General features: G+C 40.2%; 2 protein-coding genes and 1 long non-coding RNA gene across 5 annotated transcripts; 1 reads left to right on the top strand and 2 right to left on the bottom strand.

Moving 5' to 3' along the window:
- Window positions 1-3809: 3809 nt before the first annotated feature.
- Window positions 3810-10477, top strand: LOC125317221. The gene is made up of 3 exons (XR_007199979.1): window positions 3810-4128; window positions 8526-8671; window positions 10203-10477. It is a non-coding gene; the product is annotated as an uncharacterized LOC125317221 (long non-coding RNA).
- Window positions 10478-19771: 9294 nt separating this feature from the next.
- LOC125317345 (epidermal retinol dehydrogenase 2-like) lies at window positions 19772-29278 on the bottom strand. 2 transcript variants are annotated; one of them, XM_048287114.1, is made up of 7 exons: window positions 29248-29278; window positions 28088-28490; window positions 24574-24705; window positions 23010-23109; window positions 21808-21952; window positions 20747-20869; window positions 19772-20252 (listed from the first exon to the last, which is right to left on the bottom strand). In XM_048287114.1, the coding sequence occupies exons 2-7, from the start codon at window positions 28412-28414 to the stop codon at window positions 20159-20161; spliced, it is 921 nt and encodes a 306-aa protein (XP_048143071.1). In that variant the 5' UTR covers window positions 28415-28490; window positions 29248-29278; the 3' UTR covers window positions 19772-20158. The 2 variants fall into 2 exon arrangements, with proteins under 2 accessions (XP_048143071.1, XP_048143072.1); XM_048287115.1 differs by having other exon boundaries at window positions 28088-28441; window positions 29248-29271.
- A 14730-nt stretch (window positions 29279-44008) lies between these two features.
- On the bottom strand, window positions 44009-48685 carry PENK (proenkephalin). 2 transcript variants are annotated; one of them, XM_048287048.1, is made up of 3 exons: window positions 48453-48685; window positions 47819-47960; window positions 44009-44991 (listed from the first exon to the last, which is right to left on the bottom strand). In XM_048287048.1, the coding sequence occupies exons 2-3, from the start codon at window positions 47954-47956 to the stop codon at window positions 44326-44328; spliced, it is 804 nt and encodes a 267-aa protein (XP_048143005.1). In that variant the 5' UTR covers window positions 47957-47960; window positions 48453-48685; the 3' UTR covers window positions 44009-44325. The 2 variants fall into 2 exon arrangements, with proteins under 2 accessions (XP_048143005.1, XP_048143006.1); XM_048287049.1 differs by lacking the exon at window positions 48453-48685 and adding an exon at window positions 48303-48407.
- Between the last annotated feature and the right edge of the window lie 23404 nt (window positions 48686-72089).

Consider the following 72089-nt stretch of genomic DNA (forward strand, 5'->3'; position numbering starts at 1 on the left):
TTTACACATTTGTATCTACAGTGGATTTCATTGCTAGTACCATTTGATGTTTCCCAGATGTTTTAGTACAGATTCTCTATTCACTGTTTTCATGCCACCCTTGATTTCTTGACCTCTTATATTCTCAGCTGTCTACTCACCAGGTTTATTAACCCTAATCTATTTTACCTCTTTCTTATAGGAAGACCACTTTGTGGTTCAAAATTACCCTTGCTAGGCTTCTCTCTACCTTTTCATTTCTGCTACGCCCTTTCAGTCATGGTCTTGGTATTCATAATACATAATTGATTTTACCCAGTGGCATAATGACATTTTTTGTCTTTTTCAGTATTTATTTCCTAATAATTCATAGCATTTTCCTGAGTTTTTATTAGAAACTCTTTATTCGACAATGGTATCTGATATTTGTGTTGATATTTTTTATATAATCACATATTACATCTATCAAATATCACACTCTAGTACTAATAGTGAAGTTGGGCTCATAATTAGATTTGTTTGCAAAGTTAGGATTGTGTTTTCATGTGTCATTTTACATTTGTTTACATAAAAGTGATTTCCTCTGGTATTTTTTTACTTAGTCACTCAATCCCCTGAGGCTTTTCTGTGGTTCATTTTCAGGCCTCATGATGCTGAATAACTGCATCAGGAGCACACCATGTCTCCTGAGTCACACCTTTTTGTGGTCATTTCGGATATGATGAACACTTTGAATCAGAACACCATGTAGTTTGTGGCAGTTGACATTTATTCCTTTTTTTTTTTGAACAACTGTTATAGTACAAGGGGTTTTCCTGCTACCCCTTGTCAGTGTAATTTTTTAGATCTTGTCAAATATCTTTTTGAATCTGTATACACTATGTTAATTTTTTCCCTTGTCTGCAGGTTTCTTGATTACTTCAGAGATAGATCTGTGAGGCAATTGTAGTAGCTTTCCTAAAGTATATTAAATTCTACCTTTATTCTGTATTTCTGGTGTCAATCGTTTGCAGAAAACAGATAATTGCCTCCACTAAGTAAAGATAGAGATACATTGAATAATATGAATGGAAATGGACACCTGAAACCATGCAGAAAAAAAAGATATTTCTGGAATATATAATTAATTTGGTTTGTTTGCACTGCTTTAATGATCTTCTGACAGAATTGCAACAATGTATACATTGCACATCTACCATTCACAATTTCCTCAGTCAAGAAATATTGCTGATGGAAGTTATATTTTACCATCAAAAATTTCCCAAATACTTATGCAGAGGCAACTACCCATTAGAAAAGAGATGATATTACTTTTTCCTACTCCATTGCAATGAAGATGTGCAAGCAGTACTACAGAAAATCTGTTTTGACCAAGCACTAGTTTGTTCTGTGCTGTGAATAAGAAAGTAAAGGACTGGCATGGCTGGAAAAGAATTAGAAAAACAAAATACTGACAGACTCATTGTATTTAAATACTAAACCTTCAGTCTTCATTATGATCAGTTAACTTAAGAAAATTAAATGTCAGGCATTACAGAGCTCAGGCATGGACAACATCTCAGTCCCCAGTGAGTTCCCACAAGCAAGTACTTATTCTACAGAAGAAATAGGGTCACTTGATCTCAGGTCTGGACACTGACCTTCAGAGCCATTGACCTTGAGTGGCTGAATGTCACTAACATGAAGAGAAAGGATTACTTAGAGAGAACTAGAATGTTCACACCCTCCCACATCCTTTCCATATTCAGGGCACTTGAGATGGTCAGCCATGGAAATGAGTTGTTTCCTCTGAAAGGGAAGGATGCTGAAGAATGTATTAAGTTGCTCTGAGTCCTTTCTGCAGGCTTGCACGGATGAATAATTGCTAGATATTATCGGGCTGCTCACATGTGGTGTTCAAGAAAGATGCCTCTTGGATCTTTTTTATTATCAAGTGAAACTCATCAGGTAGCATAAACTCAAGTACTAGAAAAAGGTAAATGAGACACTTCTCTGTTACTTACTCCGTACAACCATGCTGCTGTTTCTGCCCTGTCGGCTCTGTACTTGGACAAAGTTAGCCCAAGGATGAAAAACATCTGCGTGAAACTGAACCCATGCAAGAATCATGATGTGAGGAAAGCCGTTCTGAAGAGTGCAGTCTACTTTGGAGTTAGTTGTTGCACATCTGTAATTGATCAGCTGAATGTATAATTTAGAAGTCCTTTTCCATTCCTTGATTGTGCTAAGTTTGGACATAGCATTACTCATGAGTAATGCTTTCTATAAGCTTTGATTGGCTAGAAGACCCCATCCCATGCTGGCAGACAATGACATGTTACTCGGTTATTCATGCTTCACTTGCTTCCTGGCTGGACTACAAGAGTCTGATGTGTTTGGTCACCAGGCTTTCAGCACTTAGAACAATTCACCTACAATAACAAGCCCTCAGCCATGCTGTTTACTTTGAGTGCATTATCAGACCTGTCCTCAGCTGTCTACAATCTCTCCCCACAAGAAGATGGCTCTTCTCATCGCAGTGGGTTTTTTCCACAATGGCAAAAAACTGTATAGAGCTTAGTGTTGACAACTGCACTCATCTGTCCATGAAGACCATTCCATTTTGTCTCTATCTCCACCTCAGTAGGGTGTCATAAATGCTGTCAAAAAAGTTGTCTGTCTAGGAAACAGAATGTTTTTGGAGACCACTCTAAGATAGTGAAATGAATATCCTGGGATACAAGGACAGTCACTAACCTGACCTTCTGTTCAAAGTTCAAGGCACATTTATTTGTCTTCTAGCAAAAACACTGAGGCAACATAATTGTTTATAATCAAACCAACTCTACCAAACAGACGAGACTTCACTGCCCAAGCATCTTCCCTTGGGAAGAAGAGGAGAGAACAAACAGCATGCAGCAAGCTGGAAGTCATGCTGCTTAATGTATTTTGGAATGACTTTCCAGTGCCATGCTAGTTCCATATAAAGAGTTCCATATAAAGAACTCTTGCAGAACTGAACAGAAAGTTGCTCACAGCCTAGTTCCCATGCTGTAAGCTTTTTTTGGTGCAACCTTGATTCCTGCTTCTTTGGGGAACATGTAAATGGCACTGAAGAAGTAAACACACCTTTTTCTTCTAATGCATTTGTTTTTGCTACTTGAACATTTGCAATACTGTCATAGGATGTAACGTGCAAAGTTGGCATTTTTCTCTTATCGAAGTTTTTGTGACTGAGGCCCAAACCCTGCAAAAACACCCCAGTTCTCTGTGCTCAGCTGCAGACTTGTAACCCCCTGAACTCCAGCTTTTACTTCCTCTACCAGCTGCCAAATTTTTTGTTAAGCTTACATCTTTCCTATCCATGACGAGAGCTCTTAGGCAGACTTAACAAACACATAAACCCACAAACTAAAAAAGTGATTATCATACTGATAGGAAAGTGCAAAACCAAATACTAGTAGAGCAATAAAACTAAATGAAGGTAGTCCCCATGTGTTTGTGTTCTGCCTTTATGAGGACTCATCTTCCTTCATCTTCTACCTCTTGAAAATTCAGCAGAAACCTTAAAATACTTAACACTTCAATTGCAAGACATTTTAGTGACAAATAGAGTTATGTGCACTCAAAAGAAATACTTGCAGTGGAACCAACATCTTGGAAACCCTGTGAAAGAGATTCCTGTCAAAGTTTCAGGGAAGACATAAGAGTAAATTAATTTCCATGTCTCATTTTCCATAATATATAATTAAGTATGAACTTTTTTTAGAGGCCATATATAATTTTCACCACTGCAGACAGTGCCATGAAAACACCAATTATAATTGACAACACATTTTCTCTAAAAACATATATATTTAAGTCTAACCACTGTTAATTAAATCTTATTTTGATTGTGATTCCTTGTTAATTCCAGAGTCACCACTGAATCTTTCTTCACACTTTTTTATACTTTGTATGTTCTTGTCCTTTCCCAGCAGGTCTCATTATGAAGGCTGCAGTTGCCTGATGTGCTTGGAGCTAGTATTCCATACTGACCCAATCCACAGTGTTTGCATGCCATCTTGGCTTCCCAGCCTCTTCAGGTGTGGCACTAATTTTGGGATGGAGAAGCTGTGTGTTAGCAAAAGGCAGGTACATCTGAAAAGATGCTTGCTGCCTTTCACAGAGGTGAGATTTTGCTTTTGCAAGGACCGTTTTCTCCAAACATCCACTGCTACAGTTTTCAGAAATCAATAAAATACCGAGAAACTGAAAATATATTTCAGAAGTTATCTGGGATACTGGTTCTTTATTCTGGGGTGAACTGTGCATTGCATTGGGATTGTGTTCAGTTACTTTTATGCATCGAGAATACCCTGTGAGAGGAATTATCATTCTCTGTATTGAAATGTGAATTCAGTGTGTGTGTTATTTGACCATGTGCATAAATTTGTACATATCTGTACACAATGGTACAGAATTTCCAGCTGAATGCCATAATGCAAGGAATTATTTTTGTGATTTACTTGTACCACACTGTCATTTAAGAAAGTACAAGTAATTAGAAAAAAAGAGACATATTTAGAATACTCATTCAAAATAAAAAGCATATGACTAAAGCCAGGAAACTTGAAGGCAATTAATTTTTTTTGGAGGATGTGTTTTGGTTTTTTTTTTAATTTGTTTTACACGTAAATCCATTGAGAAAAGTAGTTTCTGGAGAGGAAAGAAATTAGACCTGCTCCATAGCAGCATATCACTTTAAAAAAAAAAAAAATTCCTCATTTAATTATAATCTTGTTTAGATTCAAATATTTTCATGGCCTATTGTTTGAAGGCAGTTATCTAACACTCTCACAGCCACATATATCATCAAATAGAAGGTTAGAAATTACAAACAACAAATTCCTGACTATTTACTGACAAATAAAGCATAGTGTACAGAGTTTACTGCAGATATTGATGAAAAATAATCTTGTGTGAAAGTACTTCCTTTACTGTTTTATGTGCAATGTGCAAATATATACTAAAATAACTTTTCTTTTACCATTTTATAAGAAAGAGATGATTGCCCAGCCAGATTTATTGTGAAAATCAATGTGTTATGTGCTTTTTAAAAAATAATGAACAGAGCTGTATGTGTGAAAGAATAAAGAGCAATTTTCACAGCTTCCTTTTGTTTAAACAGATATTGAGAATAGCATCCTGAAAAATCTTCAGTGTCATACAGAAAATATGACCTAAAGAAAGATTAAATATAAGTAATTTATTAATTCTGCAAGTGAGTAAAGAAGAAGTTTTAGTCACTATTAGCCATGTTTTAAAGCTGTCTAGTTTCAGTCTTTCCTTTTCTGAACAATGATGTTATTTAGGCAGTTGAAAATCCCGAAGTAATTCAAAAGAAATATTGTTTTCCTTGGTGGCAAATACAGACTTCTTCTTAGCCCAAGAAACTGTTGAAGTCACCTACTTCTTCCTCATCCCTAGTAAACCAATCTAAAATGAATGTGGTTAAGTCATGGTCCACAGTATTTCTTTATGTCTCTGGGGTTTTTTTATTAATTTTATATTTGCAAAGTTGCTCAAGAGGCAACAAAAGTAGAAGAATCCATATGGCCAAGAGCATGGAGTAAATGCAATAGTAGAAATTGCTAAATTGCTAGCATTTAATATCTTCAGAGCCATTTTCTTTCATCATTTCTCTTTCATCACGTGAACCTTCAGCAAACTGAGTAATTTCATTCAATGAAAGATTGTGAGGTAAATGAATGATGTGAGCATCAGTTTTGGAAGTGCCAAACTGAGGAGACATTTCTAGTTGTGCCTGAAAATATTGTATGTTGCCCCCCACTAGTGATATCTGAAAACCCCTCATAATATCTACACCCCTGCCCCCCATTAAATTCACAACATCTATGTTTATATATAGTTATTGCAACACGTTGTTTAGCTATTACTGTGATCCCATCTTGCACTTATATCTCTGACACTGTTCTTCATGATCTGGCTGACCTTCTCAGGCTGCAGATGAAGAAGGACCCTTACTTCAATTGTCCTTTGTAGTTGAGAGAACAGTTGGTAAGAGAGGCTTCAGAAACTGGGAATTGTTGATCCCTCCTGCAGAGGGCATTTTGCCAGAGCATTCTGCTTTAGACTAATGGAAATTCTTGGACTAAATATATGCATGCATAGGACTGGAAAAATATATCCGAAGCATGTGTCTCTGTAGGAATCCAATTCGTCTAAAGCATAAAATCTGAAAACACTTTTTCTTTGTGACTCAGGTTGAAAATAACCATGAACATGACAGTCTATTTTATTGCACAGTTTTACCAAGTTTGTATTTGCTAATCGATATTTGGCAAAGAGAAGAAAGAGACCATAAAGAGGAAAGACACATCCTTAAGTGCTTAAGGAAGGATGTGCATGAGTTTTTCCACTTGAACTTTAAGCCTGATCTTTCTGATGGCATACTCTACATCTAAAGTAGAAAATGAAAATGTGCACCTGATAAAATAAGAAATAGGGATTTTAAAAAAGTGTAAAGTTTCACTTTCGGCTTTCCTTATTTTAAAGCAAATTATTTCAGTATCGATTCTCCAGTCTCACAGTTACCTCTCAATAAAATCTGTAAGAACAGCTGCAGACATTGTGAGATTTTAACAATGAATAAATAACACTTCTTCCAGAGCCTGGTGAAATTTATAGGACTTTTTCCCACAGTAACTGACTTGTTCAAATGTACTAACTCATGCTATGTATAAATATTCAGGGTTCTGTGCCTGTAAATGCGTACCTAATCGGGGCCAGCTGAAGGCAACTGCAGTTTCCTGCAGCAGTATGGACACTTTTCTGGGAAGGCAGACCTAATTCACACACTCACATGCACAAAGAGGGCTCAAAATCTCAGTGGTACTTCAGACTGCTTACCTGCCTTCAGTCTCTTTTTCTTGGTCTTTTCACTGGCTGCAAGGGGAATACATGCCAGCAATTCTGGTTACAGTTCTAGCAAATTCATTAAATACAATGTGTTAAAAGCTGAAGCTCATGGCTGATGAGCTGTGCTGCAGAACAAACCTTATCAACATTTCTTGGAATATCATCTGTCTAGGTAACTAAAAAGGATGCCAGCATTTCTGGGAAAGTAACTTTTTTTCTTTCTTGTGCCATGTTACGCTTCAGGAGCTATAACATACTGTGAAATACTTGTGCTTTCCAATGGAAACTGAAGTAAAAGCATGAACAATTACAATGTCATTTGATGGGGTGTTCAAACTGAATCTAAACTTGATGGGGAGAAAGCACTTATTCTTCAAAACTGAAGCATATAGGGAGCATACAAAGATTTTATCACGTATGTGTGTAGCCATGCAGTGTGTATCTGTGCCTCAGAGACTTGCAGATTATCTGTAGGGTCACTCTGGTTTGGATATGCCAGTAAAACATATCCACATGATGTGCAGGCTTTGCAGAGCCAGCAAGTGAGAGAGCCTGTGGGTTTTACACAGTTTCTTACACAGTTTGTCTGCACTAGAACAAACTTTTTTTCATGTTTGTGAAGATATTTGCTGAGTACCTGTTCTCCATGGGGAGTTTCATCTACTTCATGAAAAGGAGGAACTAAGCCTTCCTGGGTGCCAGACCTGGATGACAGGGACATCACTCTTTTTTGACACTACTCTTCATCCTGGATGTCCTCATGTTTACGGCAAGTGAAAAACCTCCATTAAGGACATCTCAGCCATGTAATGCCAAAGAAAATCTTCATTGGAGTGTGAATGAGGGCAACTGTCTCCTGCAGTAACCTGCAAATACATGAGTTTTCATTGTAAATTAGGCCAGTGATTTATTTGCCTCTTTATCATGGCCTGGAGGACACAATTTCTACTACATGCTCATAACTGCATCTTCACTACTCTTAGCATAGCCAATGTCCAGGGAGCTGTGGCTCTCCATCCCCAATTCTTTGGAATTCTTCAGTGTTCATCCTTCTCTTTCTCCATAAACATTGGGCAACATCATTGGCTTCTGTTATTTCATGTTACCAAGGGTTTCCAAATTTCGTGCTGTCTCATGTCTAGTCTTTTGGATCCAACAGTCTTCTGCACATCTCTTTTAAAACAGCTTGCTGTACTTCCATAAAAATTTGCTGCAAGAATTTCACTCTTGTGCCCTGTCTTTTCTGGTTGCCAGGCTTTCAATTATTAAGGTATTATAAGTGCTCTTGTCAAAAACCATAAAGTAGTGCCTCTGGCATATGAATGACTACAAGACGTTTTAGAAGGTGTATATGGATTTTCCCATACACAGAAAAATTTTCTAGAGAAAAAGAAAAAAAATTACTTTCCGTTCAAAACCATGACAATTTGTCTTAACTTCGAAATGTTCATGGCAAAATATTGCTTTCAATATACAGATACTGTTATTCAGTAGAGGGCATTCCTGTGTGCACAAAGCTTATATGGCACAGTACAGTCAGGCAAGATCATCTGGATTTAGGATGTTCTGCTTTTATAACAGTGGTATGTGGGTCTGTTTCCTTCATGTTTCTTTCTCGATGTACAATTCTATTGTATCACTGACAGGTGAACTTCTCATTCTGGGAGCTTGTGAAGGCCGGGCTAGAAGAAGGGAGTGAAAAGAAGGACTGACCCCACAGAATGCTCTCGCCGTAAAAAAACCACACCCCCAGTGTGAGAGTGAAATATAAATCGCCACCATCTGGAAAAAGGTAAAAGATTAAGCCCAAGCGCTCTTCTGCCTTTCAAGTTATGCCGACAGGATTCGAGGAGTAAGTGAAGAGTCTGTGAAATTGCCTCTTTGAGATGCAGGACGGAGCAGCCGATGCTCCGCCCTCGCCGGCGGGTTCCCATCGGGTGGCGACTTCGGTCCCCCCCCGGCAGCGCAGCCTTTGTCCCGCCTGCCGCCCTCTGCTCTCTCGGGACCAGCCCTCTTCTTCCTCCAGGGAATCAGTGTTGCCGCCGGGGGCTGTGCTCTTATGGTTCGGCAAGCTTCTAAGGTTTTTCCTCTTCTTTCCAAACAGTTGATGCGTATTAAGAATGATATGTTAGAGAAAAAAAAAAAAAAAAGATGAAGTGCTTATGTGGTGTTTCATCAGTAGGTGAAGTTCCTGGTGCAGATAATGCCAGTTTAACAGAATTAAATAGCCATGAGTATACCACGAAGGCGTGGGTCCATAGTACAAAGTGACCCCCGGTGCTGAAGGCCGGGAGGGCTGGGGCGGCAGCCTGGGCACGGAGGCGCACAGGGCAGGTCACCCCCAGCCCAGGCGGCGAGGGGGAGATGCCGGGGCTGCCGGGAGCCCCGCAGTGCCCGGTGCCGCCTGCGGGCCGCTGCAAGCCCGCCGGGCGCGGGCCACGGGCGGGCACCCGCTCTGGGGCGTCCCGGCCCCGCTAGGAACGGGAGGACGGGGCAGGTTTAGGACAGGTTTAATTTTGTGTAGAACTGTCGTCTCTCCTGCCCTCCGTAATTTCGGGAGCAGCTGATGAGCTGAAGGAAAATACAGCGAGAACTGTACTGTATGGGAGAGAAACCAGGGACAAGAGGAAACGGCCGCAAGTTGTGCCAGTGGAGGTTTAGACCGTAGATTAGGAAAAAATTCTTCTCTGAAGTAGTCAAGCTTCCCAGAGAAGTGGTGGAATCACCATCTGCCTGGAGGTATTTAAAAGACATGTACATGTGGCACTTGGGGACGTTGTTTAGTGGTGGACTTGGCAGTGCTGGGTTAACAGTTGGACTCAATGATCTTATAGGTCTTTTCCAACATGAAGTAATCTATGTGTGTGTGATGGGAGTTACTGCCAATGCCATTGTGCCAGGATGTGCTCTGAAGATTCATGTACCTGTTGGTACCTAAAACTGAGTTATGTCTGTGTCCCAGTGCCAGGCTCACAGGGACCATGACACCTTTCCCCCTTGCCTATGTACCTCTCTTTCAGAGTTGTAATGGGTCATTTGGTTTCTCTTTTCTCCTATAATCTGGCCATAGTGCAGTTCACCATCCCCACAGAGTCACGCCTTCTGTGAATTAACCTGAAAATGTTGACCAGTTTTCATTTGGGGAAAAAAACGAAACTGAGGATTGCCTCAGTTTAGTTGGAGCTAACTAGTACATCTGCACGGGGGATGCCTGGGACACAAAGGTACCAAATGAAGAAAAGAGCAAAATGAATGATTAAAATGTCCTTAATATGCTTAATATCATCAGATGACATCTTGTGTTACTTTGTCCTCTATTCCAGATCAGTAACAAATGCATGAAATGAGCACAGCCCACAGCACAGGTTTCTCTGGGGTTTCCCAAACAGCCCACCTCCACTCTGGAAATCAACACTCTTCCTAGTTGTCCCTCCCTTTTAAGCCTACCTTGTTTACCTATACAAGAGCCTTAATTTTCTGTTATATAGCATCTTAGTTTTCAGATGTGAAACCCAGCATTTCTAATTAACATAAAATCTTATGAGATGCCCTGGAAATTTGTGTCATAATTAAGAGATTAAAAAAATCAGAATTTGAACTCAAACTTTATGTCTACATCAGTGCGTTTCACAACAAAGTTTCCTTTCTGAAGCTGTGATTAAGAAAGGCAAACCTTTTAGCCAAGACCACATTCACTAAAGCTGCTTTAGAAATGGGAAGTACTCATTCCTAACCTCAGTAGCATTTTGGAAGATAATATCCTCTAGAGCATAAAAACCTTTCACTCCACATTGATCTCCATGGGGAATGAGTGATGTGAAGTAGATTTTACCAGAAGAAGGTTTTTACCTAAAACACTTATTTTAACACCTATTGCTAATTCAATAGTTGTAGGGAAGATATCTGTTGTTTCAATTGCCTGCTGCACTTGGCTCAAAATCCATTGTTAACAGCTTGCCCAATCGGTACAAATTTAGTAGTTAAAAATAATTGCTAATCTATGCAGTGAAGAAAGAAAGAATAATTCAACATATCAACAGCAATGTGATGTTTTGGCATTATGTATAGTTGTAGTATATACATAATTTTTAATATCAGTTTAAACTTGGATATAAATTTGCTATATCCTTCCCATTGGTTTTATGATGCATATTATATGTCCAAATATCTGAGCTGACATCACTAAGAACACATTTACCCCATTTTTAAACAATTAAATGGACATCTCAGGATAGGAAATCCATCCAAACTTCCTCATCTACTGGTGGAAATAAATTGCTGCTCTCAGAAAGCAATCAGGCAATGAAATGAGTAGTTTGGATCTGCCACCTCACCTCCAGACAAGTAAAATTAAATGCGATGGATCACTTACTTACTGCTGCACGATCATTCAGGTGAGCGAATACATTTTAGCTTAAATGAGGAAGTGCTGCACAGTTCAATCATCATTTTAAAGTGTGCTGCAATTCTATGTGATGTACTTTGAATTTAAACAAGCACCATCAGGTGTATTCCTTCTGCTGTTTAGGCTCTGGAGGGCCCTTACATGATAGTTGGTGATGAAAAGGAAGATGTTCATATATGCAAGCAAAGCAAACAACATCATGTTATTAAGAAGTGAAAATTAGGAAAGATTAAAATATATTTAATTAGCATTGTTTATTCCATGGGGTTTTTTGTGAGGAGAAATAGGACATCTAGAAAAATGCTGTAAATGCACTTAAAATTTATTAATTAGATCTGTTTCACAATGATTGGTAAAAAAAGAAAAAAAAGAAGACCAACTCCCTCTGTATTTTGCCCACTTTTGGTTCAGTCAGAGAATTTTAATGACAAGGAAGATAGCTTTGCTGCCTTTCTCAGTATTGTGAAGCACTATTTTTCCAAGGAATTGTCCTTGCTTCCAAGCACTAGCCTGTCCTGTTTGTGCTAAGAATGGTGGCAGCCAACTTTGAACGCACTTTTTCTTCGTCTGAGTCACCTACTCTTTCTTTGGTTCCTTTTTATTCAGGATGGGAAAAGTAAACGGTGGACCAGCAATAAGCTAGGCATTTATCAGACTTGTAGGAAGAGTTTTGGCTTAAATGGATTTGTGTATTACTAGTGAAATAGCCATTTTTCAACAGAATAGTTCTGCCAAGCATTGCATTGTTTGGAGATACATTGTTATCCAATACCTTTCTGATATTGTTTATCAAAACGACTGCAAACTTCTGTGTTTTTTTCCCTCACATTTGTGTGGAATCAGGAGGTTGATGGTATCACAGATGTAATTTATTCTGCCAATATCTACTCAGGATAAATCCCCTTTCTCCCAAATTGTTGGCTCTTTCTACCAAAGCTGTGACTCATGTCAGTAATTCCTTGCTGTACTTTGCTTAGAAGCATATTCCAGGGAAGCAAACAAAAATGCTCTCCCACACCTGAGAGTTTGCACTGATTTGGCAAAGGTGCTAAAAATATTTTTCCACTCAGCTTTCTATTTTGTTGCTTTTCATTGCTCTTGTTGTGAGTTACAGTTTTAGGCCAAGCGGTTAGTTCTGACTGTGACAGGCTGAAATAAATATATCTGGAGACAAGTATTCCTTATAAGAAAGAGTCTTTGAAGTCTTTGTCTCTCGTAAATGGGCATCATTTACAAGCCATGAGAGTTTGAAAATGGATTTTTTCATTTTTGCTGTCAGTGGAATATTGTTTGGCTGTTAGATTGTAGCAACATTTAGGTGCCAGACAGCAAAGCTGATGAGAAGTGTGGTAGAAGAGCCAAGTGAAGGCAGAGTGTGCTGGGTCTTTATGCTGTAGCTCTGGTGAACACCACAAGCAGAGCTTTACCCTTGCTGTGCCACCCAGGCAGAAGGCAGCAGCAAGGCTGAGAGTCTGTGAGAATCCAACACTGTCCTGGTTCCTAGACCAGGAAACCACAATAACCCTGAAACCACAATATACCAAGCACTGCTGCTGCTCATACACATTTGATTAAACATAAAGGACAAAACCAGAAGTTTCCTGCTCCTTTTTCTTTCTTGGTACCCTTTGGAAGCTCCAAGTCTCAGCCAGACAAAGGGAAAAGCTTCAATTTTTACAGCTAGTTCAGATCTTTGACCAAAGCAGCTAATATGTTTTATGGGCAAGCTTAAAGTGAAGTAGGTTCCAAGCTATTTATTACAGACACAGCTTAAGTGTTTTTTACAACTTCCTGGTTGAATTAGAGAAAGATTACAGACCTGTTTGTTTAATCCCCTTTCCCAAATGTCACAATTTAATAAACATGATTTTGGAAGATTTAGTCCTTTAATGAATAACAACACATAAGCAAGAAATCCTGTCCTTGCTTTGTGGCCTTCCTCCTTACCCCTGCAGCCCTGTTGGTAGGCAAGCATTCCTTACACATAATTTTCTCCAGATAACCTAAGTTCCTCTTTTTGCTTTCTCTGTCAGTGACCTAGAGCACTAGGGTAGTTCCAGCTGTGTCTCAGTTTAAGGCAAACTGCCTTTCAATCAATCTGAAGTTCTGATTATATTTTTTGGGGGAAATAAGGATGATAAAAAAGCTTCAAGGAAGATTCCCAGTGACCAAACTGTCTCTGAGACAATTTTAAAGTTGCCTATGAAAATACTAAGGATATTTTTCTAATAAGAAAGCAAAGAAACCAGAAGCAAAAAGCTGGAAACATAAAAATACTAGGAGAAAAAATAGGCTCATGCACTTAAGAATTAAACATGTACAACATCTCTCTTGCATGCAGTACCAGCTAATGTTAAATGCTTCTTTTTTTGTATTTCCCCAGAAAGGGGACATTTCCTATTAATAGTACAAGAGCAGCACAATACTGCAAGTGTAGTATCATCAAAATCTTCTAATAGCAGCCTGCTGCACTTCCCTTTTAGATATTTTATCAGGTTATGTTAAGAAGTATCTGAATGCATCTGTGTTGCAATAGTATTGAAGGAGCTATTTTAAAGGTATTTTGCATGCGGAATACAAATCACTAAAACTAGTTGTTATCATTAACGTCACTAGATATAATGCCATCTCCAAGATGGAAACACCTCTCATTTCCAGAGCATACGTGATGAGAATTTATCCCAACAATGCATCCGTTGCCATTATGTGTGGTTGAAGTAATTTAGGTTTTCCATTGTGGCATGTGTAGCATAATTCTCAAATTATGGGGGTTGTTCCTTATGTAGGAATTCTGTCTGCTCCCTCTTGTTCCTTTCATAAAGATGTGGTATTTATTTTCCTGATTCTTACTTTAGTTATTGCAGTGGCTTCTAACTTCCGTGTAAAAGTATGTTCCTTCTTTGGAAAGAAGACTGTAAAAATGCAAATGGGAGGAAATAATTGATTAGAAAGTCATTGTAAAATCTTTGCAAAACAGGGAATCAGCTGCCATGAAATTATATATTAAAGAATTATGTATATGTAGCGGGTTGAGTTTGAAACCGGGCGGAAACACCAATTAAATGTAGTGGTTTTGATTCAAAATATTCATTACTTACTTATTTTCCTTCTGTGAGATAAGAATTAGGAGAAAAACAAAGCAGGCCACAAACCTTAAACAGTTGCAGTACAATGAAAGAGCTTTATTACTAACAGAATTAAAAGTAAAGAGAAAACAACAAAGCAAAATTAAAGTAAATTCCCCCCCCCCCCCTCTTTCCAGCACTTCTCTCCTTTTATCCAGCTCACACAAGGGATAACAGAACATGGGATGTTAGTCAGTGTTGTAGTTCTTGAAAAGTCTCTCTCTTATGCTTAAGGAAAAAAGGGTTTTCCTTCAGTTGCACGTGGTTCCCAAACTGCCACCAATAGCAGACCCGCCCGGAAACAAACAGTCTGCTATGTGTAGACATCTCTCCCATGAAGAATTTCACAGTTCTTTCACACTACAGAACATGGGCCATCACATGGGGTTATTCATCTTTTTAAGGATAAGTTATTTTGGCCTGCACACAGAGGCTTTTCTTCGCCACAAGTCTCTAACAGCCTCTCACTGCTTCTATATAGCCTGGCATAGGCACTCTTCACAAACTTCATAGGCACACGTTGATTCTCCACCCCCCCCCCCATGTTCTTCAAATGGATTAAAGAGACAAACAGTTTGTGGTATTACAGCTTCTTACCACGGCATGCAAGAAGGTTTCTTTTAAGCTGCGCGCCAGAATCGCGGCACCGCCCTCTTTTCTCCTGTCGCCATGCTCAGCTCCGTCCCACGTGACTCACTTCTCTTTCTCTCTGACTCTGAAGCCGCCATGTTGAAGAGTGTTCTTGTTCGGGCTTTACGGTGGGGAAAGCCTCGCTCCCTCTGTGCTGCTGGCTGCGTGGTGTCCTCTTCAGTTCAGCACGGAGTGTGCTGGCTGCAGACAGGAGGCTCTGCCGGCTCCCGCTGGCTCCGCCGGCTCCGCATGGAGGGGAGAGGGACCCGCCTGTCCCCAGAAGCCGCGCTGGATGGTTTTAGCTGTGAGCAGTCCATGGCTGGTTTTAGCTGCCTGCGGCTCTGGGACAGTCCCCCTCAGTGACCCAGGGTCTGTGCCGCAGCGATGGGAAAGGGGGAAAGGGGCAGTGGCCCCGGCCCGGCCCAGCGGGGCCGGGAGGCTCGGAGCCCCCCCCACCTTCCAGCAGGCGAGCTCCGACCAAAAAGGGAAGTCCCGCCTTTCCGTGCCGTTTAAATATGTAAATTGTGAGAAGCGTAATTGGTCTTAAAGACTGTCCATCAACTCAGGGTCAACCCAACACAGTATATTAAATAAACACCACCAGTTTACCAGGTGGTAAACAGATGCGTGTAAGGCAAGCAGAGTCTTACGTAACATGGCTTAAATATTGAAGAGGAAGAATTTCCTTCTAATTTCCATTCCTGCATGGTCCCACAGCGTGGTCTCTCATCTCCTACTTTTGCAGGCATGGTTAGAATCATGAGTCTTCTCTTACGTGGGGACTCTCAGATTTGCCAGTTTAGTAGTCAAGGCACTGAAATTCCTTCAGCTTCCAGGGAAATACAAGCTATAGATAATGAGGGCTTTAGATAATGAGGTAGACATCAGGTCTAGCCTGATTTCCTATGTTTAATTTATGTGCTGTCAGACTCTAAGTAGCTTTCAAAGATCTTTGCAGGATTATCACACTCTCTGGCTTCTTTTCCTGTTCTGTAGGAAATAATTCCTTATTTCCTGTTACCTCCTAGCATATCATCCCAGGCAGACAGACAACACGATTGACTCTTGAGCCAGCTCTACCCAGCCGATTCTGTTGCAGAAAAGAAAGTATCTTCAGGTGTGTAAATGCAGTCAAAATGCATATTGGAACTATTGATGTTCCATGTGTTAACTACATTTCTGAGAAAGAAGCAATGGAGGAAGCAACCGAGCAGCTGCTAGAGTGCCCCTTCCACCAACACAGTGCACTTGATCGATGAACACCTGGGACGCGTGGAGTTTATGAAAGCATTGAGCAATGCCTCGTGACGCTTTAAATCACTGCTACCTCAGGCACTGCTGCCAGCTCAGATTAGTTAATGAAGTGGAAGGCCACCTGACCATTTATTTGGCTTCAGCAACAGTTCTGAGCAATGGTAGAAGGCAATTAGAGCTATATTAGTTATTTTTTAAATTAAACAGTTGGGGTTTTTTTAGCAGTCTGTAACATCCTAAGGAATCTAAAGTATTGAACAGAGACATTGTATTGACTGCAGAAAGAAACTAGAAAAATCCATAATAGTAATCAATGTAGAATTTTGAGCCGTTAATAACTGGGCTCTTTGCATTGATTCAGGCCTTTCTTGCTCATTAAATTATATGAAATATTAAAAATCATCAGGGAATATAGAAAATAATAGCATTTCTCTAGGTGTAAAAGTAAAGAGGTGAAAATTATTTTTCTAGTTACCATGAAAAATTGTAAAAGCATGAAGTCTCCTTTTCCCAGGACCAGTAATTATGAAAAACATGGACAGTATGTTTAGAGACAGTTTATGCAGCTTTCACTACTTTTTGTGTTTCTCTCAGGGTACAAGTAAGGTCAAAGTCAAAGGTAGTGACAGAGAAACAGAGAATTGCCTGATTTGGCACTTCCAGTGCCAAATCTATCCCTCCACAATTGTCCCATTACCTGTGGGAACTGTGAACTAAACATCTTTCCAGACAGAGGCTGAGAAAATACAAGTTACTCATGAAAAAGCCTTCAACAATTGCAGGATCTGGAAATACATTTTTCATTTTAGTATATAAACCTAGCCTCAAATTAGCTTTGAGTATTCTTAGAGTGTGTTCTATAAAAGCCATCCTTCAATAGAGGGATCAGGCTTCTAGAAAGAGTGAGGTTTTTCTGGGAATGTTTTAAAATTTAGTGGGGCAATGCCAATTCAGGTGATAGAGCAGAACAGGCTATCAGAATTTCTGGGAAATCCAGTTGTTTCTATGATTTGCTGAAAGTTGCATCTCAGTGTCTCGAGGCTTTTGTTACATTCTTAAGTATATAAATGAAGAACTTGAGCATATATGAGAAACTGTACTAATGACTTATAGGGAACACATAATGAATTTGGGTGGAAACATTGACCTCTGAAGTAAAAGGAACGAAGTATTGTCAGAGAATGAAATTCATGAGAAATCAAAGTTCCATATCCTTGCCTCTAAGGTTTAGTCAAAGATTTAGATTACAAAGTGACCAAGAGTCATTCAAATGTTTCTTTCTCAAAATGCCTATAATTTGAATATGATTAATGTTCTTCATAAGATACCCAGCACTACAACTTCCTTTATAAGAAAAATGTGTTCTGAAGACGTATGCTGTACCAATGGACATAAAACAAGAGCAAAGAACTGACATCACAGATTATCTCACTATTGGTGCAGCAACACAGGTCTTTCTTCATCAGTTTTGCAGAGAACAAGGAGTGAGAAAAAAAGAGAAAAAATTAAGATAAACTGTATTCCAGTCTCATTTGCAGATTCTGTAGTAACAGAATTTCTCCTGTAAAAACGTTTTTGTCATGGAGGAGTTACAAATAAGATGAAAGCCTCAAAGAAAGAAAGGATACATTTCTCAGGAGTTGTTGATAACTCTGTGATATTTCTTAGGTGGCACACTACATTTCAAAATATAAAGATAATTTTCTATTAAAAAATAGGAACACCATCCAACTGCATCTTCTGAGCTTTAATAGGAAGGTTTTGGCTTACAGTTTTAGAATTGTATTACTGGATCTATCACACCTCTTTTCTGTACAAAAAAGAGAAACTACTCCCCCCCAAACACCACCACCACTAACCAACCCCAAAACCTGAAACTATTTTCCTGGTATTTTCATGGAAAAGAATGAGTTACTGGCTTCTAGGACTGATAAGAAGATCTAACAGATCACTGTGAGACTTAGAAAGTATAAGCTTTACAAATTCCTTCTTGAGACAAGCAGATTAGCCTGAAAAGAATAAATATGGAGCCAAAAGTGCCCTTGGCTGAGGTTGCAGCAATACAGAATAAGGTTTTGCAGGGTGGCTGTGAAGAATAGGTGAAGTATAGCTTAGAAAATAGGGTCTTATTTCCTTTACATTATTCTTAATCTATTCATGTCCTACCTATATAATTGGTGAACTTATAACTGCAGATGTAGGTGGTAAGGTCGATATACTATAGTTAAAGAAACTGAAAATAAGAAAAGGATCCTGAAAAGAGAGCCCTTACAGTGAGCTCCTTGCCTGAAAATGTTTCATCCTGAAACCTTTGGCATTTAAATGATGGATAGTCCACCATGTATTAACGTCACTAGCACGTGACACTACTTCAAGTGGGAGTCTCATTTCACAAATCATTTTTAAATACATTTTTCTCACCTCAGAGCTCTGTTCTTAAGCTCTGCAGAACCAGCAATGAAATTATGCACTAAGATATTCAGGCCCACAATACATTCACAAAATATAATGTCACGTCAATTTGCATTGACTCCTGTAATCATACTTAAAAATGATCATAGATCTTGAGCCAAATTGTAACATTCATATTGAATAGGGAATCCCAATATTCAACATATTTGCCTGCAATTGAGAAAATGATTGGTATTTGCAGGAAGCAATTTCGACTTTACTCTCTAATTAATAGGAAGAAAATAATATTTAATTACTCATCAGCTAGAGAGTTTTAAAAAATATAAATCAATAAACTTTGCTTTCTGAAGAGCCAAATTTCAGAGAGCTTTCTCCTTCTGAAGAGCCAAATTTCAGAGAGCTTTCTCCTTCTGTCAGCTAAAATTTTCCCTGTATTATCTACAGGTACATGAAAGATTTTATTGAATGCATGCATACCTTGGAAATGCTGTGCACTCTTATAGGTATTTGTATCGGGGTGCCCTGGTGTTTAGTTAAGTGCAATTGAATTATGATGGCAAACGTGGTCAATAGATGACTGTTAAATGTTCTCTGTAATTCCTTAGAGTTTAATAAACTAGGCTTTGTAGATTCACTATTCTGCTATGCAGTTTATTTATTTGTTTTTAAATTAAGGGAATTATTAACATTTTAAGTCAGTATTTTCTGAAAATTTACATGAGGATTGATTTCTATCGATTAAGTACCAGCACATATTTTGTGTAACAAATCTCTGAACTTCTTCTAGAGGGGAGTATTTTTGTTCTTTAGGACCTTAAGATTGTAATTTCATTTAAAAACAGTTGAAGAACATGGGTGTTACTCCTCTCCAAATATAAGGAGATATTTCACCCATGATTTTCCAAGAATACATGAGGTATTCCTCCTGTCTATATTCTTTCTCCCGTGATTTACTACAGAATTGTGTTCCACAGTAACAGACAGGATACCTCATTTAAGGTTCATTCTGGAAGCAAAACAGTCTGTGTAAATTTGACAGTATGACATGAAGTCAAACATCTGTGCCTGGATTTACTGACTTTTATTGAGACCTCGACAAAAGCAGCAAGACATCATGAAATAAGAGGCTGGGTCGTGACTAAAAATCAGTGTTTTTAGGATACCTCATTGAAGTTTCAGTCTGAAAACAGTACAGTCCATGCAAAGTTGTTGCTTGGTCACCCCACATAATACCTATGTAATTTTAAATGTTAGTAATTTTTCAAAAGTTACTCAGAAAATTGCAAAACATAAAAGACAGTTGTGAAGAATTAAATGGCATGCTGACCAATGTAAAATAGCATACAAGAAATAAATTTTTTGTCAAGAAGTAAACATGATTTAACATGTTTTTTTTTTTTTACTGAAAATGTTCAATTAGATGGCACTTGAGGTCTTCAGAATACTTCTGGTTTCAATCCTTTTTCTTCTCACCGAAGGCTTCTTCCATGCTCTCAGGGAACTTAATGTGAGACTCGAGGAATAGCACCACTTTTCTAGGAAGGAAACTGATGAGACAAACTTCAAGTTAGCCTAATTTTCTTTTTTTTTTTAAGAAAAAAGTACTCTGTAAGTAAAGAAATCACAAATACATTTTATGTGCTCAATACTTCTAATGTCTGGCAATAACATTTTTGGCACTTCAATGTTATAAATGGGGAAAACTAATGACAGACCAAGACGTTTTGTGAAAGCCCAGCCTGCAGTGGTGGCAGGGACCGGAAGCAGACCAGGCATTGCTCCCAGTGTACTGTCTTAGGAAAAGTTTCGAAATTTCTATACTGAACTGCAGTTTAAGACACATATTAGGCACAGAAGGGGCCAGAGGAATGTTATTCACCTAAATTATTAAAAAATCAAACCCACTGTTTCTTTAAAATTGGGTAAATACAACTGAATTGACTGCAGGAATATTAACTAAAGGACTGTTTTGACTAAACTGATTTTACAGGCATATGGCAAAGGAAAGAAGGTAATGCTAGAAGTCAAGTCACATGCTCACATTTTCAGACCAAGAAAGTATACAGCTGGAGGCATGATTAAATAAAATTTTTCCTTTTTAATTGCATCCACGATCCTGCTGGCTGCATACTCTGGATCATAAACAGGAAACAAACAGGGTTTTCTGTAAAACAAGAAAAAAGGGTTATGGAATGATGAAACTTTACTTTTGAGGTAAACACACACACATACATAATTAAAAAATTTATGCATTTTCCCCCTTCCCCTCAAGTATTCTTGGAAAGGAATCTCCAAACCTTTTTCCTTCTGCTATCATCAAAATAAATTGAAAGCACTTTGGTGATGTTGTGAATTTAATGACTTTTTTGTAAGATGACCACAATGAAGTTGATGCCCACAGTGATTCCAGCTTTGGAAACTTCCAAGCTTAGCCATACCATATGCTATTCTATGCATCATTGCTCTCCAGCAATCCTTTTCTGCTGTAAATGCTGAGGTGACAGCCCCCCAGGAGAAGGGCTCTGCTCTGCTCACATACGCTGCTGCACGACGATGGATGGTGCAAGCAGGAGCAGAGCCCTGAAAAACCAAGATCACTGGTCCTGCACTCCTGCAACTGCTCATTCAGAGCTTGCAGCCTCTCCCATCACTGCAGCCACAGAGCCATGCAGCAGACACCATCACCACAGCCATTCTCACTCAGAAGTACAATACCTGCCAGTACAGACAGTGGGGCACAATTAATAAGGACAGGTCATGGGTATCCCGACAGCCATAACTGTAATTACACTGTAAGATTACTTACTTGGGGCAGAGAATATCCTCAGTGCCCACTCTCCTGACAAATAAGGTTCCATTAATCCTTAAATACTGCTGTGCATCCCTAACTGTTTCTTGACTGTGAGGTTATTACACAGTCCCTGTTATTAACTGTATGCAACACTGGCATTTCTTTACATCAAAAGACGTAGTTGTTTGTGCCAATAGGGCAAAAATACTGAATTGAAAATCAAATCAACCAACCAAAAACTGTATATGATATACCTGGTGAGTGGTGATTTTTTTTACATATGAAATAGTACAAATCTAAGTTTTACTTACTTGCTTTTGAAGCCTTTACTTAACCTAGTACTAATAAAATAAGGACAAATGATTTTGATTTTAATGCCATGCTTTCCTCCGTGATACAATTCTGAATTTATGGCTTCCATCATTCCAATGACTGCACTCTTACTTGCACAATAATCTAAAAAGTGAAGAAAGAAGAAATATCCAAAATGTCAAAAGCACCACAGTAAAAGCGATATACAGAATCAAATTCTTGGTAATACAATTTAAGCCACAATATTATTTAATTCTGTCATTAGCAGTCTTGTAACTAGTGTTTTAAGCGTATTGGTGATGCTAACTGGAGATTATTGGCTCTTCCCATGAATGATACACAATTGCCTAAGGATAAAATTAATCCTTTCAGAGGAGTTTTGTTTTTTAAGTGCACTATGGAGAATTATAGGAAGATGAGCTTATTCAGCATTTGCTGTACATTTCCAGATACTCTTATACAAACCAGGCATTCTTTCAGTTCAGAATGTCTTCAACTTTTAATATCACAGGTTACATTTCAGAAAGAACTATTTATAGTGGTAGAATATAAATACCCTACTTATAAATGCTGCTTCAGCCTATTACTTCTGATTTGCCCTGCAACTGCAATACATTTTGTTTGTCCAGGAAGACTGAATCTTGTCTGATTTTTATTGTTTGATGAATGTATGGGACTCCATACTTGGACATGATCAAAACTTGCCCTCACACAGCCCTGTGCAACCTGATCTAAGCCGAGCCTGTTTTTTGGGGGCAAATATGGACCAAGCGACCTTCAAAGATTGCTTCTAAAACAAATTATTCTACAATTTTCCAATTGTTAGAAACTGTTTTAATATACTGCCTTACACAGCATTTCCTAAAACTTTTTCAAATGTGCGTGAAAATAGTTGTTACGTACAATGAAATCCAATTTTGCTAAAAGACTAACTTCAAAGACGGGCGTAAGAGGTAGTTTGCTATTCTTCAGGAATTCACCCACAGTGAATGATGGAACCACACAGCCTAAAAATACATCTCTAAGGTGTGAAAGATTATAATGCATGGATGGGCAGGCCCACTCCCATAAGCCTTAATTATATGGTGAAAGCTGAACATGACTTGTATTATCAATACCAAGTATGAGCCCTCCATAGCAGGGTCCAAGAAAAGTGATTAGTGTGTAGGTCTAATTTGTAATGGCAGTTGACGATACTTACCTGATGCCCTGTAGAGTCCCAGTAATCCAGCTCCACTGGCTGTGCTAACCAGTTGCCCATGGTTACAGGCCACCATGGCTGGAAGAAAGGCCTTGCAAGTCTAAAAGAACATAAATATATTTATTTAAAAATCCCCTTTATAAATAGGCATAACAAAAATGTTTCATTCCAAAATTAGGCTATACAACCTGACTTGCTTTCTGGGCCTTCAACATACAAGAAGTCCAACTGACCTTTTATCTCTGTAATGGTTTTTAAATGAGAGACAGCACTTCCTAGAATGACTACCCTCTGTCTGAACATCTAACAGTATTAAAACATCTTATTAAAAGCAGCAAAGTTTGTGTTTTCTCTGCTTCCTGGTTCCTCGTGATTTGTCTGTTTGAGACTATTGCCAAAGGTTCGGTACACAAGAGGGAGCTAGAAGTCAACACATTAAGGAGAGTTCAGCTGTCTGTGGGCGCTTTTTGTATCAAGCTGAACTGCCTGACAATTGCAGCACTCCAGGACACCACTGTGGGTGATACTAACTGGAAAGAGTGATGGTGTTTGATGAAGGGGAAGATAAGAAAAACAGACAAGAGCAGTAATAATTTTTTTTCAATAGTTGAGGAATCCTATTAGACTCCATATGTGAATGCCTAATACATCACTATCCTCCTGCCCTGTGTTTCTTCAGACCTGTCAGGGGGAACACTTCTCCCAGTCCGTTTTCTTCAAGTATTTGGAAGTATGATGCAGTGTGGATGGGGAATACTTAGAGGACTTCTATCTGCAATGATTTTCCATTGAGAGCTGCCTTTTGACAAAGGAGTTGCAATGCTATATTGTTCCCTGAGGCAGGCTGTTCGCTCAGGCTTGTAAACAAAAAGTGCAAGAGTAGTAACACAAGTAGCAATAGTAACACTCTCTCACAAAAAAACCCCTCCTCCTAAAGTGTGCTGAGACCACAAGTAACTGCAAATTCATTCAGGGGTAAGAAAACAGAACAAATTCTTACTGGCTAGATATGTTCTTTAGTCAGATGGTGACTAGGAATGAAAGCACAACCTGAAGACTGACACCAACATATGCAGCATAAAATCATGGAATCATTTAGGCTGGAAAAGACCTTTAAGATCATGGAGTCGAACTCTAAACATAACACTGCCAGTAAACCATGGTCATGTCTCCCTGAATGCTGCAAGTCTCTTAGGCAAAGCCTTCTGATGCCAGGAAACATGAGGAGCAGGGAAGTCACATGCCATCATGTCAGCACTACCTTCAGCCACAGCTGTCACAGGCAGGGCATGTTTCACCATACAGTTGCACAGACTTTGATTTACCAGAGTGCCCAGGCAGGTTTGTGTTATAACATTACTGAGACATCCTGGGGAGACTGTCAGTGTGGTGTGTCTTCAATTACAGGATGATTATGACAACATATATTCCCCCAACCAAGGTCCTTCACATCTCTTTTCCAAGCTGAGATTTTAAGGTAGATGCCATCATCATGATTTTCACACCAAAATACTTGTCTGTACCTTTTGGTCGTTCAGTAGTAAAAAAGCCACAAAAACTTTACCCAAACTTGAGAAAAGAAGTTGATTCTCAAGGTCTTTTCAAAATCTTCATCTGTAAGCTCACAGAACTTTTTCCCAAGAGCTCTGCCAGCATTATTGATTAGAATAGTAACATCCCCAACTTCTTTTCTAACCTGAATAAAAAGAAAAAGGACAAAGAGAAAGCTTTAGAAGGTATCACTGCCTCTTGTGCTTCATTTATGGAAACATTTAGTAGTATTTGCAATAACTGGTGTGCATGAAAACATAAGTATGTAAGAACTGTTGAATTGGATCAGATCAAAGATCCATCTAAGCTCCCTAGCCCTTGTCTCATGGTGGATGCAACGAAAAAAGGACCCAGGCTCTAAGGTGTCCAGTGTACTCAATTTTCCCATGCTACAACTTAGGATCTTTTGAGAGGCATAAGGTATCTGTATCATATATAGATGTGTTTAATATATCCCAGTGATTCTCCACCCTGCCTCACTCCTCAAATTTGTCTAATTTCTCCCTGAACTCCAGAATACTTTTGACTTCCACAAAAAACTAAGTTCAAAATTGACAAAGCTTTAGTGTGCACTGTGAGCACACTTTAACTGCAATCAGAAAATTTCTAGTCCCCTGTTTTTGGTATTGTGAGAACCTGCATTCCTCTGCCAAGCCTGCTCAACCCCCTTTCCATATAATTTTTACTGAACTGGAAAGAATTCAGCTCAGAGAACTGGGGGTTACCAATGCTCTGAGTACAAAAGCATCTACCATGAAATAGATAGATAAAATTTTCATTAGCTCCATTTGCATTTGTTTTCATAAGATTTTGTGCCATGATTCGGATTTTTATCAAAGCAGATGGCCAAGATTTACTTACAGTATGAAGAATCAACTAGAGGTGGATGGTTATCTGGGGTCTCAAAATTTTTAGGTGTCTGTTAATTCTTGTGTTAATGTAATTTCTATCAGTTTTCTGTAAGTCAGGTTCATAGTCTGGTTTTGTGCTCTCAAATGCCCCTTAAGACTGGCATATTTTCTATGCTTTGTTCCTTGATCATCTGTTATAGTAAAACACACATCCTGCATTTATAGGCCATCAGATCCCTGTCTGATTTCCTTCAGAATTTCCAGGTGGACACTGCTTGTTCCTGAAAATTAGTTGCTGTTCACTTGACCAGTTTGTTCTAAAACCTCTTGTTTAGGGACTTCAATGGTCTCTTTTGTTTACTAGAAAGAAACTAAACTTACGTTATGGGATACTTAGGTTTTTCTGCAGTGAGTATACCAAATAAAAACAATTAATTTAATTTTCTTGCTATTGCTTTCTCTTCTGTGTCCAAGCTAAAGACTTTTCTTATTACCAATAAAAAATTGGCAGATTAATTTCCAAGAGTAGAGGAGGCCCATAGTTGAAAAACTCTCCATCTCAGAAAATTTCTGTCTCCTCCATGACTGAACAATACATGCAAATATCTGTGAATATATTGGTGTTGTTAACAATAATTTGACACAGTAACAGCAATTTTTAAATTTTAAACTGTTTTTTAAGTTTCTGTTGGCAGGTCAGTCTGTGCACTTCAGAACAGTGTTTGCTGATGCGGGCACAGCAAATTCCGCAGGCTGGAGTCCTGTGGCTGATTTGGTTAATGTGTTTAGAAAGTGAAAATTACCTGAGGGCACAAAACAAACCTGTTGAGACTCTGCTAAAATGTGAGCAAACAAATAATTTCAAAATGTTCAGTATGGACAATGAAGTCCAACAAAGAAATTAACTACATAAGCTTGAATTAGTCATTTTGGTGCATGTCTTTGCAAGGAACAGATAGTATTTATGGGAATAGGGGTTTAATGCCAATTTAAAATGGTATTTTTTTAAAAGATATTTGATCTTGGTAAATTCTAAGATAAGTGGGGATTTTTGTACTTGCAAAAGGAAATGTCAAGAAAAATTGCTGTTTGATTTGTACTATCATTCCAAATAAAGATCAAATGTCACATTTGAAGTACTGCCCCCAAGTTGCTCAGACAGAAATTTCATCTCACTGTAAAGTGATAATAGATATTAAGATTGCTGAAATTACTGTGATTGCTGGTCCAGAATTTTTTCATCATTATCAATGGCTCACACAGGTGATGGGGTTGCATCATCTATACTGACGAAGCCCCTGGCAAAGATCATCCTCCTCGAACAACTTGTATTGTGTCAGCACAGCACAGAACACTCAACACCTTGCTCATGTCTGCAGACATACTATTATGGTACAATAAATATATCTTCATTACTGCCCAAGTAATACCGAGATACCACCTGTGGTTCTTAACATCTAGCACTGATGACACCAAGTGGAATTTTTTTCTCTACAGTTAGCGAGCTGTGCCCCACATGCTACTTATGAGTGTGGGTAAAAGAATGCCTTGCTGGTTGCAAGCATGAGAATTGCAGTTCCAGATACTTACAGATCCTGAATCCAACTTACCTTTTAGATGGACTTTTCCTCAAGAACATTTATTGAGGTAAAAAAGTGTTCCAAACCTTCATAACCTTGCTCAGAAAGACTTAATCTGGTTTGGTTAAAACTAAAAGCAACAACTACAAAACAAAGAGCCGAGCCCCACCACATCCCCACCTTTCCACTCACAACTCATGGAAAATTAATGTGACATTCCAAGTCTCTTCTGAAACAATCTATCAACATTTGCATCATGAAATAATTTAGCTCATTTCTCTGATGTATGTCTTCAGACACAGAATGTCAAAGATGTGACTTGTGAGTCATGTATGTGTGTACATTGAGAATTTAACAAAAGTTTACACTTGGATGAAGTGGCAGAGTGGCTAACTGATTATAAGATTGTAAGTGAAGTTACACTGAGAAGCGTTTTCAGGCAGCTTAAGGAAAAGTGAAAATTAATAATATTAATTCAATGTCCAATTTCTGAGCTATGACAATAAAGTAATAGTTCACAAAGCATAGGTCAGCACAGCAGAAGAGTTTCATTGAAAATGGAGCTCTTCTCTATCTTATTTTCCAGCTGTATTGATCAAAAAATGAACTGAAGAGGAATCATCAATTTGGCTGGAGATCAGCCACATCCTAATGACATTTCTGAAAACATTACATCCCATATCACCCTTAAAGAAATATGATTTCCTTAACAAATAGGCAAAGGAAAGAATCCCCCTTGTACAATATCCACTGACTGTTCTGTTATTTTAAAATTATTTATTGATATTTTAAAGGACCTTTAAAGCCTACATAAGATAATATGTGGAGATAATCTCTGCTGCATGCTTTACCATACTCTTAATCTAAATTTTACCATCTCACAATGAAGACTAGAAATGGATAAATCTCAATAGAACTGATTAAACCCAGTTACTTTGTTGCAACCATAGTTTAAGTTCCATCTAGAAACTACTTTTGAAAAGGTGAAAGACATTGTCCTGCAGGATTGCTTCCTTTTAGGGAATAGTATGTTTTCTAAAAAAGCAATACATTCAGTAGGATATTCTACTAAAAAGAAGCAAAATGCAGATCTTACCTTGTCTGCCTGTTCATAGACATCCTCCCTACTGCTGCAGTCACAATGGTAGACAAACACCCGGTTGGCTCCATTTTGTTGGGCTAATCTGCTTGTTTCTTTGTTACCTTCATCATCAATGTCCCAAAGAACCAAGGTTACTCCCAAAGGAGCAAATTTTAAGGCAACCTGCCTTCCAATCCCATTTGCAGACCCAGTAATAAGTACTATTTCACCAGCAAAACTTTTTTTGCGTAGAGGAAATATACAGAAGGTGTTCTCGATGAGTAAAAAAATTAAAAATTTCAGGTACTGTAGTAACTTCTGGATGCTTCTGAAATTGAACATGATTTCTCAGGTACAAGCACCACTCTTCTGTTGTGCAAACCCAGAAACACAATACGTTACAACAGTGGGATATTGACTGAAAGAAAGAAAATTTCAAACAGCAAGTTCTTTCCCAGCATTCTTTTCTGTGGGTGCAAAATACATTATTAAAGACTTGTTTTGTGAAAGCTGCCTTACAAGTCAGATTAAAGCCACTGTCTTCCTCTAGATGCTATGGACTGTTTCATCCTGGGTTCCTCCGCTTCCAACTCTGTTTTTAAAAAGGTTCAGTAACATACCTTCTAGGCAGGTATGTTGTGGCAATGGCTGTAGAGCACTTTGTTGTCACAGCACGGTGATGTTAGCTGAACAAAAAAGTACTGAGCACACTGGTGCGATATCAACCTCAGGAAGGAAGGTGTCCTCCTTAGCGGGAAACATGACCTGTTTCGGAAGGCAGGCAATCGGAACGTTCCCACACCGTGAGTATTTTCCAGTGCCGTGCCGCCGAAATCACACCACGTATTCCCACTTGCCGGCAATTGACCGGCCACAGGGGAAACCCCGGCCCTGGCACTTATGAGCCTTGGTCTTCAACCTACATTAGGCAGCACCGCTCCCTTTACAGTGCTTGAGACGGGACAGCAGAAGAAGCGCCCACACGGACCCGGGGGGGCGGACTCGTCCCGTGCCGTCCCATGCCATGCCATGCCATGCCATGCCATGCCATGCCATGCCATGCCATGCCATGCCATGCCGAGCCGTGCCGAGCCCCCGCAGCCCCTTGGCCCCTCCCGGCCCTGCCCAGCAGTCACATCCTCGCCCCCTCCCTGCGACCGCTCCCCCGCACTCACCGCGGGCTCCCGACTGTCCCGCACCTGCCCACCCGCCGGGACCAGGAGTGGCCTGGCCCTGCCCTGCCCTGCCCGCCCCCAGGGCTTGGCCTCGTGCGGGGGCGGCCCGGGGAGGTGCGAGGTGCGGGGCCGGGCAGGCGGCGCTTCCCGGCCGGGCGGGTGCGGGCTGCCGGCGGCACGGAGCACCAAGCCTGGGCGGCTTCCCGAGGGCACCTGTTGGGTGGCAGCGCCCTCTCCCACGTCGGGACATCCCGCTGCTGCTGCTGCTGCTGCCACGTCGGTGGCCTCCCGCACCCGGCCGGCCCGCAGGCTCCATCCCAGCCGGCCGAGGGCTAGGAGAGCTAATGCTCTCTCCTCGCTCTGCTGCTGCCTCGCTGGAGGTACGCAGTTAAACAGTTCTTAATTTATGTCATAAATGACTGCTCTCCAGCTTGCCGGGGTGGGACCAAAAAGGCAGATAAAAGTACTAAATGTGCCCCCTAAAACAGCGAATACCCCTATTATTATATCACACCTTTAAAGCAGCATTTGTGGGTCCTCAGTTTCCCATACATGCGTTATCCAACTCTAAAACGACAGTCCTGCACCACAGTATCATCCATATTTTTTTCCCAAGTTTGAATAGAAAGCCACACACATACTTAGGTCTGTAAGAATATGCTTCTCCTGTGACATCAGCTTGTCTCAATCACCATGAGATTGTCCACGAGCAGTTTATGTAAAAAGGCAGTGAAGAGAACACTACTTATTTGCTGTGCTTTGCATTTCAAATAAGTAACACTAGAGGTCTTGTTTATTGGCAAGTCATAGAAGGAAAAAAATTGAATATATTCACAGTGCGCTCTGCTGCACATATCCATGTTGTATACACTACTCAGACTACAGTTTATGGGGGTCCATGAGATATTTTTCTGTTAAGCTGAGATAAAATGATAGTTGACAAAATTTGATGCAATTTACACCAGGAAATATGGTGGAAAACGGTATGCTGTCAGTGTGAACAGTTGTATTGAAGGGATATGTTTCCATGCACAGTTAACTGTTGAATATTCTATTTAGGTGCCAGCAAAAGGGGAAGCTGAAATAGCCCCACTGAGGATGAAGGTGGATCTCAAAGCCTCAAAGAGCTGTGGTTCCAAACAAGGTGCCAAGAAATGCAAAATAAGTGGGTATCCTAACTCCCGGTGTCCCATGTTGTAATAGGTAATTACATGGCAAAAGCAGCAGATTACAGTGAGGGGAAGCTGAAATGATTCAGCTATGAATTTTTGCTTATGAAACAAACCAGAGAAGATGTTTGTTTATTACGCTGACATTTCAAGGTGAAAAACATCGGTGAGGAATGGTGTTGCAACCAGAGCTTTGTAAGCTGTGAGTTAACAGGAGGAGCCTGTTTCCAAAGCTTGTGCTTATGCAAGTATGAAAGCACATGACTTCCCTGCTCTTATGCTGAACTGACCTAAGGAGCAGCCAGCTACCATTCTATAAGTGATGAAAATGACAATGATGATTAATAATTTCTATACCTAAATTAGACGCTTCAGTGTGGTGGTGGAATGTTACAGCCCATTGCTATCTTTAGGTAAAGAGTGGATGTGATAAGTGACAAGGGTCTTGGGAAACACAGAGTGTTTTAGGATAGCTTGCATTCCACTCACTGCCAGCTAGATTTGATGATTCCTTTAGAGAATTATTTAGCATTTTGAAATTAAGTATTTGTGTGGCTTTTTGTCTCAGTTTTCAGTGTTTCAAAACATTGAATTTTGTTGTCAAACAGAAAACTTATTCTCCTGATTAATGTATGCACTGTAACTAGTCTCTAGCCACACACTTACCTTTCTCTGCAATTAACTTTGAATTGGTACCAGAAGCTCCATTTTCTAAGTAATAGTAAAAACAGAGGAATGAAATTGTCCATAACATTTGACTGCACTGAAAAAAATCCAAAAAACCTGCAACAGCTAGAGAAGCCACGGAGTCACAGTTCTGTGAGTGGTATTTTTATTATTGACCTTCCAGTAACAAATCTTCACATGTCTGGCATTTGTTTTAATCATAACAAAGCTATTAAACATAGGAAACAGGGCAAAAGCACAGATAGATCAGTCTAAAATTTAAAAATACATCACTAACCATATCAAGAGCAGGGGTAACCACACAACCAAGAATGCTTAATAATGACAGTTCACCAGCATCTTCATTTGCCTCTGCACACTTTATATATGCCCCATGTTACGAGAAGTTAAAAGACGTCACAAGAGGCTGTCGTGGTTTAACCCCAGACATCAACCAAGCCCCATGCAGCCGCTCGCTCACTCCCCACCAGTGGGATCAGGGAGAGAACTGGGAGTGCAAAACCTACAAAACTCATGAGATAAAGACAGTTCAATACAGAAAGCAAAAGCTATGCACACCAGCAAAGCAAAACAAGGGATTAATTCACTGCTTCCCATGGGCACACAGGTGTTTACATCCCCAGGAGAGCAAGGCCTCAGCACAGTTACTTGGGAAGACAAACACCATCACTCCAAATGGTCCCTCCCTCCTTCTTCTCCCCACATTATATAGTGGACATGATGCCATATGGTGTGGAATTTCACCTTGGTCAGTTGGGTGTGCCTCCTCCCACCCTCCCATATCCCATGCCAACATGCCAGTTGGAAAAGCAGAGGCGGCCTTGGCTCTGTGCAAGCCCTGCTCAACAACAACAAAAGCATCTCTACATTATCAGCCTGTGTTCAGCACAAATCCAATATACAGCCTCACACCAGCTACTGTGAAGAAAATTACTCCAGCACAGAGGCATGTCAAATTAAGCCTATCAAGTCTATCAAGCAAGTCTATTAAAATAATTCACTATCCTTTTTTCATGTGCATAAGCATCAGTCAAACACATATCCTAAACTCCACCCATGTAGTGGGGGATTTGGCTGAGATTTTCTCATGGTGTAAATCCTTTGGCATACTTGCAGTTGTCAAGGTGATAAAGTTGACAGTATTTCAGTGAGTATGCTTGTTGTGATGCATGAAATTGTCAAAACTGCAATGGTCATGCAGTAAATGAAAGTATAATTCATTTTATTGGCTTTTTCATTGGTAGTAAAGATTAGGGTTAGAGAATTACTCTTGTCCTCAAGCCCACTGGACCTTTTGAAGATTTCTGGTGGATTACACATTGAACAATACTTTTTGTTACTAAAAATGTGAAGATGCTTACTTGCAAGGTGCTGAGATTAATGGTATTGAAAAGTATCTTCACTGCTGAGCTGCAATAGGTGCTTTAAATACATGTTATTAATTACTAGTAATTATTATATCTCACTGCTTTTAATAAATGGTCAAGTATTTATCAATATACTAATAAGACATATGTGTATTGTCAGCATGTAAAACTTAAAACTCTACTGCCAAAAAGAAAAATATGAGTTTAGTAGAATACGATTACTTTATACAAGTGCTCAATGAATAATTAGCTTACTGGGCAGCTGAATGACTTGTGTTTATCTTTCTAAAAAATACAATCCATTCACATACTCCAAACAGATGTGAAAAAAAAAAGCTTTGATAAATACAGAAAAATTAAGTGATATTTTAACACTTTCTGACAAAACTCATTTCTGCAGTCTCCAATAATTTTTGCTGAATTTGTGAAGAATTTTATTTGACATTCAAAATGGTTTGATATTGTATCAGTGCTAACTATTAATGTACCTCTTCAGATCATGTGGCAATTTGCGTTCATGTAATTGGAGGAACAAAAACACTCCCAAATATACATTATTCCTCAAAAGATGAACTGTTCAGCACTGGTAAAGATTGGTGAGGAAGAGAAGCTCTCTGTAGGTCACTAGTATTTGTTGAAGCTAGTGAAATGATATCATTAAAACAGAATGTCCAGGTTTGTAAGGACCCAGAAAGAAGTACATAGTGTCTGTCTGTGATAGTGAATTCACACGGAATCACAGAATCACAGAATCACCAGGTTAGAACAGACCTCTAAGATCATTGAGTCCAACCCATGTCCTAACACCTCAACTAAACCATGGCACTGTGATGCCTTTTCCTGGTCATAAAATCAAGAGTCATACACGGTTAGAAGGGGAAAAGGGATTTTACCTTGGTATTTATTTTAAGGATCCTTAGGTGTACACGTCCAGGTCATATGCATCGAGATGCAGCCCACCGAGTCTATCCCTGTGTCCCTCTCTCTGTGTCTCTGTGTCTCTCCTTCTTCCCCCCCCAACATTGGGTATAACATTATAGGTTTTACTAATTAGCATATCTATCAAAGATTCCCCAATGAGAGGCTCAAGTGAGCCCCCCTCCCCAAGGAACCTTCCCCTGGATGGTCCTATCTTGGTTTACAGAATGTGTTCTGGAGAGGACCTTGGGGTCTGGGGCACACTGATCCCCAGCTACGAAGCTTCTAAAATGTTGAGCCTCTTAGCTTGACAAACAAGTCCAAGAATGTAGGGAAAAAGCACCAGGAATACAGAAGTTGTGAAAAGGTATAACAGGGGTAAAAAAAGAAAAGGCAAAAATCTTCATGGCATCCTGCCACATCCAATCTTTTTTAAAACACATCCAGGGATGGTGATTCCACCACCTCCCTGTGCAGACAATTCCAGTACTTCACCGCTCTTTCCGTGAAAAACCTTTTCCTAATATCCAACCTAAATTTCCCTTGGTGCAGCTTAAGACTGTGTCCTCTCGTTCTGTCAGTTGCTGCCTGGAGAAAGAGACCAACCCCCACGTGACTACAATCACCTTTCAGGAAGCTGTAGAGAGTGATAAGGTCACCTCTGAGTCTGCTTTTCTCCAGGCTAAAGAGCCCCACCTCCCTCAGCTGTTCCTCATAGGGCTTGCGTTCCAAGCCCCTCACCAGCCTTGTTGCCCTCCTCTGGACGCGTTAAAGCATCTCAACATCCTTCCTGAATTAAGTCATATAATTGACTTTAAAGAGTAATCCAATATTGAATACAAGATGACAGGTGGAAATCCATTACTACACAGTGTATGTGACAACCTTAACTCTCCATTTTAAATAATTTTCAGTTTCAGAAGGGCAGGAAAAGCTCCAATTGTTTCCTAACAGTGTCAAAACATGCTTCTGATCCATAGAGGTCAAAGGCATCAGCCTGAAGTCTCACCAGATAGCTGTGTCTTATGTTAAATGAAATCAAATTAGTAGTTTTATTAATTCATCAGAACGAAACAAAATCCTCAGCACAAATTTAATGTATCCCTTGGATCTGTGCATATTCTTTCTAACAGCTTTGGCCAAAACTCAGGACTACAATGGAGCATCCAGAAGGCAATGCACTCTGCAGCGAATCTCAGTGAACCTGTCATGCTACCTCAAGATGAAGTTGATCAGAGATATGTAGGAAGTGGCTGTACAAGCTATAAATGAAGAAGAAAAGGAATTCCAGCTCACAAAACTTGGAGCTTGTATCCTGAATCAAAGCATGAGTTGCTTGTTTTCCAAGGAATAAGTAGGGAGCACAGAAGCTCCTTTCCTATGTTTTTTTTGCTTCTAATTGGTTCAATATACTTCATCACACAGTCAGCCAAATGAATTTAATCTCCATTGAACTAAAAATTAGTAGTTGCTGTATCAGACAGGTGTTGTAATACTGCTAGGGCATAATCCAGGGGATAACTATAGGCTACTGCAGCAATGGGAGGGTTTGTACTTAAAGGTATGTAAGAAAAACTTTCAATACTGTAAAGAAAATACTTAGCTAAAGAATTTAAGCCATCCTACAATAAGCCTACAGAGACATTGCAACTCTAGAGCTGTGCAGATGTGCAGAGATCCCTCTGCAGGCCCGTGCATGCCACATTCATCTTCGAAGATGTTGCTTATCTGCATCCACATCTAACCCCACAGGTGCTTAATGTTGTGCCAATTGGTAATTACAGTGTCAGTCAAAGGACAACTCCACCCTGTGATTGAGAAGGTGCTTGGAGTATGTGCCTTGCCAGCTCCAGGTTTGTGACCTGGCAGTATCCAGGTGTGGTATCTGTGAGAGCACAGTCATATCTAGCGTAAGGGCACCAGGGCTTGTCTCCTGCTTCATTCCAATGGAAACACACAGCTCATGGTGCATTCCCTAGGAGGAGGGCACAGAGCACAGAACCTGTCATTACTGTGTCTAAAGACACTTAAGAATTTAATCTGCAGAGCCTCACATCCCTGGAAATGTGAAGCATTTGGGAAAAGCTGCCGTTGACTGTGCTCTTCACAAGGGTATCTTGGGGACAATTTTAGGCAAATGAGCAGATGACAAAACGATAAAGTTTTCTATCATATGCAGAAAACTGGCTTTGCTTCCCAGGCTGAAATATCATATTCCCCAAAAGAAGCCAGGGAGGAGAATGTTGTCTTCTGTTAGTCAGACATACAAAGTTGTTTTGTATGTAGTCTGACCTGTTCTTCCGGTCAAATGGTATTCCCTTCCTCCTAATTAATTGAAAGGGTGAAATAACCCTCTTGAACTCTTTTCAACTTGAATGACAAGTATTTAGACTATTTTACTAGGATGGTTGTTTATTTACATGTTGGTATAATGGCACTTGAATGTACTCAAATAATTTACATTTTCTTCTTACATACTGAAGAAAATGAGTTCTTATTTCAGTGATGGTAGTTCTGAGGACTACAGAAATGGGTTACCTGATCTCTTTTAGCCTGACTATAGAGTGTTCAGTGTCACTGTGCAGCTGTAGAGCCTAATAGTGATGGGGCAACAATAGTAGTGCTGGGGAGCCTAATAGTAAGGGGAAGGAAAGATGGTATTCCTGCTCAGGAAATATCCCTTTCCTGAGACCGCTTTCTGAGATCAGGGACTGGGCTGGATTAAGGACTTTGTACTCCAAGAGTACAGAGCAGAAGGCAAAGGGAATGTGCTGATGGATGTCTGGGCCCTTAGGCTGACAACATGCTGTTTTAAAATAGCTGAAGTTTCCTCAAGGTGTGACTCAATGCACCTGCTGAAATTGAATAATCAAATAGTCTGAAAATCACAAACCAGAGAATAATTGTGCCAGGAAGAAGTGCAACCAGGGGACCAGAACAGCTGGAGTACTCTAGCAGTGCCAGCAAACCACAAAAGATCTCAAAGCAGTGCAAGAACTGGAGCGGAATATGTCTTCAGTAGTGAGGGATATCATTTGGAAAAGGATTTCCTCTAAGAATTTTTCTTTACCTACTGCTATGCCTATTCATTTTGCCTCAGGTTAAGGTCATTTAGTAATTTAATTGGTCTTCTCATTAAGACACTGAGAAACGGCATGACGATGGTATTCCCATTTACACAAAGTAGGCAGAGCAGATTCACTGTCACCATTCTGGTCATGCTCCACCAGTGAGCTTAGCATTTCGAGGGCCTGAAAGGTTTAGTGCTGGGGCAGTGAGGTTGGTTTTTGCAGGCATCACATGTTCAGAATGGTCATGATGCTGTGAACAGATTCGTTTTATGCAGTGATAATGAAACTCCTGGAGTCTAAAGGGTCGCTGAAGAGTGCAGAGAGAGAAGATATTGCTTCTGAACCTCGTCTAGCCTGAGAACCTCGTTTCAGACTTTTTGTCTCAGTTACTACAGAGGAATTCAGTTTGATGGATACTTGGGAGTGAAACACATCTCCTGTCTTCAGTCTGCTGATCAACAGCTTGGTTAGCAAAGTTTAAGCATGCACTGACTCCCATAGAAGTTCTCTGCTTTGAATAATTTCCACTGTTTCTCTTCAGAGGGAAGCTGACAGCTTTTTTTTTCTCGCTGATGGGCAAAGAATCAGTTAATCATGTTCTGAGAATGACTTTGTCACATTAACTATGTCATTTGCTGTCATAGAATGACAGCTATGCCGTATTAACAAAAATTAAAATACAAAAGGTATTCTTCCACATAATATTTTTCTGGATAGAGAAATGTGGTGCAGTTGAAATTTCAGCCCTTGTCAGCTAGTTATTTGCAGAGACAAAAATGTAGAGAAATGTGAAAGTCCCAGTGTAAAACCCACTTATACTGCAGGTCATGATTGGAAAATGATGGTTTATATGTACTAAGAGAGGCTTATGTGGTTTAGCTGCTTCAACTGCTTTTATGAGAGAAAATTGCCAATCATTTGTGTTGTTGCTGCCATTGTCTCCTGCTCAAAAAAAAAGGTGTGGTGTTGCCTGAATAAGTGCTTTAGAATATTTTCCAGGGCATTAAGTCTAAAAGTTAAAATGTAGATTCTCATAGGACTGTGGGAGTGGTTTTCCTAACTTGGTATCCTGTTATTTTATATGTATAGGAATTGTGATGAGCTCAGATCAGACGTATGCACACAGATCTCACTGCAATTGGAGTGCAAGTCAGTGCGTACATTTAAACGGTGCAAACATTTAAAAAGTAGGAAAATACAGGGTCCCTTGAAAGCAGTCATGTGGGCTGGGGAAGACTGTGTTGAGAAACAGAGTAATGCCAGAGAGGCAAGAGGCAAAGGTTGTGTATGTCCTGACAGACATGGACAGCTCTGAAAAGGTTTAGGACTCATGATCTGTGTATAAGGAAATGCCATCCTTCTCCTTGAGGAAGCAGTACAGCACTGAGCTTTTAACTAAACTTTTAGTGGAGTGATGTGCTTTTGTGACAACAATTTAACCTTGAGAGATTTCATTCCATGGTTTCAGTAAGGATTGCAGTAAATGATCAATTTAGGTAAAGTCACAATCTAATTAAACAAATTCAGTCTAAATCCCTGCTGGGCCAGTAAAGATTTGTCTGTCAAATACCTCTAAGTGTTTTCATTTTCTATAGCAACAGTTAATTGGATATGCAACTGTCAGTTTAAATGCTTTAAATGAGGCTGATGGGATTAGTAATTGAATGCTTGGATTAATGATTTACAGCTGGTTTTGCTGCCCTGTTCCTTGCTTACAGCTATGTTCATGATAGCTCCCTATCCTTCTCAGATGGACAGAATAGTGGTCTATAACTGCAATGTAGTTATGTAGTATGAAATAGAGGTATGAAACAGGTTTGATGTAGCCAGTGTATTCCTGTTGACACATAGAACTATTTTTAATACTGCAGGGAAGCAAAGAATTATGATCAAAATGTTAAAAGCAAAAACTCTAAGAACAGCCACCTAACCTTCACAGCTAGGAGCTGGAACTGAAGGTCTCAGTCACTCTCCAATTAAAGTTGTCTTTTATGGTTTGAGTCAGAAAGCAAACCCCAGTGGGGTGGGTGGTGAAATTAAATCCAAGGCTGTGAGTGGAGGCTGACAAAGGGATTTCTGCAAGAGGTAGTAGGATTTCATAGGGAGTGGAAGAGATGAAGTCTGTGCACTGCCAAAGCATCTGCTGCTGGAGAAAGAGAGCAGACTGCAAAGTTTAGCCATGTAGCGGAGTCTCATAGGTGATGCTTGAATCTCTCATCTTGTTGGGAACTGAAGAGAAGGATGGAAGCTTTATGACTCTGATAGGGAAGTGGTTACACTGTTTTCTGTGTGACATTTTAGGTCCCTCTCTGTGCTTTAAAAGACCAGAAATACAGTATGCTCCTTGGAGTGTCACGAGTTTCAGGGCCAGCTAACCTGTACCAGGAATTTCTTCATTCTCACAGCGACTCAGAGAACTTAACCATTCATTTGCCTTTTAAGTTGAAAATTCTAGCATGGTACTGTTGGTATAAAAAGGAATTTTGTTTTTTTGTGTCCAGCTGATCTCTGCAGTGGTTGAGGAAGAAAGCTATAGGGAAAACTTTCTGAGGCACTGAGATGTATACATAAATTACAGAGCTGTGCTATGAATTTGTCATTTTGCCTTACATGTAGGCCTCCAAAATACCCCTTAAAGACAAAGAGACCCTTATACACCATAAACTGAAAATTTATGTTCTTCTTAATTAAGTTCCCTTCAGAATTAAAATGAGCCAGTGCATATTTAGAGTCTCTGTTGAACACAGTATAATAATACTTATTTCAGTATATTAAATTAGAACATGTTTCTGTTATAAAGATTCTATCTTGGGAGACATTATCTGAAACGGCTAACAACATTAGATGTTATAATTACTTGTATTTATGATATAGTTATAAACAATTATGAAATAAATTATGTAACTATTTAGAAATGACTACAAAATAATGATTATAATAATAACCTTGTAGTTATTTATATTTATTATATATCATATTCCATTTTAATTTACCAGAAAAAAACAAACAGGAAATTCAAAATTATGCTCTGCGCATTTCAGCTAACAGAATATGCCAAGTTCAGCTGAAATGTGGGAATAGATTTATGGCCTTTGCTCATTATCCCAAGACTTCAGATTAGGTTTTCAGGCAGAGCTTCAGCTGCAAGCACTTTGGTATTCAGAAATCATGGTATTCATCAGCTTCTGGCTCTCTACTGTATGTGAACTCCATTTAGTTCAGGAAATACTTTTTTGTTGTTGTTCCTTCCTGTAATTAGTTCCTATTAAAAAGCCCAACTCATCCTTGTCTAGCCTCAATTAGACTATCTTTTTTTTCCTTTTGTTCCTAATGTAGAGGCATTAATCTCTTTGACTGGTCTGGACCCTTCCAGCATACATTGTTCATATTAATTTATTTTTCATACTTACTCAGTATTCAGACCAATGGTGCTATTCTGGAACAATGATAAAAGCCGGGAAAGGGTAATGTAGAGTTCTGTTTTTGGTCTCAGAATGACATTTCTTTCTCCAGAATACTCTTGCAATTAATTTTCTTTCTAGACATCAGGCTTTCCTCCTTTCTGCTTTAATTTATTTAAAGCAATACAGCAATTTCAATAATCTTCTGATGAAGTGATAGTTTAGGAATGTATTGTAAGGGGAAAATTAGTGGAGCCTTTCAGAACTTGGACTGAGACAGAGATGCCTTTTTTCATCTCCCAGCCCAGTAGATCCTATCTTTAACCTTATTTTTGATTTGTGATTCAGGAAACTTTGATTGATTCACTGGCACATTTTGAGCTGATTTAATCAGAAATGTTAATTACTGGAAATGTTAGAACACTTTAGCATTAAAGAGTGCCTGAATGATAGCATAACTGAAAGTCATAAAATAAGAAATTCCACGTGAACAGAAGAAATTAGAATCTTATTCTAATTTCACATCTTTTAAATTGTAATTATTAAAGCAAAACAGTGTTTGGAGATATTTTCAATTATAATGGAAGGAATGGGGACTATTGGGCTTTACTATTTCATCTTGAGAATCAAAGACACATCTCCCTTCCATGTACATTGCCTCCTGCCTGTTCAGCCTTGGAAGAGACTTATTCCACTTTGGATGGCCTTGGTCCAGTTTTGGGTTGCTTGCATATATCCCAATCAGATGTTTGTACCAAGTACTTTTGTTTTTCTATATGAATTCACAGAATTACAGAATCAATTAGATTGGAAAAGACCTCTGAGATCATTGAGTCCAACCTATGACCCAACACCACCATGTTCAACGAGACCATGGCACTGAGTGCCACGTCCAGTGTTTCCTTACACGCCTCCAGGGATGGTGACTCCCCACCTCCCTGGGCAGCCCATTCTAATCTCTAATTACTTTTTCTCTGAAGAAATTCTTCCTAACATCCAACCTAAACCTCCCCTGGTGCAGCTTAAGACTATATTCTTGCGTCCTGTTGCTGGTTGCCTGGGAGAAGAGGCTGAACCCCACCTGGCTACAACCTCCTGAATTGTAGAAAGCAATAAAGTTTTCCCTGAGACTCCATTTTTTTCAGGCTAAACAACCCCAGCTCCCTCAGATGTACATCAGACTTGTACTCTGGATCCTTCATCAGCTTCATTTCACTCCTTTGGACACAATCCAGCACCTCAGTGTCCTGCTTGAATTGAAAGGCTCAGAACTGGACACAGTACTCAAGGTGTGGCCTCACCAGTGCCAAGCACAGGGGAAGAATGACTTCCCTGGTCCTGCTGGCCACACTATTCCTGATACAGGCCAGGATGCCTTTGACTGCCTTGGCCACCTGGGCACACACTGGCTCATGTTCAGCAGCTGTCAACCAGAGCCTCCAGGTCCTTTTCCGCCAGGCTGCTGTCCAATGACTCTGTTCCCAGACCGTAGCACTGCAGGGTGTTGTTGTAGCCGAAGTGCAGGACCTGCCACTTGGTCTTGTTAAACCTCTATCATTGGATTCTGCCATCTATCCAGCCTGTCCAGATCCCTCTGCAGAGCCTTCCTACCCTCCAACAGATCAATACTCACACCCAACTTGGTGTTGTCTATGAATTTGCTAATGGTGGACTCAATCCCCTCATCCAGACCATCAGTGAAGATACTAAACAGGACTGGCCCCAGCACTGATCCCTGGCGGACACCACTAGTGACTGGCTGCCGACTGGATGCAGCACTGCTCACCACCACTCTCTGGGCCTGGCCATCCAGCCAGTTCTTAACCCAGCAAAGGGTGCACCTGTCCAAGATCTGGGCTGCCAGCTTTTCCAGGAGTATGCCATGGAAGATGATGCCAAAATGATTTTTGCTTTTATATATTCTTCATATATATTCATAGCTCTGTAGACTGTTATTATATAGTTATACAGTTTCCTAACTTCAGTTCTTTTCCCATTAGACAAACATTCCTGAAGGCTTGTTCAACTCTCACTTCTTATGGGAATCAAGGTCAAGACACCTTCCCAAGACACTTTGCTGTAAACAACTAGCAAGGAAGTGGGGCTTCAGAAGGGGTCGAACCAAGAGGGGGAATTACTTCATCACCTGTGTTTCTAATTGGGCATTCTTGTCAATTATGCTAATTTATATGCAACTTATAAAACTGTATGTGCCCTATATCATGTGTGCATCTTCAGTGCATTTTTGGCATGTTGTGCACCTGGAGGGACCTTCATTAAAATGGTAACTGCATTTTATCACCTAACCTTGCTTGGCTCTTGATTTTAGGGCTCAAAAGGCAACAAAGATGGTGTCAAAGGTGTCATATTGATATACATTTAAAGGTTTAGTTGATCAAAACACTTTATTCTTCAATACACATACTAGATCTCTCAAGATGTGGGGGTTTTATTCCTTGTTAAATTACCAAGTTTTTGTTAACTGTGAAGGATGGGTAAAAACAACTGGTAAACTGTTTGCATTATCAAGTACACACAATGCTTGTTTTAGCCTGGAGGCTGGCAAGTGTCCCTCTTTGGCTAAATTACAGGTAAGAATATTTTTTGGGAAAAGAAGTGAATAACTGTTGAAGTGCAAGATTAAAGATGTCATTTTAGTTCTTCCTGGACTGTACGTTTAAAGCAAACCTGTTGCTGATGCCTGCATGCCATGCATGGGTTTGTGCCCCAGAACAGGCTCAGTGTGCACAACCCAAGGTTCTTGTGGATGAAACCACTCAGGTGGTGTGTGGTTCTCCAGCCACTACAGGCAGGTGCAACGAAGGAAAGAATGGGAAGACTTTTCCTGTGGCTGGTGGCATCTTTAAGAACTCTGTAGAAAGGTGATAGGGAACACAACTGAATCCTGAAGAGGCCATGGAGCTTCTATAGGCACCTGTATTTTCTGGATTTTAAAATTTCGTATTATCAATTCTGTACAGCAGGAAAAGGAAAATAGATGCCCTGTTTTTTATTGAAGGAAAAGGAATGCCTTACACTTTAGCAAGCCTTCAGCAGGATTTTGACCACTTCAGACCACCTATATGATCCTCTAAGGGCCAAGCCTAAAATCATCATAACTAATTTTATGTGATGAGACTTTCAAGTGCATTTTGATATAGATCTTAATTTTTACAAGTCACAAGTACCTAGACAATCCCATTGCCTTGAAATTAAAGAAGTCAGATCATTAATTTGCCCTTTTGTGAATAGGTAGTACTGTGCAAAACTGAAATACAGCTACTGAATGCAGTCAGGGACAGTTTTAGGCAGTGCCGTGGTCAAGGCAATTTTCATCATGTTAATTTAGGTGGGAAGTGACCAGTAACTAGTAGTAGTAGGTGGGGGAAAAGTGCTCACAGACTAGGAATACAGAGGTACAGTCAGAATTATGGAAGGAATTCTACACTGGGATGGGATCTGGCCGTTGATGTAAGTGCCACCTATGTAAATGCCAAAGGATCTACAGTGCTAGTGTTGGCTTCTCTGTTTGTTCTCAGATTTACTTATACTGCCTTTGTTTGAAACAGAGAAGTCCGACCAGCAGTTTCCTGTATTTTAGTTGTGCCAAAGTGATTTATAGCAGCTGAGGAATCAAACACAAAGCAATTCCATGAAAAACCATTTGTCAGGTGCCCTCCAAAATCTGGTATTTTTATGCAGTTTTGGGTCATGTTTATTTTGTACAAACTGTCATAACACTTTTTAAATTAGTGTTTGTTATTTTAAGGCCAAGTGTACAATCCTATATTGGATATATATAAAAGATGTAACTAATCAAACATACCACTGTGTTGTGCACTGGAGAAATTATTTTAGTGCCTTAAAGTCAAACACATTTGTGATTTTTCCTTTTTTATGTTGATTGTTGAACACTATGAATTATAAATTTAGGTTTTAAATATTTATTATGTTAACTGATTAAAATTATTTATTATTCTGGTGTTCTAAGAAACTGAGAAAACTAAAGACAAAAATATATTTCAGCTATTGTGCATACATTACAAATTCTGTAATTACAGAAAAAAAGTTTGGCATTGCTCTGGTGGCTTAAAGAAAAATTGAGATGATATTTGATTAAACGACAGAGAAAAAATAGCACTTCAGAATTTTTGCTGTTAGGATGAAGAATTTATTGTATGTACAGTTAAGCAACTCTACTGTAGATGTAGTACCTCTTTCAAGAAAACGAATACAGTAATCAAAATAGCTCTAGCATGGAAACTACAATACAGACTGAAACTTGAGTAAACCAGAAATTAGTTATTTGACGCGAAAGAACACAGAACTAGAAACAACAAATCGCAGTTTGCATCATTAACCAAGGACAGTAAAAAACTGTACAGTACAAGCAACACATTACAATAAGTTATGACAAATAAGGCAGTCTTTCTCATTTAGGACAAAAGGGATAAAGGGAAAGGTATTAAAATCTCATAAAACCACCATATCTCTTTTCCATCTCTGGGACTTCTTTGGAATAAGTTTCCCCATCTTCTTCTGAAGGGAGAATGGAGTCGGCAAAGCGCTTAAGAAACCCACCATATCGTTTCTGGTAATCCAGCCACCACTCTGGTCTGCCCACTCTTCTCATGAAGCCACCGTATCTCTTTTGCAGCTCTTTGGCCTCATCTTCCAATTCAGGGCTGCGCTTTATGCTTCTCATGAAGCCTCCATATCTTTTGCTGACATCGCCGTCATTTTCATTTATCTCTCGATAGTGCGCCGCTTCAGGGTTATCCCCTGTTCCTAGAAGCTCCTTCAGCAGATCAGAGGAGTTGGCAAGGGCATCATCATCCGAGTCTTTCTTCATAAACCCTCCGTACCTCTTAGCCAGGATTTCTCCTCCATTAGCTTCATCCTCTGGTTCTGCCCGATAGAGCTCATCCATTTTCTTCATGAACCCCCCATATCTTTTCATGAAGCCTCCATACTTCTTCGCAAGCAAATGGTTCTCATCCAGCTCTTTCTTGTCTCCTGGAGAAATGTTGCCATCCTCAGAAAGATCCAGCTTTGTCAGTTGCAAGAGCTCCTTGCAGGTCTCCCAGGCTTTGGCAGAAGGCAGTTTTCCTTCACATTCTAGTGTACATGCCTGAAAAATGGATGTGGTTTACTGAGAATGATTTGATAGAAACAATCACCTCACTACCACCTCATCTTAGGTTTACTTGTTCATAAAAGAGCAAGAGTGAGCCTCTCTTTGTGAGTGTCTTGGAAGAACTGCTCTTTGTGAACAGCTGATTTGGTACCTGCCTGTTTTGAAGTTCTTCATATCCCTCTCTGAAGGACAAGCTAGTCTTCACTCTAGGAAAGAGACTACCAGATAATATGAATTGTGGGTCCTCTATGTCAAGGCTGCCCCTATGATTCTGTTTCAAATGAAGTCACAAGTACAGTTCCTGTATCCCCCACACACTTATGTGAGTTATGATTTTTTTTATTTTATTTACTACTGGAAAGCTAAAAACCAATTGTGGCTTGCTTTCAGAATGCAGGTGTAGAAAGTGTATTCAATCTTCATAATTAGAAGTATCATTCAAAAATTTTAGAAAAGAAGTTGCACAGCATGGTCACTGCAAAGAAGCCAGCTGTACTGTACTGTTCAGTGTTTCAATGCACTGCATAGCTTCAAAGACTGCGTGTTGCCATTAGTTTCTCTTCATGGAACAGATCACTCCAACCTGTATCAATAGAATGTAGAAGAACAGGCTCTCTTAGGGCAGGATCAAAGTTCCATTTTTGCTAGCTGGAAAGCAGCGACCATCAAAGGGAAGGAAAAAATCCTAAGCTGTGTTGTTTCTGAATGTACTGAAAAAATTTCAGGCAAAGACATAAAAAAAGCTTTCAGTACCTTATGCATACTGATAACCTGTATTGTGATGATAATAACATAGATATTAGCTACTATTATCTCTCTTGTGTCAGGAGAATTTACTTCTTGTGGAGCCATTCCCTTCAGTTGTAAAAAAAAAGGTAATCCAGTATTTTTTCTTCTTGTCCATGGTTTTCATACCACAATAAGTAAAAATCATCAATATTTTCAATAAGAGAAACACTCATTCTGACTATAGCTGATGTGTTCTAGCTCGTTGTCCACTTCATTACCTGTCTCTTGAGCCTCACTTTAGTCTGAAAAATTTAAATATGATTTTTTTTCATGATCACAAGAAAATTAGAGGCAGAGATGTATTTTGTAACACAATAATTTAACATGCTTATTACTATATATTATAGTCATGCTGTAAAGAGAATAAGATTTCAGCTTCAGTCCGACTCTGGAATTGCTGTAAATCAAAGCAGGAATAGGTCTCTACCTTTCTCAGTTAGTTTTAATAACCTCCTGTTGTCAGATGAACATACTCCATAGGTGTGAACGACCAGGTACAAAGTGAAAAGTCTCGTATCTTACAAATACAAGGCGATAAATTCAGTTATCATGTTACTAGACACTAATATGTAGAAACAATAGTTTCCAAGAATTGTTCATACATGTTTAACAAATACAAGGTATGCTACATTGGTTCTTCACCTATTTAGCTAATAAACATTGTTACAGAACAGGACTTGGATTCTTTCTTTAATGATTACTGAAGGTGTGCAAGAGAGACGATCAATACAGACATGCAGAACATATACTCCAAAAAGCACATATCCCTCTCTCCATAATGGCAAACTACCACTTTTTTTATCCTAGTTGACATTCAAGGTAAAGTTTGATTGAAAGCTAATGCAAGGAAAAAAAAAAAAGTAGAGAGAACTATTCTGCCAGCTGTCCAAAGAATATTGCCCTTCTGTGCCTGCTATAGTTAAAAGTTCTTGAGCTTCTGGAGTAAGTAGGAGTACTCAATGGTTTCTAATTCTGTGTAAGGATAGAGAGCCAAGTCCTTCCTTTTGCATGCTCCCAAGTAACCAGTGAGTGACATGATAGGGACAAAACTTTTCAGATCATTTAGATGCGCCAAGACACATCATGCCTCAATGTGCCTGTTTTTGAGGTCAGGAACAACTGATGCCACTGGCAAAGTACTTGGCAGCCAGAGTTCCCACCTTCTTCAGGGAGGGCTGAGGGACCCCAGACTTTCACTGACCCCGATCTTTAAATTTCAAGTTGAGTTGCCTCTGTGATTATTCTTTTAAATAATTTCAACATAATAAAAATTACAGATAACCCCCACCCCCCAGTCCCCCTCATTCTGGACTTATCATGATTTGTCTTAGAAGCCAACGTCTTTCACAGGCATATTCCTAACGCCGTGCAGCACGTGCAGAGAGGAGAAGCAGTGAAGGTAATGCTACTCAGGCTTCAAACTCACTTTTTTTTTTAGTGAGATTTCAGGCAGATCTTTTCAGCTTGAGAGCTATCCTGCTCGGAGAGAGCTCGTCTTACAATGGAGCCAGCGGCCGAGGGTCGGAACCCTCCCTCCTGTTCTGCTCGGCTTCCCTCCGTCCTGCCAGTGCTGGAAGGGCCGGCAGCGACCCCTCCTTCCCCTGCGGAGAGATGCCCTCTCCAGTCGGACTTCCCTTCTTTTTTACGTTTTCGTTCGGCCTTTTCCTTGCCCCCCGCGGGGCTGCTCGGCGCGCGGTGTCGCTTGTCCCCGTCCCCGAAAGCCGCCGCTCTCCGTCGGGCAGCGGGACGGACGGACAGACGGGCTGAGGGGGCTCCTCGGGGCTCTCTGGGTTTGTATGGGCGCCCCCCGCTCCCGCCTCGCCTTCTCCTCAGCTCCCCGAAGCCCGCTGCTACCTCTCTCCCCCCTTCAGAAAAAGGTCTTCCAAGCGATCCCGGTCACTTCTCCCACTATATGTTTTTCTTATTTCTCTGCTTTTCCCCGCTCCCCTTTCCTCCCGTCACAGTTAGCGGGGGCGGCCCGGCCGCGGGGATTCCGGGGCACTGAGGCGGCCCTGGCCGCGGTGCCGCTTACCAGGGGGTGGATGCCGGCGCGGGGTCCCAGGCGGTAGGCGCAGGCGGCGCAGTCGCGGCCGCAGTCGGCCCGCGCCCTCGGGAGCAGGCAGGTGCTGAGGGCCAGCAGCGAGCAGCCGAGTCTCAGGAGCAACGCCATGGGGCTGCAAGAAGGAGAGGTCAGCCGGCAGCCGCCTCCTCCCGCTCCCACCCCCGGCACTGCCTCCCCCAGGCTCGGAGCAGAAAAAGGCGGCGTGAAAGGGCTCAAACCAACTCCGCTAAACTCACGTTTTTTGGAGCCGGGGTGATTGCCCTTGCCAGGTAACCGGGAGCTTAAACTAAGCAGGCACTAGGCAGCTGCAAGACAACACACCTGCGTTCGGAACAGGAGCGGACCCGGAGGATGAAGCGCCCGGAAGATCCCGTCTGGTCAAAGTGTTCGTCCCCAAACACTTTATCCCTCCCTGCCCGCAAAAGCCGGCACCACAGGGGGAGAAGAGACGCACCGCGGAGCGGGACGGACGGGATCCTGGTCACTCCCGGGAAGGGTTTCCCACCGGGACGCCCCGAGAAACCGCCCCGACGCCGGCACCAGCCCCTGCAGAGCCGCTCCGGCCCTCCCTCGGTCCCGACCGCGGGCAGAGCAGCTCACTCACACACACGCTGCCCTCGGGGCTCCCGGGAGTTGCCAAGGAAGATGCTGCTCCTTGCTGAAGCCTCGGCGTCAGAGCCCCTATTATTTATAGCGAGACCGAGCAGCCTCTGCAGAAGCGCCGGGGCAGGCAGGCACAGCCGGGGGCTGCTGGCAGCTCCAGCGAGGGCGGCTCAGGGGGCGCCGAGCCGAGCCCGCTGCCGGGGCCGGGCGCACCGCTGCGGAGCGTGTGCGGGCGGCGGCGGCAGCACTTTATAATTCGTGACCGCGGGGACACGGCGGCCTCCCCCAATCGCCGCCGGGCTCCCGCTGACGCGGCGACTACGCCATCCCCCCCGGCACCACCGCCCCGCCGCCAGTGACTCCAGCGGGGCTTGGGATGAGGGGGTGTGTGTGCCCCTGCCATCGGGGAGGGGGGAGCGGGGAACCGGCGCCGGGAAAGTTACCGGGGGAAGTTTTCACCGGGGGTGGGCGGGGAATGAGACATCGCGTGAGTCATGCGGGGGTGGGCGTGAAGGACGGGGAGAGGCGCCCCGAGGCTGGCGGCAGCACCTCGGAGGTAGCCCCACTCCCCGGGGCCGCGGATGCATGTTCCCGGCAGAGCCTCGAGCAACGCGGGGAGTGGAACTGGGTTTGGGAATTTTTTTGTTTGTTTGTTTCTTTGAGTTGTTTGTTTGTTTTTAATGATTTTTTCCTTCTTTTTTTCTTCCCTCTCTGCCACCCCGCCAAACCCCCAAGCTACTGGTGCTGAGGGTCCTTGCCGCACGCCTTCTGCCTCTGTCCCTGAGCTTCAGGTGTAAAACAGTTCGGGGGAAGCAGATTTTATTAGACCAAGGAAGAAGTTAAGGATTTTCATTTGAAAGTATTGTAATTCACAAGTAAGGGTAGATTTGCATTGTTGTCTCTGTTTTGGTAACCAGGAAAACACAAATAGGAAAGAACCAGATAGAAGCAAACTTCCAAGCACCTCTACAAGGTTCTCAAGCACAGCAGCCGGGGCTGCTCACTGTTGTGCTCTGACTGATATCTTGGGGAACAGGCACAGAGCAATGACACTGATCCCTGACACTTCTTGTTTGTAGAGGGCTCTGCTCCAGCCATGCTCAGCTGCATTTCTTTGACTGTCAGATGCCAACTTCTACTTCCAGCCCCAAATTATTTATTTCTAGCTGGTCTATATTAACTCAATTTTCTTCCAACATTGTTCTTCAGTTAAGAGAACATTTTCCCTCGTCCTGGTGTGTTTCTGGGGTGAGATTATTCTCTTTAGTCCTCATTTTGCTGAAGTGACCAAGCTGTGCTCTTAAGCAGTCCATCCTAAGATGCTATCTGAATGTTCTGCTGTGCATTTGCTATGGTTGGAGTTCATAATTTCTGTGCATGAGTGATAGGAACAGAACACACTATGTCAGTTGAAATTTCATTAGGACAATAATGCGTAATTATGTTCCCTGGAGGAAGAAGACACCTCACCTTATACCTCCCCAGGTCTCATTTGCCTTTCCTGATGCTGCAGTACATTGATGTCACACACTCACTGAGATACAGCCAGATCTTTATCCTTTAGAAGTAAGATGAAATCCAGTACTACTGCTGTATGGAAACCGTGCTTTTTGCCACCTTGTCTTTACATCAGCTATCAGACTCAGCTTAAGGATGCTCAAATGAGTGCCTGGATTTTCAGAAATACATCAATTCAAGCCAAAGGCATTGCTCTTGCCTGTAATCAGCCTATGTGAGAAGAGAATCAGGCTCTCTGTTTATGCAGTAGTATCAGCCAACTTTGTAAGTGAACCCTCAAGAGACGAGCTAGACATGTTAAAAATCATCCCAGTGGGTATATTTATGTTAGCATGTGAGGGATCTGCATTTGGAACAATGAGCAAATTGCTCTGCCACTGAATCAGCAGAATTGCTATCAAGTTTGTTCCTGAGCTGGTTAGGGAAGAACTGACTAACTCCAGAAGTGACACATTTGGTGTCTCTTTTGTTGTAAAGTTGATCAGTACAAGCTTTTTTGTGATGGACATCACACATTAGTCCTCTGGGTCACTTACTGACTCTCAGCCCTGACATCATTTATTGGCTTGCACTCTGTCAGCATGGTGTGACGGGACACACACCCCAAAGGCGTCCTGACTGTTCCGCCAGCAGCATACATCCCATCTCCCTGGGCTCAGAGGCTGCTGTTTCATCATTCTGCACAAGAGCATCTGTGCTCAGCTGGCTCACTCAGCTCCTCAGCCTGCCATACCCTTCAGTACTCTGTTTAATGTCACCCATCGTGCTTAATCTGTTCGTGATGAAAACCAGCCAGTGCTAGAATCTCCCTCTGTACAGAGGTGCAGGTAATCCCTGTGGGTAAAATACAGATTATAATAGGAAAAGATAAAGGATGAAGTAAGACTAAAGCATATAAAAGGACCAAATAAAAGGCTTGTAAATTTTGTGTAGAAGTGAACTAGTGAAGAGGGTTATTTTACTGTGCATAAGCCTTTTGGCTGATAGTGGGAAACAGGGAAGAGGAAAAGATGGGAAGAATCTAGTGTGAAATGCACAGCTGCAAGGACATTTGCAGCTAGTGAGAGAGAGAGCAGAGGTATTCGTGTACAGCCAGGACTGGACAGAAGAAATCCAGCTGTGGCTGTTGCAAGTACTACAGATATCTCTGATTCTTTGGTTCATCTGCTTCTCCTTATCTGTTGTTTGCATCTTTAGCTGGTTCCTCTCTTTCACTGATCCTCATCCTACATCCTTATGGAGGTTGTAAAGGGGTCCCCAGGGCCTGACTGGGTGGAGAGTGGGAAGAAAGTGCCAGCTGGGCTCTTGTTTTACCCTTTCCCGTAGTGCCTGCTACATAGAATCCTTTCCTTCCTCCTGAAACATACTAATATTCACAGAGGATGCAATACAAGAAAGGAGTAATGCAGAGGATATTTCTTGAGGAGCTCATTTTTTCCAGTGTCAGCAAATGAAAGCTCTGTAATTCCCAGTCTGATTTCAGTTTTGTAAAGGGAAAGTATTCTTTGCAGAGAGAAGATGAAACCAGGAGAGAATCTAGAAATTTTTGCCAAAATAATACAGAGAAAAAAACTACATAAGGAAAATTACTCACTGTAGGCACGGAGGGTAATATTTCCTCAGCAATGGCGAAACAAAGCAATAGGGAGGCAGAAAAAAACACTTTCCACAGCAGTAAAGACAATGGCTTGTTGTTTGCTACTAATGTTATAATAAAAATGTCCTGGTATTGATAAAAACTTTGGCATTTGTGTAATCCAGAATTACCACAGACACCAACTGCTTTTTATCTGTCATGAAAATATACCAGCCGAAAGAAAACTGTTTTTACAACAGTAGTGCTTACAGCGCCAAGGGCCCTGTTGCCCTATGGTTTGTCAAACACCCAGACTTAAGGTAGAATGAGGTGAAGCAAAGATGAAATCATCTTCATTTTACTGATTGAGAACACAATGTGAAGGAATTTCTGAAGTGTAGCAAAAAATGAGCAGCTGAGTTCGAAATGAAGTCTCTCTTAGAATTCACATCAGTATCTTTTCTGCAGGACCAGCTTTCCTTTCCAAACTATACTCATCATGCTAATCAAGCTGCTACAAAGTCATTAAATGAAGATTAATTATTATAGATACGAAATAAACATGCTTTTAGCACCTCATCCAATCCTTCTCACAACAGAGAGCCTTTTTGATAGAATTGAAGAATAGGGAATGTAACGCAGCACGTTGATTATTTTCTTTAGCTCAGTGTAAAAGGTCACAGTATTTCTTAAGATCAGACAGTCGGGTTCATTTACCTCAGCCTAAATAGGCTTAATTTTTAATGGAAAAGTATATAACTGGTATCAGAGCCAAGAAAGATATTGCAGGTCAACTCTCCTATACCAAATATAATCAAAGTCATTAAAAGACATAGGTTATTAATCTGTATATACAAGACATGCGTTGCTACTTTTGAAATATCTTTGTTAAATTACGTCCAATGTAAGCAGAGAGGAACTGTAATACAGAGAGATAGTCAATTACAGCTGCTATGGCATTGCCTAAAATGTACCTTTACAGGACAGAGATGTTCCAGTACTTCCCAGATATCCATGTATTCCTTAATAAATGTCTAGGTGTATCATTTAAGATATGAAGAAGAAAGAAAGATCTCAATGACACAGACATTCCTGCTCAGAGCTGGTGAAGGCTATCTTGTGTGAAGAAGTGGAATGCTAAACTTTGTGTCTCAGATGAAGCTGGCTCTCATTAATAATATTTTTGCCTTTGAACAATTTACACCTATTTTAGAAGGCAAAACCATGAACAGATCTAGTGGCAATAGGGTGATATTTTCACTGAAAGAGCACTGACAGTCGCTGTCTAGTGGTTGATGCCATGCAGCTTTGTAATGAAGGAGGAGGCTTCATGCTACTTTATCTGAGTGAAATAAAGAGTGATGCATTCAGTATAAGCACGCAGCAAATCCATTTTTTATTGCATTTGTTTACCTGTGATTGTATCAGACAAGGCAAGAATGAAGCAAATAATTTTATACTGTTCTATGGAAATACATGCAGATTCACTTTATAACATGCTTCTCTGTTTCTCAGAGACACACGGATATGTGCACTCCAAGATTTCTGAGATCAGGCCTGAACTGCAGTAAGTAGAATGTGCTGCAGAGTGAGTAGAACAAACTGTTAAAAAACCACTCTAAACGTATTTCTTCTAAAAGCATTGTTTTTCTCATTTCCACAGAGGCCGTGGGAGAGATATTTCCAATAAAATAAGAGGAAAACAAGGTGCTCGGTAGCAGAATAAATTGTGATGGAATGCAGACACAGTGATTATTATTTAAGACAGTAACTACTCCACATAAGTGGAGCGATTTATCCTAATTTTTTCAATTAAGAAAACTTGTTCATGAATTACAAAGGAAGTATTAGGCTCCATCTATGAAAAGGATTGCAGTGTCTACTGCATATGTGGAAGGATTAGCTGAAAACTGTAAATGAGAGATTTTGATCAGTCATATTAAGAAAAGCAAACAAACAGAGTCTAAACAACATATCTGGGGCACAAGTTTCAATTATTTTCTCATTATTCACATTGAGGCAACAGAATCTTGGAGCTTTTTCTCCAGTTCCAGCCTCACATTTTCATTGCTAGTATTTTATTGCCCAGTTGGGGAGTGCTATGTTCACAGTTTAGCACAATATCCAAAGCAAGTTGTTTTTGCAGACTGAAGCTGTAAGGAGAGGCTGATGCTTTACATGCAGACAAGGTAAAGGCTGGCTGGGTTTCTCCTCGTGGGCCACAGCTTGGTGCTGCAGGGCAGGCAAAGGTGACTTGAAACTCGCCTGTTTTGGGCGCTTCAGAAGTGTAGCTTAAAACAGTGCTGGTGGTTGCTGTGATTTCCAGCAGCACAACACAGAGTGTTTTTTGGCCAAGCACTGAGCTCTCCTTTCCACTCCCACAAGGGCCTGAGCACGAACTCTCTTGTGCTGTCTCCGGGCCATGAAGGGAGCAGCAAAGGGCAGTGTGTGCTCTCCCTCTTCTGCTGGAGGGATCCCACAGAGGTGATTGGGATACCAATGAGGGTCGTACTTCATTTTGTTATACCTCTGCTGGAAATTCCCTTGTCCATGGTGGGGATCTGCCACAGAGCCTGTCGTGGCTGTGCAAGCAGCTTCGAGCTTCTTGTGCTCTTACAACATAACTTGGTCTAACAGTGGGCTAAATTCCTCAGACACAAAGGCAACTTTACACTCATTTAAGATAGAGTCCACTCTAGATTAGCTACTGTCCCAGTTGTAATCCCCATGGAATTGGAAATACTCCAGCAGATGACATTCATGAAAAAATGGAGTGGGAAATGTGCATAAAACACAGGGTTCTCACAAGCACCATATCAAACATCCATAATTTTTCTTTCAAGGTAAATGATTTTCAGTTGTTTCACTCGAATTTGGCCCCCAGATATGTTCCAGAAACTATTTTCCATAGGGAAGGAAAGGTTCAATTTATTGAGTTATCCAGCTAGGAAGGGGAAGAAGACGCTGACATAAAAAGAATCCTGAGAGCATTTAAAAATGAAATAAGAAACATTATCATCACATTCCCTCATTGTACACATATTTGACCTGTTCTGCTGGCCATTGTTTGTACCTTTTTGTGCTCTGCATTTCTATTAAACAACCTGGAAACCGAACTCTGACCTTCCCCTCCTCAGATTATTTTCCTTTTCTTCCAAGCTGCTTGCTTTATACTTGAAAGTAATTTCGTTTCTCCTGCTGCATAATTGAACACTTCAAAAGCTAAAAAGTGACCTCAGCCAGCTGAGCCCTTATTGCTTTTGCTGTAGCGAACTGGTGAAAATATTTCATGAAGGTTGAAGCAACGAATTTGACTGGGGTCTAGGTTTAATATGGAGATTGAAGACTGAAATGAAGAGAAGTTGGAAAGATGGCTTTGGAAGGAGAAGAGTTACCACATTGAGTGAAAATGTAGGTGCAGTGACAGTGCAAAAGAAAGGAAAACAAACAGATGTGATAAGACATTTTGATTATTTTGAGATGACATAAATGCATTGGAGAAGATTGCCTTGTGGTTGACTCCTTTCCCAACTTGCAAAGGGATATCATGCATTTTGATTGTTTTATGTCTTTGTTATTATGATATCTAGCTTTTCCTTTGTCAGCTTGAAAGTTTGAAAAATTAGGGTGGCAATCACTGCTAAAGTGGAGGTACAATACAAGGCTATTTTTAATATAAAAATGCTCACAATAACATTGTCACACAGCTGACCAGCATTGTCTGTCTTGGCAAAAGCTTTCTGTGCCACCTCAAAGTGGTGAGTTCACCTCTTCCCTCTAACGTTAAGTAACTGCTACCATTTAGGGCCTGATAATAACGAGCTTCGCAGCATCTTGCTAGGCAAAGCTATTGATGCAATTCATAGCCTTTGACTGAGTTAATTCAAAGTGTGAGTTATAGCATTTATACCTCTGAGACAGGACTAAAAAAAATCAGGTATTTCACACTTTTTGCTTAGGGAGTTGAACTTCCTTTGGAGTATCCCTTGTCTACAGTGGTATCCTAGGATTTAAGCAGCTGATATGTTCAGACACATATAAGGTAAACAGAATGATGTGTCCTAAGATCTCAGAAAAAAAAGACGGAATATAAAAGAATACAACTCTCACAGTGGTAAAATACTAATGTATTTTAAGCAGTAACAAGTTGTACTTCAGCTTGCTCAATTGCATCAGCACCTTATGTATAGATAACGACTACTGCAAGCAGAAATTCAGAGAAAATTGGAGTCTAGGTTGAGGTAGAATGGGGAAAGTCACACTCGGGAAGTTTTTATGGGATTAGGCTAGTTTATGTCATTAAACATTCCTCAGGCTGATTATCATCCTCTGTCTTTTCCGCTGTTGCCTGCTGTGCATTTGCCACTTCTCTGCAGGCAGCAGTGCTGATCAGTGCCTGAGGCAGACACTCCACCTGGTTCTGAGAGCATCCTGGTAACTGCCTTTCATCCTCACCCATATCTTCAGGGTGGGGTGGAGTTTATCATGGCACTCTGTGACTAGACATAAAGCATTTACTGTAATGAGGACTACTCTCCAAAAATGCAGTGGTATACTGCTGCTCAACTGATCAAAAATACCACCGCAAACCAGTGGGAGGAGATGGAAGGCTTTCAAAGAGGTCTGGGAGCTTCTAGGCAAGGCTAACCACTGTCACCAAGCTGTCTGTGCAGCTCTTGGCTTCAGCCCTTGGGGATAGAGCTGTGTATTGTCTCACATGTGCTTTGCTTCCCTTTGGAGATACAATGTGTATACTAAATCCCATACATAAGAGCTGGCTGTTGTTTTGAGCCTTAGCCCATTGATTTTACCCCTGTTTAGGCAGTGCAGAAACATATAGGATTACCTGACAGTGGAAGGGTTCCTGCCAGGGAAACAGATTTTATCACTGACAGAATATGCAGGCCAGTTGCCTTCTAAATATATCTGAGGTGTCAATTTCTTTTTCTCCATGGTGCATTTCTGCTTCTGTTAGGAGAATGATGGAACACTCGGCAGCTGAGCTTCTGGTTCTTCTGTTAAGACCATATATGAACTCAGAACAGAGTTGCAGATGGGATGCCCAATGTGACTTGCATGCATGTAAACAGAGGTTTGGTTTTAAACATGTATTGCCTCCTTGATCTTGTGAAAAGAACCTGTTCACTTTGTTTGAGTTGTGATTAATGTCTATTGTGCAGTTACCTGAATTACAAATCAGAACATATGGAAGTTGTGGGGGAATAGTATCTGAAGCGGAGTGATCTAAGTATTAAATAATTGCCACTTCTATGGATCGTTGCTTCTCAAACATCATATTATAATAGACAGCAATTACAGTACAGAAAAGAAACTCATGGCATTAGTACTCCTGCTAGTATTTATTCTCCAGCGTGCTCCCTTTTGTTCTGCTTTTTTTTGAGTGTGAGGAAAGGGTTACAGGTAATCTACTGGCTATCTTGAGTGAACCCGAAACATCAGCATTTAACTAATTCTTTAGAAAAATAACCCATGAAACAACAAGAAATTTTCAGTACTCCGCCTTTCCCTGCCTGTTCAGAGCAACCTCCTTGCCTAATCTTACTTAATCTCTACCTATTAAGATCTGTCGTCTCAGTCCCATGAGGAATCTTTCATGTCTGAGGAGTAAAAAGTGTCACCCTTTAGAAACTACTGCCAGCATCTTGGTGGGTCCAAATTCATGTAGCTACAGTTCTGCCATATTTTGTATTCTTGATGAAGTTCAAAACTCCTTTTTCTTGTCTATGTGCCATGTACTCATGTTAATATTTTTCCAGTCTTCCAGTTTTTATGGCAGTGATCTTTTTACTTGCTATGCATTATTTGATTTAATTCCATTGCAGACAATGATTTTTAACTACTTTATTATAAAGAAAAACCACCAGAAATGAAGAAGAGAGATGCAGGATGGTGAGCACTGACATTAAACCGAGCTAACATCTGATGTACTTTTCAAGAAAACCTTTAAACATAATGATTGTCCCCCAAAATTAAACTGCATATGAGGTAAGTGGTGGCACCCCTACTGCTTGATTTGGTTAAAGACAGTTGATTTAATTATGCTGTTGGGAAAAGTATATCAGTGCATTAAGGATGTTTAGGAAAGGTCACTCCAATTCTTATTTTGATGCTTTGATGCACAGTTTATTTCAATAAGAATGTACCTATAAACACATAAATATTTATACATTGAAGATTAGCCTTGAAAAACTTGTTAATTCTGTTAATATCAGCAAACATCTTAAAAGAACAAAAAAATTGATTTCTTTCAAAATTCAGTACAATTTTGATAATTTTTTTTAAATCCGTAGGCATCCCATCCAAGAATCTCAAAGGCTTTGATTTAGTCAATCTCATTCTTACAATGGCATTACTCTCTATGTGGTTTGGGAGTGAATGTAATTCCTACTGATGCGAGTTACCTGAATTGCTTTCTTCCTAATAAACTATCCAGAATTTTCTTCATATAACAATAATTTCTTCTGTGTATATGCTTTGAACTTTTCTGATGCTACTTTGTCAATTTTCTCTAATGTCCTTAAAAATACTGGGGAGGTGAAGCCTTCACCTGAAGAATGACTACAGGTTACTAAACCTCTCAAGAGTGACATTTGCAAAAATTTGACATTTCTTTGTAATCTCAGGTTTGTACCTTCATGAGTAGTGAGACGACCAGAATTTTGTGATTCCTTTTTCTGTGTCCTCTTGAATGACATTTCCCATTTAACATTTACATTGCTGCATCTCAGACAGCATTATAGAATAGACAACGATTTCCTTTGCTGACAAAACACAGTTTACGTGGCCACATTTCTAAGTGTGGATGTGCATAGATTTCGAGGACTTCTGTTGTCTTGTACACAAAATACATGTGCTACAGATTCTGCTGAATTTTAGTTCAGCTAATTTGCAGTGGTGTATTTATTTTAAATATACATAAACAAGCAAAGCAATTTTTCATATTGAAATCGGTATCTACATTTATTTTAAAGAAATCTATAGCCCTCTGTTGCTTGAGTTTTACTCCATCACGCTCCAGCTTTACTGCTTCTCTTACAGATGACTCCTCATGCTTTGTGTTGATAGGGAAAAATCTTAGTTCAATTTCTTGAAGTTTAATAGCAATTCTGTAAAAAAGTCTGAAAAATGTAGGTAATGGCAGTTAATGATCAGGAAATGTTAACTGTCTGTCACTGGAATTGTCTATGAATACAAGAGAGCTATGTTCAAGAAAATGTTGGTAGCATCATGGATATGAAATTTTATTTCCATTGATTAGACAATGATGTCTTTTACTGCTCAGGGATGGGAGACAGAAAATACAAACTTTTCATAACTCAATTTTTAAACTTTTCCATTTTAGCAGAAGCAGCAGAGAGGCAGCAGGAAGCAAAACAGATGAAGTAAAAAATAAATATATGTGATTACAGATTTCAGTTACAGCAATCAGACCTTTGCCTAACATGTCTACATTTGTCAAATCCAAGACAAACTCCTTAAAGTCTCATGAATAATTTGGAGCTGCAGTTTGCAAGGCTCAGTCAGGCTAAGGTTATCTTGGCTGTAAATTATTTCTCATCCATCACTCCCTGCATCTTGGTTTATTGCAAGACAGATTTGATAAGGTAGGATTACTTTCACAAAGGATGGCTTTCCTCCATTTCAGTCTGCACATCACAGCCTGTTGTATGTGCTCCTTAAACTGAAAAGCAATTTTTTTGTTGAGTAAATAGGTCAATATGGATGTTTCCATATCACCTTTGGAAAGTGACCTAGATCTAGGCAGCACATTATCTTGTTAAGTCTTGCCTAACAAACAATAAAAATCTCAGTCACAGAAATATGTTGATTATTCTTATTTTAAAGATGACTTTCAAGGGATGAGTGTCTATTTTATTCATCATGTGTGGGTCTTTAAACCAAATGCAGTCCTGGAAGTCTGCAACATAGCATTGCCTGTCTCATCCAAATATGTAGGAAAGAAAACAGCTCTTCAGTCCTGCTGGCATGGAAAAATGGTGGAATAAATGGGCCACTGACAAAGTTAAAAAAGCCACAATTTGCTCAGGCTGCTTAGTGAAACAAGCCGCTTTTGAGCCAACACGAGGGAAGCTTCTTGTAAGCTGGAGTGATGAAATGGCAGAGGATACTCTACACAACTTAGTGGACGCTCAGAAAGAAATGGTGGCCAAACAATGTTGTTCTAGCCCCGGCAGCTTGCAGGCACAAAGAAAGTGCAGGAACACCCAGAGATTAAAGCATTTTTAATGGTCATTATTGTGCTTTTGTGGAGTTCTGTGGCTCAGGAGCATCTTTATCATTTCTAATTCATGAAGAATTTAGGTTTCATCCAACTTCTATTTAGTTTTCATAGATTTTAGTAGTTTATGTCAAATATGCCAGAAATTCCAATCCAGTTCTGTTGTGTAGTGCTGCAGATACTGCAATTACTTCCTCCCTCTGAAATGCAGTCCATGGGTGAGGTGGTGCTCTTGTGTGTGAACAGTCTGTGGCTGGTTGTTGTATACTGCTCCCTGAAGAAACAGTGCACACATCCCTGTGTTCAGCTAATGCTTTTTGCCATCATTATCTTTATTCAATATACATAAAGGGATTTACATTCTTTTTTAATGAAGGAGGTATTAAACCAAGGAGTTAGTTCTTGCATTTTTATTTGAATCCCATGTTCAGCTCAGTTCATACTAGCTGGATTTTAAAGACACAAAGCCTTTGCAGCTGCTAAATAAATGGGGCTAAAGCCATGCTCAATAAGTCCTTTTCATTATGAAATACCAAATCGAAATGTTAGATTCTCTTTTAAGTTCAACCCTCATTCTTCTGCCCTGAAAAGCAAAGTCATCCTATTTTTTGTTGTCAGATGATGAAGAGTCATATTTTTTTAAAATGAGGTATGATAGCAATAGAAGAAGAAAAAACACTCAATGTCCTCGTATCATAGATATCAGGAAGGATTAATTTTAACAATAATAAAAAGGTCACATTTATGACATTTCAAGCTATCACAAGCATAGAAATTTTTATTTTCGAATAATCATCATATAAATTAATGGTAAGGTCTAATAAGTATCTTCTTGAATCATATACTTCCAGTAGATTCCATGAAAATAGCGCATATGTGTTGTCTTGTTAAAATGAAATTGGACACAACCTCATTAAAAACCTCAAGTGTTAAATCTGGGGTTTGTGAAATGATTTTCCATGTCATTTCCTTTTGCATCTTGTTACATATAGTCAAAATTGTCTACTTAAATTTCCTCTTTCAATTCCCTGAGTTCTAGAAAGACTCAGATTCTATTTGAAGTACTTTCCATTCCTGTGTACATCCATCAAGAACTGTCAGTCGGATGCATAAATTCCTTGAAAGGACGTCAGAATGCAAGTTATTTAACTTTTTAAATCTGTTATTCTGTTATTCTGAAGGTGAGCCCTGCAAAATATCTGGGAACTTGTTTACATTTACAACAAAAACATTTTTGTTTGCTTTTTCTGCATTGCATTACTACAGCAGATTGCCCTTCAGGCTATGACTTTGCTCCTAAGCACTGTGGTATTTCAATAGCAGCACTTGTGTGGGTGAGTGGGGATTCCATCAAGTCTGCAGAGTAATTCTTAAGGACATTTTTCAGCTTTCTAAATTTTCATTGTTGTTATTTTCTGCAGTTTTTAAGACCAAAATTGACTACTAAGGCTAATTCTACCTTCTTGTCATCATAGGCAGTCGACTTCACCCAGTTGTCCTGTTACACGGCCAACACCTTGGCTTTAGAAGAAGCATATTGTTGTAATGGTATCCAGTGGGATAGAGTGCTCAGATTATTTTCAAAGTTTTTTTCCAGTAATTAACCTCTTTCCCCATAGTTAAGTAGCGATGCCTAATTTTTAATTTAGATTAGTTTTGCTTAGGGTTCAGCTCTTGATCCTTGTAATCTTCCTTCTGCATATTATGCAGCCTTTTCTGTCTGATGTTTTCTTTCCAAGGTAGTATTTATGCACTATAATCAGATCTTTTCTAAATGTACTTTTTCAAATGAGTTATCAAGATCTGTCTTGTCTAGTCTGTCACAGTAAAGGATTTTGTCCAACTCTCAAAGAGGTTTTTTAGTCTCTTTGTTTTCTTATTGCCTTTAGAGAGCATTGATCCCAGAAGTGGACAAATCATTCCAGCACTGAACTTTATCAATGTTGTTATGTTAAAGAAGGAAATAAGACCTTTTTGATATAATTCTTTTGTGACATTGACAAGTGTAGCTACTTTTTTTGGTCAATGCCACTTAGTTTTCTATTGAATCTGCAATTACTTCAGCTCATACCTGAAGAAATACTCCCCCTGTCTCTAGCATGAACAGGAACTCCAGCAAATATTTATGATAAATCAAATAACCAATGGGTTTTTTTCCCACTCCAATATTCTTGGGAATGGCAAGTGCTTAACTGTCTACAGATTCCAAGTTTCCCTTAAAAAGTGGTTAGTTTCCTCTTGCAACACTTCACCTCTCCCAAAAATGTCTTAAAATCAAGTGTGTCAAAACCCCTTTCTCAGGGCAGGAAGAGGGATGGCTTTTTGTGAAAGATGATCTAAATTATGTGAAAACTTGGCAGATAATCTGCAAGTTTAGAAAGCAAGTGCAGAGATAGGAATGAGATATGAACCCTCTCTGATGCCAGCACTGAAAGGAGAAAAAGGCTTCTATATATTTCTTCATCCCAAACTAGTTTCAAAATTCACTCTCAAACTCTACAAGCCAGTTGCAGATATTCTGATTAACACTGAATAATATTTTATGAGATTTGCACTGATTTCTTCAGAACCACACATGCAGCACCACACTGCCCAACGTGACTCGAAATTAGAAAAATTTGGCCCCAAAGAAAATGACTCATGCTCATCTCCCTTTGCAAGTTATTTTAATAGTGAAGCAATTAGAACAGAGCCTGACTATTTCTCCTGTTTCTTTCTCCCCAGCCCATTGAAAGCTCTCTTTTATGCCAATCCACTGGCACCATGTCCAGGTAGATGATGGCTATCTTGTTAACAAGATGATTAATGATTTTATTCCAAGTACTTAACATTCTACACAATCATTTTACACAGTTGTCAGATTGAAAGATCCTAAGCACAGTTTTTGCTACTTAAATACTAAAAAAAAAAGCTTATAGCATTCATTGAGAGATGAAAAATGCAGAAAGTTTATAAATGCTTCTCTATATTGAACAAAACCAACTCAGGAAATGAACTTCACTGATCTGAGAACAGTATCTGTCTTAAAGCCTGGGACATGCAGCATCCTGTGTGCTCCCTAGTCAGCCCTTTGACAGAAAGGAAACAATCATGGAGAATGGTTTTGAGAAAAGTTCTCAAAGTGCAGTATCACAACATACTGTATGGTCCATTCACTTAAGAGTTGGACTTGATGATCCTTGTGGGTACCTTCCAACTAAGAATATTCTATGCATCTATATTCTATTCTTCGAAGGGGGGTGGCCAGAAAATACTTGTGGTTTGTAGAGATTTGTGATTAAGTAACTCCTATTTTGTGACAGTCTTGATAATTATTCTTTTCCTAGTACATTTGTAGAAAATAACTTGATTGCCTCCTACATCTGCAATACTGTAGTCAGAATTTCAAGACTGCTGAGCCCTTGAAATCAATAGGAGCTGAAGATAAGATGTGGTTGTGAAATGTTGGTTTTCTGAACTAGAAAGGTGTTTAACCTGAATACTGGTGACCTTTTGATGGGAAAAAATTTAAAAAAAGAGCAGGGGTCTGGATAGACACTGATGCATTTTCTCTTTGTCAAAGCGAAGCACAAGAATTCATTATCATAATTCAAGCTAATTTTTGGATTTCTTTTTCCTGTTGAAAAAAAACCATTTTCCTTCTCTCATCCTAATAAAATGAGTCGTTCTGGCTTAGACTAACAACCCATTTAGTTCAACATCCAGTATCCCACTGTGTCCATAAGTACTCAGTTACATCACTGTCTAGGAAAGTGTAAGAGCAGGCCAAGCATTTGTAATAGTTCCCTCTCATATTTTCTTAGCATTTAGTTATTTCAGCATGGGTGCCTCCTAGCTGGATTGGTTCCTGCGTGTCCCATAGCAAAGGACTCCTCTCACATGAGCAGCTTTCCTGGAAACTTTATCAGTTTTTAGTGTTCACAGGGTCATCTCTCAGGAGCTCTGCAGATATGTTACTCCACATATAAGGGACTACCAGCTTCCCCTAATCCAAATCCCTTTTTAAGATGATTCCTAGCAGCTTCATTTGTAGTTCTGATATGAGAAGAGGCAGTGAACAGTTGAATCCTATCTGTCTTTTCCAGATCACTAATGATTTTGCAGTTTTCTTTTGTCTCTCCATTAATATTTCATTTCCCAAATGTAAACACATTAGTTTACAAAACAGTTCCTCACAGAGAAACTGATCTTGAACCTGATTCCCCTTCCTGCCCTGCTATGAAAGTTTTTCAGTTCTGTATATTTCTTAAAGATGAGAAGATCAGAACTGTGTTGTGTTAATGGTGTGGATGGACCATGGATTTATACAGAAAAGTTTTCCTCTTATAGCATTTATAGGGATGCTTTCATTAGTTTTGGCTTTCCTATTTGCCTTAAGAAATCATGGGTGTGAATGTTGGGAGGATATACAAGAGCTGATTTAGGAGTACAGGGGGAAAGTTGTGCATGTGTCTAACAGCATTTAATCATGCAACTGTTTATCTGCTTTCTGAAGTACTTGCTTATATGCTTAGAAGCTGAAGACATCTTTTCCTTCTTTTGGGCTGAGATATTTTTAAAGACTGCTGCACACATTGTATGTGTACAAGAAAGCATGGCTCAGTAGCATTCCCTCTGCTGTGTACTACTGCCACCATCACTCCTGTTGCTTGCAGCCATGTTGAGAGGCGTATGAGCGGTGCTCTTGCTCCATACATTGGCTTGGTTCTTTGGAAGACATCTGTCAAACACAAATTAATTCAAATTTGGTTTTCATATGGGCTCAGATGTATGCTTTTTTTACAAAGACATGGTAGGGTAAAAGTAAAATTCATACCAAAATGTGCAGATTAGACTTTTTGCTATATTAATTAGAGAGCAGATGGACTAGTTTTCTTTGCATTCCTGTACCTGTACTTGACAGAAAATGTAGTTCCATAGCACAAATAATACTGTAGTTTCATGATTTAGTTTTACACTAGATACTAGTTCTGCACAAGCTTTACAGTAATAAGCTGCTACCTTATTGTTGTCTGGTAGGCAAAGTGAATAATTGGAAATGTAATTCCAAGCTTCACTGGCAGTAAGAACAGTGCTTGTTTTGTAAGCAGGATAATGTAGAGACATGTCAAAGCATTACTGATTCTTCAATATCTCTGGCGCTATGATGCTCTGAACATATTTCTCAAGAGGATAATGAACAGCAGGCTGTTCACATCAGCTTGCTTGCTGATGAGGTTGTAAGCTACTCATCCCTGAACAGACAAACATTGTGGAGTAAGGTGAAGATAGTGAAGAAGATGAGAGGATGAGGATTTCTTTTTGCTTAGGGTGATAAAATTTAGAGCAAAGGGTGCTCTGTACTTTTGATTGGAAGCTACCTGATGGTTTTGGGGTCTCCAAATGAAGAGGAGAGAGAACTGTGTGAAGGTTTGGGGTCAGCTCTTTCAGGAGCAGTGTATGACAGATTTATGGAGATGCAGGTCAGCAGTTTTAAAATTGGCAGCTTCCACATGAGAGGGGCATTGCTGCTCCTTCAATGGATTTTGGTGCACAATTGGTCCTCCCTTCTTTCTTCCCTGGTGCCCAGAAACTAGCAAGATCATTCATAAGAGCATTTAGCCCTTCCTGTGTATGCAGATAAAAGAGAACCTCACTAATCAGGCCTATGAGGCTAAGACTATCTCAGTTAATCAAATTTCCTGTTTACTCTGGGGGAAATGAAGAGCAAAATGAACTGTCTCACAAGTAAGTTTCCTCTTATTAACTAAAGAAAAAAATCAAAGTGCAACTTTTTATCTTTACATTTGTGTTTTCAAGCAAAAGTTTCTGAAGTGATGGCTGCATTATTGGGACAGAAAACCACACGTTACCTCTGCCCATGCTCCAGGGCTGCAGAGAACAGAGCCAGAGCAAGTCTCAAAAGTAGGAACGCAGGGCAGGACTAACCAACTGCACTGAACTGTTCCTGTATCAGCCACTGCTGGCTTATCTATGAAAGCCCCTACATGTCATCCTGGAGACCTGTGGCAAGGTACTAAGATTTTTTGTGAGTCATTTAATTTTTGCTTTAGATGATGACAAATTCTGTATTTTGAATCTACCTTCCCCCCCCCCCCCCCCCCAGAAAGTGAATGTGAACAAAAGGGAAAAGAAAAATTACAGCAGTGAGCATAAAAGAAACGTTAAATTTGAAATTAAATGAAGTTCAGATAATCATCTGTCACTCAGTTTCCCAGATTTATCCCTTAATAACCTTATTGTCTCTTTGCCTATTTGCTTCTTATCTATTTAAAGCAGTTGTTTATCATTCACAGCCTGATTGGTTCATCATCTGTTTCCAAAAGAAAGGGAAGATAATATTCCTAGGACCCAGATAGTTTTTCCTTCTTTTTGTTCCATTAGTTGATGAGAAAGCATGGAATTAGCATAAAAACTCCCCACCCTTTGCTAGTTCTAGATTAAAGATGGCCTTGAAATACAGGGCTTGGTGCCAGATCTTTCTTTCCCTAAGTTTGGATGAGATCAGATTTGGGCTTTAGGGGCTGGCAAAAAGTTAATTCCAGGCTAGCAAAGCATAAAGCCCAGGAAAAGCACAGCCTTTTGTTCTAAGTGAATAACTGAGAGACACTGAGAGCACCGGCTGTCAATTGCTCCACATATTTAGTGTGCAGAATATTCTGGCTTCCTATGAATCCAGAATTAAACTGTATAAAGTGCTTAAAATTTATGCTGAATTTGAAGTGGCCAAAGAACCTCGACTCTGGCACAGTGGACCCCAAGAGGCTACTGCTGTGGACATCTACAAATATATTCATCTTCACTCATGGAGTAATTTGAATACAGTCAGTAGGTCTGGTTTTACTAGGCAGTAAGTCAGTGGATGCATGTGTGCTCCAAGAATGAGAACTTCAGGTTTGAAATAGTACTTTTGGGAGTAGTTAAGTAAGCGATATTTTTACTTTGTGTCAGAGTATTCCCACATCAGTGTGTTTTTAGACACGTTGCAGCTGTGAGGACTGACAGCAGAGCTCTGTGTAAATTCACACGTATGAACTGAAGCCCTATCCCAGCTGTTTGTGTAAGGATGCTCCCACCAGACCCAGCAGTAAACTGGTGCTGGGTTATTAGAACTCATGATGGGTGTCAGCCACACTACTCTATGGTGTGCTCTTGGACACAGCAATACATTTTCTGTACCAGATAGATTCAGGTGGGCAGAGGGCTGCAGGTGGTTACCCATGTGTGTCAGTCTCTCTTGTGCAGAGGAGAATAAACATCATGTACCAACTCCACAAACACCTAAATCTTGCCTTTGCCAGTGGGTCTTGCCTGTATTTCTTTGGCACGGTGCACAGGAACTCTTTAAGGTATTTTGGCACACATTGAAATGGGCAATGTCACTCTGCTAAATATGAGTAAAATCTGGTAACAGATCCACTGCCACACCCATCTTCCCTTCAGGTACTCTTAGGTGAGATTAAATATTGATTGGTTAAGATATTCTTGCATCCTCAGTTTCCAGCCTGATATGTAATGGCAATACTGTGTGCAGAGCCTGGAGGGTGCTGGCTGAAGGACAGGATGGGTTCAAGTATCTGTGAGACAGAATGGGATTGTATTATTGGTTTCAGGATCTCAGTCAGATTCTGGTGTGATAGCTGGAGAAGTTACCCTGGCAGATCATCTGTTGGGGATGAGGCATTCAAAGGTCTGAGCTATTTTAAAACAGAACAAAACTGGTGGCACAGTGGTTTGCATACTGGGCTGTGAGTGAATGGGCTGGAGAGCACGTTCAGCTGTGGTGTGGGTGGGATTGGGAGCCTTGGGCAGGTGGGGTTAGGGGATGAAACCACTGCTGCTGTGGCCACACTGTGGGCTGTCAGACATAGTGAGGAGCAGGTACTTGGCAATGTCACCGTGTGCGTGGGGTCAGAATGAACTGGAATGACTGAAATGCACCACTAATTCCTCATCTCCTGGAGTGTAATCTGTAGCAATTACTGAACTACATCAGTTTAACAGATAGAAGTAAACAAAAATGGTGTTTCCTACCCCAGGCTGTAAATTGTGGAAATGGGAGAGTTGTCACAAGACTGCTCAGCTGTGGTCTGAGCTGGTGCTTCAGGTGCAAGACCAGATGAACAGCTGAGGGGGAAAGCAATTGATCCAGCCTATTCAATGGAAACCAGCTCTTTCATCTCTAAAGTGGTAGATATTTCTGTTGAAGCAATCAGCAGTGAACCAGTTTATGGTGCGACCCTTGAATGAGGGCCCTGAGTTTCTGGAGGAGCACCTCACAGCCCTCACTGCAGCTTCTGGCAGGGTTTGGGGTGCACAAAGCTGCCCCCGAGAAAGGCAGATATCTCGTGCATTCACAATTGAATAACATCCCTTTTGCTAAAGCAGTTGTTTACAGGGAAAAGTAATGTTACTCACGTTTTTTACTTCTGCATTTTTTTAACCCATCTTTTAATGTGATTTAACAGCTGGAGATGAGGAGAAGGAAGCACTAGAAGAGCAGCCAGCTCTCTGCAGACAGGCAGAGTGCTCCAGGGACCACCACTGGTCCATGGATGACAGATGGGAGCTTATGGTCTCTAACTTAACAGATGGAGCACAGATAGTTTTTTCACTTGAATGGAGAAAATAAAATGATTATGGGGCAGCTACATAAAAGCAACTATTCAGAAAGATCTGTGATTCAGTGTAGTGATTTGTGGTGATGTAATTTGCAGGGATGAAAACTTAGTGGCAGTGACTAATGTGTAAAAGCAATGCCAAGAAAAATGAGCTATTGCCCTGATTCACGTTCCTTAAAACTGTATTTCATCACATAAATATCTTTTTGTGTGTGTGAGCAATTTACACTTTTATTTCTGTAACAAACACAACTTTCCTTCAGAAAGTGAATTCTAATTTATTGTGGAGAGTAAAATAGAGAGGTAATGTTACATTTTGATGTGACACCCTAGATATACAGTTATATATATGTATCTATTACTGCACCCCAAATTATTTTTTGTATTTGCTTTACCACCTACCACTAAATTGACAAAATCAACAAGAATTTTTATGACCTCTATCGATCCCTGACCCTTTGCATCACAGGGACTTGGAACATTTGTGTATTTGTAATTGCAGGTAGTGCGCTCTCCTATTTATTGCTGCATTTCTTGAATGCGTGTCATGATAAGAGATACTTTTTGCTATTGTTATCTGAAACATACTCAATAGCATCCATGGCATACAGTAAATACTCTGATGCCTTCATTTCTTAGTAGCTTTCAAGAGCTTTCACTCTTTCAAAACAAAGTAAAAACAAATATTATGTAACAAAGTCGTTCCAGGTAATGGAAACCCCAAGGGGTACTGTGAATTCCCCATTCCCTTCTTCCCAGTTTGCTTATTAGGCTCTTAGACAAAGTGTAGTTTAAAACACATCAGCTTCTAATGTATTTAGTTACCTCTCTTTTACCACATTGTAATGGCATGGTCGAAGATACTCTGGGGACAAGAATGGTTGCTTCTGTTTTGTCTTTATTTTTGTTTTGTTTTGCTTTTTTCTCTTTTTACGTAATGTTTCCTTTTCCCAGAATCAAGATGTTGAGTTTTTCCTCATAATTTCCCCATCTTTCCTCCAAAGGTATGTTTTACTTTCATATCCTGTTTTTTCATACCTAGATTTCTGAAGGAAATAAGTTCTGTGCAGTACCATTGTGTGCACTTGTGCTTGTATCAGACTCCCTGCAACAAGTTTTTAACTTGATCAGTTTTAGCCCCCTTTAACAGGACCTTGGAAACCTCTTAGCTCTTAAATTCCTACAAGACTTAGGAGAACAGGCCCCTGTGTAGATAGAAGGGCTGAGAGACTTTATCAGACATCAGAATCCACAGAAGAAAGACAGAGAAACCCCACATTTAAGTTTCATTAGTTCTGCCCTTTATCAAATTGATTGTCTTTAGAATCTTTTTCAGTGTTGTCAGTTCAAAGTTTTTAATCCTGAAAGTTGCAATGCTTCCTTTCAGCACAAAAAATGGCTCCTGACAATTACTAAGTTATAAAGACCCACATCAATGATATATTCTTCTGCTGATTTGTGTGAATTCAGCATTGCATAAAATTATTCAACATTGTGTCATAGTTTATGGGATGATTATATAAAAGAGGGAGGAAAGGAAGCCTCCAGGAGAACACAGATATGAACCTAATGAGAAGAAACACCAGAAGCACTTAAAACACTTGTTAAGTTAAAAGATGGCAGTGTTTGCAAGAAGAGAGCATCACACCTGACCTGCTGTCATGTCATGGCTGTAGACTTAACACTGTCCTATGATTGAATGTAAAAAGCCACCAACAGATATGAAGTAAATGTCTCTCACTTGAGTCTAACAGACCGTTAATACCTTCTGCACCCCTCCTGAACATCACAGAAAACAAGCTGGTCATTACTTCCTCTTTGTTGTGAGAGAAGTTAGAAATACTTCATTTCAAAGCTCCTCTCTCAGATTTTCAACAAATTGCAGAAGTTGCTATATTTAACAGCTTCAGTGCCGTATTGTATTTGCGACTGGAATCAGGAGCCTTTTAGGAATCCAAGTATCTTCTCATATACCCAAGTATCTGCGGCTCATGGTATCCTCTCCTTGTATACAAATGGAAGTGAAATAATTTTTTAGTGGCTGAAAAGAGTGAGAGTGCTGTTGGATCTTAACTGTGGCACATCACCTTCTGTACAGGTAGCCTCCCTTCCAGGCACAATAGTGCACACGAGAATAAGGAATCACAGCAAAATGAGGGCTGGAAGGGATCTCTGGATGTCATCTCTTTCAGACTCCCGCTAAAAGTAGGGTCAGGTACTCCAGGACCTTGCTGAGTCAAATATTTAAATTCCAGGATGGAATTGCCACAACGTTTCTGGGCCTTCTGCTCCAGTTGTACACAGACTTGTGATGAAGGGTTTTTTACTTAAATGCTCATATTCATTCCCTGTTCTCTTCTTCTTTGCTGGTCTCTGTGCTTATGGTGGGTGATTATGCACTGGGAGATTGTGCAGAAGCTTGAACAAAGATCTCTAGAGCTAAAAGCATGTGTTTCTTGAGGTACTGTTTTTGCTTAGATATTTCAGCTAGGATAAGAAACTTGGTGGACTGGCCACAGTCACAAACTAGTAATAAATCCCAGAAGGTTTCTGTGACTCAGGATCCTGAAGGAGCTTTTAGGATTATTTCCAGGCATTTCAGCTTTGGTAGCTAAATATGCATGGGATGACATTGGAGCATTTTGCATGAGAATGTACAAATGGGACTTTGGAGTAGTTTTGATGGAGCCTCAAATCTTTGTCAGTCTCTTGACCTGTACACCCAAAAGAGGAGAGAGCAGAGCAATTAATGAAGATGGGCCCTAATGGAGTCTAAAGCAGTACTCTCTTTTGGAGGGAGGTGGGATCATTCTCCAGTCATGTATCCTGGGTAACTGTAGGGACAGAGGATTTGAGCTATATTTGTGCTTCATTCAGTTTAACCTGAAAACATTAGGGATGAAACAATGTTGATGGCAAACCTTACCCCAAGAATTTCATGAACACAGGCACCGGCTCTGCAGAGGAGAAGAAATACTGTGATCACTCCCCTGACAAAGCTGAAAAAAATAGGGAAAACCAGTGTGCAAGATAAATCTTTATCTGGACATAAGTTTTCCATAGAAAGAGGTAGCTGACCTGTGAGAGCAGAGGGTGTGAGTCTGGGTTGGCAACTACTGAAAAGATCAGATATTTGAGCTTCTACGAAGAAGATTTGTCTGTACTAGTGTGGGCAGAGAGGAAACATGGCAATTTGACTAGGGTGAGAAGAAAAGGAAGAATGGAGAGCAAGTGTGGATTAACCAAGGCTAGCTAACACAGCTTTCCACTTTGTTCTGCGCTTTTGGGGCACTTAAGTATATTGGCCTCCTGTTAATACAGAACTTATATCATAGCTTGCACCCTCAATTGTATGTCTCTGTGGCATGACTGCTGTTGTTTACTGACAAGTATTATTAGGAATGTCTCTTGTGTATGTTTTATAATCCATTAATGCTGTTTGGCAGCTGCAGAAGAAGGTCAGCCAGCTCCCCACAGACTATGGGAAAATTCTCCTTTCACTGTAGTGGGAAGAAAATTGCATGTTTACTACAAAGCTGTATAATTGAAAATCTCCTGGTTCTGGGGATGTGGACACTGGCAATCATAATCAGTGGCTCCCTGAGTCTTTTTGGTTCCATGGCATTATCTATCACTTGATTGTACACTACAGTGCAATGTGGG

Source organism: Corvus hawaiiensis, chromosome 26 (genome assembly GCF_020740725.1).
Source record: "Corvus hawaiiensis isolate bCorHaw1 chromosome 26, bCorHaw1.pri.cur, whole genome shotgun sequence".
Lineage (NCBI taxonomy): Eukaryota > Metazoa > Chordata > Aves > Passeriformes > Corvidae > Corvus > Corvus hawaiiensis.

Bases quoted from the DNA above. Each gene is read 5' to 3' on its own strand.
- LOC125317345 (XM_048287114.1), bottom strand. From the start codon at position 28,414: ATGTTCAATTTCAGAAGCATCCAGAAGTTACTACAGTACCTGAAATTT. The intron at 21,953-23,009 runs GTAAGTATCGTC...TTCACTTTTTAG, and splicing joins GGGACTCTACAGGGCATCAG to ATTATTGTGCAAGTAAGAGT. The intron at 20,253-20,746 runs GTGAGCATGTGA...TTGTCTCATCAG, and splicing joins TACTTTCTTGGTCTGAAAAT to TTTCCTTCCTAGAAAAGTGG.
- PENK (XM_048287048.1), bottom strand. From the start codon at position 47,956: ATGGCGTTGCTCCTGAGACTCGGCTGCTCGCTGCTGGCCCTCAGCACC. The intron at 44,992-47,818 runs GTAAGCGGCACC...TCCATTTTTCAG, and splicing joins GCGCCGGCATCCACCCCCTG to GCATGTACACTAGAATGTGA.